At 50.9% G+C, this 70,826-nt stretch overlaps 1 protein-coding gene and 1 pseudogene across 1 annotated transcript; one reads left to right on the top strand and one right to left on the bottom strand.

The window, feature by feature from the left end:
• Positions 1 to 21,907: 21,907 nt before the first annotated feature.
• NEURL1B (neuralized E3 ubiquitin protein ligase 1B) lies at positions 21,908 to 59,529 on the top strand. Its single transcript, XM_032625121.1, has 5 exons — positions 21,908 to 22,069; positions 40,263 to 40,808; positions 55,625 to 56,344; positions 58,445 to 58,570; positions 58,941 to 59,529. Exons 1-5 carry the CDS (start codon positions 22,039 to 22,041, stop codon positions 59,183 to 59,185), a joined length of 1,668 nt encoding a protein of 555 aa, XP_032481012.1. The 5' UTR covers positions 21,908 to 22,038; the 3' UTR covers positions 59,186 to 59,529.
• Positions 48,545 to 49,276, bottom strand: LOC116750504 (annotated as a pseudogene).
• Positions 59,530 to 70,826: the final 11,297 nt, after the last annotated feature.

The raw sequence follows: 70,826 nt of genomic DNA, 5'->3' as shown, positions 1-70,826 counted from the left end.
CTTTCAGGTAGAGGAGGTTTACACTTTACAGGCGTAACACAAAATCCCCGCACTCCACACAGACACACACACACACAGACACACACACACACACACACACACTGTGTCTCCCCAACCCCACTGCATCCCCCCAGGGACCCATTATGACCAAAGAGCTATTTTTCTACAGAGACCTCTAGAGAGCACAGTTAATGCAAAGGGTGATGGTAACGGCAGAACCGTAGGCGCCATGGGTGCACGGGCTGTATCCCGTACCCTGAGCTGCGAGAGCTGGCCTTGGTCCACTGGCCATTCCCATCATGCCTTCTTCACTGTTAATGCGATTGGACCCCAAACAAGAATTTCCTAACTCAAAGATCATTTCCCACTAAATCAAATTCACGAGGAAATGTCTTCCCTTCCCTTCCTCCTCCCAAGAACACAGCTTTTAAAAATATGGTGTTAATGGGATTTTTAAAGCCTACTAGCTAATGTAAAGAGAGAAAGATCCTGGGATAAACAGGTTCTCCTGATGGATTAAATTACAAGCTTATTTGCAACAAGGAGGGAGATGAATGTTTATTGAGCACAGACTGTGTGCCGGGCACAGGGTCAGCATCTGTCTCCAATTGCTCACCTCTGACAATGCAGAAGGCAGCTGTGATGATCTCCCAGGTGAGGGATCTGAGGCCCAGACAGGCCAAGGGATTTGCCCAGGTCACACAGAAAGTTGTGTGCGGGCCGAGGAAGTGGGTCCAGGCCTCTCTGACTCAGATATGGGGAAGAAGTCCCCTACCCTTGGGGCTGCATGGGATTGAACGAGTCCTTTGTGGAAGCCACTGGCCTAGGGAATCAAGGTTGGTCTCTTCCCAGCCTCCCCTCACCCATCTGGATCTCTCTGCACGACTCAGCTCTGTGCACATAGTAGGTCCTTCCTCCCTAATGATTTCTGTGCTCTGTCTGTCCTTTGTTCATTCAGCCAGCATTCGTTGAGTACATACTACATGCTGGCCCTGTGCCAGAAGCCAGGGATGCCACATGAACAGATGATTACGTTGCTGCCCACGTGAGCTCCTAGTCTAGCGGGGAGAAGCAACAACTAAATAACCTCATGAATAAATGCATACTTGTCCCCTTGAAAAGTTCCACAAAGGAAAAGTGTGTGTGTGGCGGGATGGGGGAGGGAGGTTGCTCAGAGCAAGAAAAGAGAGAGAAGGGGTAAAGGCAAGGAAGGCTTCCTTGAGGTCTGAGGGCTGTACCCAGGGGAAGAAGGAGGGGTGGGAAGCATTCCAGGCAAAGGAAACAGAATGGACCAAGAACAGGTACCTGGAGGGAGAGATCCTATGGGCAGAACCAAGAGGGATGAGATAAAGTCAGATGAGCAGAGGTCAGGCCATGCAAAGGTGAAAAGGCCATAGGGAAGAACTGGGGTTTGACACCAAGATGGTAGGAAACCACTTAAGTGTTTTAAGCAGAAGTATGACATGATCAGATTTGTGGGGAAGAGACTCTAGGTCCTGAGGAGAAAAAAGATTATTGCAGGTGAGAGCTTTAGTTTGCATGGGGCTATCTGTAAGCTTGGAGGTGCTGCCTTGGTCAGGCTGGCTGGAAAGGTAGAAGGCACTGGGGCAACAACCACACAGTACAGTCTTGTAGAAAATCAACCTCCTTCTCAAATGTCTCTCTGATCTGTTTGCACTTCCTACGCATTGAGAGACTTAGTAGAAATATCTGCCCCTCTCCTTCTTTCTATTAGCATGTCCCCGACATAGTCCCCACCCCTAACCCTTACAGGCCACTTACACTCCAGGCATGGTTACATATCTCTTTCCTTCTTTGAATCTTCCAACAAGTCTATGAGGCAGATTTTATTTGGTACCCATTTTACAGAGGTGGAAATTGAGGTTCTAAGCAGAAGAGAGGAGAATCAAAGTCCCCAGGTCATTGGCCTCTAAGATACAGAACGAGAATAGAGGAGAGTTCTAGCGGGCAGATTCTTTCGGCCTTGTCATCCATTGTAAAATAAACTTGTGCTTCCTGGAAGAGCATGACAGATGCCCTCTGGCTACTGCTGAGTGTCCAGGCTGTGGGCTTTCCGAGGCAGGGACCTTCCTTATTCACCCGAATACACTCCGTAAATGGCTGGAGAAAATATTGCAACGGCCTTCTCACCGGGGTACATGTCTCCACTCTCTCTGTCCTCCAATCCCTTTGCCACCTGCTCAAAATCCCCATTATCCTAGAGTAGCAGGCAAACTCTCAGGCCTATAGGCCTCTCACCATCCAGGCTCGCGCTCATCCCTCCAGCCTTGCGCTTTGGTAAGTGGTGTCTGAGGAGCCATAAGGACATCAAAGCAAGGCTATAAATTGGAGAGCTCAGGAGGAAGGCCCGGGCCCTTCGGTTTTTCTATAAACTATTGCTGGACCACGTACCAAGTGCCAGGGACATACACAGGAACATTGTCAGTCCCCCACCTATTACCAGCCATTTGCAACCGGGCCTAGAGTTCCACCATTGGCGTTGCTCCTTTGCGTGAAGGTGTTATCTCCCGACAGCCCTTGTGAACACAGAGCAGTGAACACTCGCGCCTACACTGTACACTTTTACCTTGGCACCCCAAAAAGGCTAGGGTGTCAGGGAGCCGGAGCTCTACCAGTAATACCAGAACTCTAAGCGATGCATGGATAGGAGGGGCAAGGTTTTTTGTCTGTTTTTTTTTTTAAATTTTAGTTGACATACGATATTATGTTAGTTGGAGGTGTACAACATAGTGATTTGATGTTCAAATACTTTGCAAAACCATTACCACGGTAAGTCTAGTAACCGTCTGTCACCATACAAAGTTATTACAGTATTATCGACTACATTCTTTACGCTGAACCTTACATCCCCGTGACTTGTTTATTATTATTATTTTTATTGAAGTACAGTTGATTTAGGAGGGGTAAGTTTCGACTCCAGTGGGGATAAACAGGTAGGTCAGCCTGGGTGGGATGGTGTAATACACTAATAAACGTTTGGGGCAGGTAGGTTTGTTATTGTATTGCTTTCCCACTTTACAACTAGAGGGTCCTGATTGCTCAGTTCACAGGGGCAACCTCCCTGGGGGCCATCCTGCCAGTCAAGACGACCTCAGACTCTAAAGCTTAGAGCAGTGGTTTGCAAAGTCTCCCACAACTGAATCACAGGGCAGGATTGTAGAAGTGCAGATTCCGGAGCCTCACCCAGACCTAGCCAATCAGGAATTCTAAGGGGAGGGCCCAGGACTCTGCATTTCAGACACACTCCCCCTTGTGATTCTTAAGTCCATTGAGGTCTGATAGTCCATGACAAGGAGGAACGAAGCCCCTCAGGTGATCCTATCTATGTCACTGCTGACAGACGATGGGGAACCGGACTGTCACAGCCCTGGAAGAACTGATGGACCGCTTTCCAGATCAGGCTGCCAACAGAGGCTCATCCACAGAGCACAGAGGCCAGGGAGGGCCAAAGAGGGGGTCATGTCGGGGCCAGGCATCTCACCAGGCTGAAGTGGGGCAGATGACTGGGAAGGATGCTCCAAACAGAAGGAACAGCAGAAAGGCTTGGTGGCTGGCCACACAGTGGAGAGGGTGGGGAACCAGACCAAGCAGTTTGGAGGACCTCCCCCACCCACAACTGAGCATCGTTTGTCCTCTCTGAGCCCTGAGCATCTTTGTTTGTAAGATGAGGATAATTCCAGGTTTCATCGAGTCTACAAGGCACGTTTGTTCACATTTTTTGTGTGTCGGAAATCGAAACGCATCTTACGATGGATGGCATCTTAATTTTGGCTCACCATGGCAAAAGTACCTGCTTCCCACGGTTGAGGGGAGGATTTGATGGAAAAATGTAAGGAAAGCACCTAGCGTGGCATTTGACACACAGTAGGAACCCAGTAAGCGGGAGCTCCCTTCCCCCTAAGCTGGTGAAAGGTTTTGGGAGTTGGCTCAGAAATTTCTAAAAAGACCTCTCCCTAGTCACCTTCATTCCAAGGCCCTTTATGGACAGTAACGCCCTATAATAACCTGACTTGATGAGAGCAAGCTCTGGTGAGCTGCTTGTCAGTGCCGCTGGCCTGAATGACACAATCGTCTTTATGGGTGGAGTTCCTGTCCTGTCACCTGTGGGCTGTGATCAAAGGTCCATCCTCTCTGCATGGAGGCCCCTGCACCGGTTAATTAGACAGACTTTGCTCAGCCTTTCACTGCCTGCCTCTCAAGATTTATTCCCTGAGGAGAGAAGGAGGGTTTGTGCTCCAGGTGAGATTCTCAACCCCAGACCTCCTGTGGGGCTCATGGGACCAGGGGGATCCCTGTGTACAGGCTGTGTGACCTTAGACAAGTCACTTAACCTCTCTGGGTCTCAGTTTCTTCATCTGTAACACAGGAGAAGTAGCAATAGCATTGCTGAGGGTTCATTCATTGGTTTAACAGATATTTATTGAACACCTGCTGTGTGTCACATAGGCTCTGAAGATACAGTGGTGAACAAGGCAGTTGAGATTCCTGCTCTCATGTTGCTGGCCTCCTAGGAAGACGATAAATGAGTAGCCCTATCTGTATTACAGGAAGTCTTTGAAGACAATAAAATAGAAGGCTGAGATAACTTGTGCCTGAGGGAAGAGGGGCAGGAAGGTTAAGCCCAGCTAGTCAGGATGGTCAATGTCTAGGGGGCTTTTCTGAGGACACAACACTTGAGCTGAGACCTGAGTGATGAGATGAAGCCACTTAGGAGATCTGGGGGAAAATCATTCCAGTCAGGGTGAAGAGCAGGTGCAAAGGCCCTGAGGCCAGGTGAAGCTCGGAATACCTACAGAGCACGGCGAGCACAGGCCAGCCTAGTGGAAGGTGCGTTGGAAAAGTCCTCAGGAGCCAGATCAGAGAGGGCCTTGTGGGCAGGGCAGGAGGTGAGCTTTTATGCACTGGACGCGACACCACGGGAGGGATTCAGCCAGGGCGTGCCGCAGGGATGAGAACTCTGCCGGCTGTGAGCAAAATGGGTACAGGAAGCCCAGCTCAGTAGGTGGTAGGCCTCACTATGATTACAGCCCCTTCCCTGGGGGATGAGGAGAACCCCACAGACAGACCACCAGGACTGAGAACCAGGATGTCCACACTCACTGAGCCCACCAGTCTGTTCCTGTTATCTTAAGACCCCAAACGGTGACTCACATCATAAGACAGTCAACAGCTGATGCGCTTGGGTTAAAATTATGCAGACTGCATGTGATATTAAAAATCTAAGGAGCATATATTTCGAGCACAGGGGATGCCGAAATGTAGCTGTCTTTACTTAAGGAATTATTTGGTGTGAATGAATGTTCATCTGAGCTTTTGCTCCTGGTGGTGGGGGTGGTGGTGGTGGCGGGTGGCAGGGAACAGGTACATGCAGCTTGGTTGCTAAAAATAGGGGGATCCTCAGTCTGTTTTCATGTGATGGGTCCTGAAATATAGCCCCCGCCTTTCCTACCCCCATGTCAAGCTGAAGGTCAGGACAGATTCACAGAGACCCGCCCAGGATGAGCTTTGCCCGGGAAAGGATCTGCGGCCACAGAGGGCCTGCCCCCCGGGGGGCAAGCGCTCACACAGGGCCTCCAGAGTCCAACTCCCAGGAGTGACTCTGGCTCTCACTACCCCGTGTAATCTTGTGCTGGGATGCCAGGTCCAAGTGGCTGCTTCTGCCCCTAGACTACAGGGACAGTAGCGCCCACTGTGAGGGCTGCTTAGAGACTGGCAGTGCCAACACTCAGGGCAGGGATGTGCACTGCAAACAAGAGCTGCTTATCCCAGAGGCTCCCCTCACGCAATCGTGAGTGCTGTGGAGTTCAAGTGTGGCCAGGGGCCTTCAGAAGCTGATGGCCTCTGGCCAGTGGCCAGAATTGGGTCAGTTGGAGGGAGAGGCACTCACTGCTCGCAGAGTCCATAATGGGTCCATTTCAGAGATGGGCACATGAGCCTCGGGGTTGGGGTTAAAGGAGGCCCAGCTGAGTCTAACCTTTCATGGCATCCCCCTCTGACCTCCTCCCCTGTCTGACCTCTCTGGACCCTCCTGCCTCTCAGCTCTCCAGGCCACCCGGCTTGCGCATCCCTTTCATTCATTGCCACTCCCTCTTCATTCATTCATTTCCTCATTAATATTCAGCAATGGCCCTGGTCCTTAACTGGGGCACCTGAGGCCAGAGAGTGGCCTGCACTGGCAGGAAGCCCAGGCCGGAGATGGCTTTGCGCCCTCAGCTGTCTGAGTCCTAGGAGGTCGCGAGGACCCCAAAGGACCCCAGCTGGGCTATGCGGGAATCCCAGTCTCTGACAAGGTGGCCGAGAGTGGCTGGATAGTTTAGAGTGATGCCTGATCCTGGAACTCCTCCCGCAGGGTCCAGCTCAGGGGCAGTAGAGACCGGAGGGACAGGAACCTGGAGGGATCAGTGGGGAGCGCTCCACTGGGCTGTGACCAGGGCTGGCTGAGTGGGAACCATCCTGCGCTAAGCCCCGCCCACCCCCACCCCTGCTCTTGCAAGGAAGAGAGGAGGACTTTGACCTTTTGATAAGGTGAGAGATGCAAGGCAGCCAGCATTCAGCTGGGGGAGGCTTCAGGGTCAAAGACTCTGGGGTCAGAAAGATGTGGGTTGAAATCTCTTAGCTCAGCCACTCAGCATCCTAGGTGGCCTTGAGCGAGATCCTTTGTCCTCCTGAGCTCCCCTTTCCTCAGGTGATACCTATGTCATGTGCAAGCACACCGGGCTGCCTCCCAGCTCATGCCCTTGCAGGCCCTTCTGCCAGGTGCACCCTTCCTCAGACGTCCACCTGGCTTCCTTCCTGCTTCCCTCATAGGTCCCCTCCTCAGAGAGGCCTTCCCTGACTGCCTGGCTGGAAAGGCCACTGCTACCCACCCATCCCACTGATCTGTTTTCCCTCATTCCACATATCACCCTGGTTTCTTATCTGTCTTGTCCACTAGAATGGACTTTCCTTAGTTCAGGGGCCTCAGCTCCCTCTGAGTGTGTGGGTGGGCTGCGGACAGTACTCAGAGTGTTCCACTCTCCTCCCTGGGGGGCACAACCCACCCCTTTCAACTTCGGTGGAGGAGGGATGGGGGTAGGGATTCATGCCGTGGAGGACCCAGAATATTGCATCAATCTTCTGAGACTGGTACTAAACCTAGCTCCATTTAGCAGATGAGGAAATAAGGCTCAGAGAGGTAAAGAACTTGCTCAAGATCACACAGCGGTGGCAGAGTTGGGATGCACATCCTAACTGGCTGAGTCTAAAGACCCAGCTATTTTCTTTTGGGGAGAATTTGACCAGAGGTAATAAGAATACATAGCAAACCGGCTGCAGTGGAGATTTACAGAGAGCACAGTTTCACTTTGATCTTTCTGTCAATGTTGGCACTATTTGAAATTTCAAATTTTATTATAGCCACTATCTTTTGTATTGACAATTTTCAGAAGAGAGATGTGAAGGACAGAGTCGCCCCCAGCGGTCTCTGTCCCCAGGCACAGGGCTAGGTGGCTGGGTGGCCTTCCACCTCCCTCCCCTGCCCCACCCCTGCCCAGGAAAGGCCAGTGTTGCTGGGAGACCCTGGCGCTAGTGGGGGATGGGAGCTGGTGGCAGATGGGTGGGCACAAGGCCTTTTCAAGGCAGCTGCCAGAGTAGGGGGCCGGCTTTGTTGGGTCTTTTCAAGAGCTGTGGCCGCACACAACGGGGGCCAGGGATGCCCCCTTTCTTTGCTTTCTTCTCCTACATCTGCTTGACCACCTGTTCACCTAAAGGCTCCCAGCCCCTGGCCTTTTCTTCCTGCTGGCTCTCCTGGGCTCTACTTCCCCAGTCCCTAGGCCTCTTCCTGCTCTCCCTCCTGCAGGCCCTCAGGGGTGACTCTTCGGGGCTCCGCCACAGACCAGACAACCATTCTTCTTCCCCCAGCCCCTTCCCAGCGCAGCTGACCTTCCAGGCCTCTGCCCATTCTCTACCACCCTTAGAAGGCCCCGGCTTGCCTCTTTCCACCTGTCTATTCATACAGGGGTCTTCACACTGGGAGCTCACATAGCCCCTAAAAGAATTTTGAAAACTACCTACAGCACACAAACACTTTTAGTTGGCACCTAAATGTTTTCATCATAGAAGCAAATAGTTGCAAAGGATGTAACTTCCGGCATGCTGTATACCCAACAAGTGCTTTAAATAAAATCTCATCACAACTTTGGAGCTGTAGATTCCACTCATACATTTTCCAAAAAACTCCACCTCGCAAACTGAACAGCTGACCATCTCTGCCAAACAGTGCAGCCAGGTCTGCCTGACTTTCAGTCAGAAAACTATATGCATTTATTTTCCAGTGTGTAAACATGCTAATGCACATCTCTGCATTGCCCCTCTCTCTCTTGAATTCTGTTTCTAATTCTAAGATGGGTAAGGCATTTGACGCCTAGATAAAATAAGGCTTCGATGTCTTCTGTGTTTCTTACTGACAGTATCTTGATCTACTGCCCCAGGGATGCTCTCTCAGGAGCCGGACTCTTTCAAATTGCCTTCCCTCTGGTGCCCTGGAAGTTTTTTTTCTTTTAAACTTTTTGTTGTGAAATATAACATGCACAGAGAAGCCACATTGTGTGGGGCTAAAGCTTGCATCAAAACTAAAATGTGCAGCTCAATAATTTATCAAAAGGCAAACATCCAGGTCAAGAAATAGGACATTTCTCGCTCCCCAGAGGCCCCTCCAAACGGAACCCCTCCCTCCTGTTCAAAGTTGACCACTAGTCTGAACTTTATGATAGTCACGTCTTGCTTTTCTCTACACTTTTATAACCTACACATACCTGTTTTTCAACGTCACATAAATAAAGTCATGTCGTATGTTCTCTCTGGTGCCTGGCTTCTTTCACAGGACATTATGTTGGTGAGTCATCCTGGTTGGTATGTGGACTGTACTTCATTCTCATTACTGAATTATATTCCATTGTATGAGTATATCCCAATTTATTGACCATTCTAGTGTTGATGGACATGTGGGTTGTTCTTAGTTTGGGGCTATTTGAATAAAACTGCTAGGAACATTCATGAACAGGTCTCTGTTGGGTCTACATCTAGGAGGGTTTTGCTGGATCATGGGGGTACATGTATGTTTAACTCTAACAGATACCACCAAATGATTTTCCAAAGTGATTGTATGGCTTTACACTCCCATCAACAGTGTATGAGGGTTCCTGTTGCTCCACATCCTTGCCAGTTCTTGGTATTGTCAAAAGTTTAAATTTAGCCAATCCGGCTGGGGTGCCATGGTTATCTCATTGTGAATTTGATTTTTCATTTCCCTGATTATCGATGAGATTCAGTACTGTTTTATATATTTATTGGCCATTGGAATGTTCTTATTTTGAAATGCCTGTTTTTTTCCCCCATTTTTATACAGGCATATCTCAGAGATATTGAGGATTTGGTTCCAGAACATCTCAATAGAGAGAATATTGCAATAAAGCAAGTCACATGAAGTTTTTGGTTTCCCAGCGCATACAATTTTATATTTACACTATACTGCAGTCTGTTACGTGTGCAATAGGATTATGTCTAAAAATGGTAAACCTTAATGAAGAAAAGACTTGATTGCTAAAAAATGCTAAGCGTCATCTGACCCTCCAGGGAGTAGTAATCCTTTTGCTGGTGGAGGGTCTTGCTTCCATGTTGATGGCTGCTGACTGAGCGGCATGGTGGTTGCTGAAGGTTGGAATAGTTGTGGAACTTTCTTCAAATAAGACAACAATGAAGTTTGCCACATCAATCGACTATTCCTTTCACGAATGACTTCTCTGTAGCATGCAATGCTGTTTGATGGCATTTTACCCACTGTAGAACTCCTTTCAAAATTGGAATCAATCCTCTCAAGCCCTGCCACTGCTTTATCAACTAAGTTTATGTCATATTCTAAATCTTTTGCTGTCATTTCAACAATCTTCACAGCCTCTTCACCAGGAGTAAAGTCCATGTCAGGAAACCACTTTCTTTCTTCATCCAGAAGAAGCACATCCTCATCCGTTCAAATTTTAGCATGAGATTGCAGCAATTCGGTCCCCTCTTCAGGCTCCACTTCTAATTCTAGTTCTCTTGCTATTTCCACCACATCTGCAGTTATTTCCCCCACTGAAGTCTTGAACCCCTCAAAGTCATCCGTGAGGGTTGGAATCGACTTCTTCTAAACTCCTATTAATGATGACATTTTGACCTCTTCCCATGAATCATGACTGTTCTTAATGGTATCTAGAATGGTGAACACTTTCCAGAATGTTTTCAACTGGCCTTGCCCAGGTCCATCAAAAGAATCACTATCTATGGCAGCTATAGCCTTATGAAATGTATTTCTTAAATGAGAGGACCTGAATATCGAAATTACTCCTTGATCCATGGTCTGCAGAATGGATATTGTGTTAGCAGGCATGAAAACAACATTAATCTCGTTGTTCATCTCCATCAGAGATCTTGGGTGACCAGGTGCATTGTCAATGAGCAGTAATATTTTTAAACAAATATTTTTTCTGAGCAGCAGATCTCAGCAGTGGGCTTAAAATATTCAGTAAACCATGTTGTAAACAGATGTGCTGTCATCCAGGCTTTGTTGTTACATTCATAGAGCACAGGCATAAGAACATAGTTCTTAAGGGCCATAGGATTTTCAGAATAGTAAATTAGCATTGGTTTCAACTTAAAGTCACCAGCTGCATTAGCCCCCTAAGAAAAAAGTCAGCCTGTCCTTTGAAGCTTCAAAGCCAGGTATTGACTTCTCCTCTGTAGCTATGAAAGTCTTAGATGGAATCTTCTTCCAATATAAGGCTGTTTTGTCCACATGAAAATCTGTTTTTTGGTGTATCCACCTTGATGAATTCTCTTAGCTAGATCTTCTGGATAACTTGCCGCAGCTTCTACATCAGCACTTGTTGCTTCACCTTGCACTTTCATGTTATAGAGACAGTTTCTTTCCTTAAACTTAATGAACCAACCTCTGCTAGCTTCAAACATTTTTCTGTAGCTTCCTCACCTCTCTCAGCTTTCATAGAATTGAATAGAGTTAGGGCCTTGCTCTGGGTTAGGCTTTGCCTTAAGGGAATGTTGTGGCTGGTCTGATCTTCTATCTAGACCTCTAAATTTTCTCCATATTGGCAAGAAGGCTCTTCCGCTTTCTAAGCATTCATGTGTTCACCGCTTTCTAAGCATTCATGTTTTTTTTTTTTTTTTTTTTTTTTTTTTTGGTGGTACGCGGGCCTCTCACTGCTCACTGTTGTAGCCTCTCCCGTTGCGGAGCACAGGTTCCGGACGCGCAGGCTCAGCGGCCACGGCTCACAGGCCCAGCTGCTCCGCGGCACGTGGGATCTTCCCGGACCGGGGCACGAACCTGTGTCCCCTGCATCGGCAGGCGGACTCTCAACCACTGTGCCACCAGGGAATCCCTGAAGTAGCACTTTTAATTTCCTTCAAGAACTTTTCCTTTGCACTCACAGCTTGGCTGACTGTTTGGCACAAGAGGCTTAGCTTTCAGTCTGTCTTAGCTTTTGACATGCCTTCCTCACTAATCTTAATCATTTCAAGCTTTTGATTTAAAGTGAGACATGTATGACTCTTCCTTTCACTTGAACACTCAGAGGCCATTATAGGGTCATTAATTGGCCTAATTTCAATATTACTGTGTCTCAGGGAATAGGGAGGTCCGAGGAGAGGGAGAGAGACAGGGGACCAGCTGGTCAGTGGAGGAGTAAGAACACATGACATTTATCAATTAAGTTCTCTGTCTTATAATGTTGGCAGTTCATGGCACTCCCAAACAATTATAAGAGTAACAAGAAAGACCCTTGATCACAGATCACCATAACACATATAATAATAATGAAAAGTTTGAAATATTGCAAGAATTACCAAAATATGACACAGAGACACAAAGTGAGAAAAAGCGCTGTTGGAAAAATGGTGCCGATAGACTTGCTAGACACAGTGTTGCCACAAAACCTCAAACTGTAGAACATTCAGTATCTGTCAAGCACAGTAAACAAAACTGAATAAAGTGAAGTATTCCTGTATTGAGTTGTTAGTCTTTTTCATATCAATTTGTAGTTGTATTTATTCTGGAAACAAATAAGTCCTTTGTTGGTTATATGTGTATGATATATATTTCCCACTCTGTAACTTACTTGCCTTTTAATTTTCTCATTAATATCTTTTGACAAAAAGAATGTTCACTTTTACTGTAGTCAATTTTATCGATCCATTTTTATGGTCAGTACTTTCTGTGTCTTGTTAAAGAATGTTTCTATCACTTTGAGGTCATCGAGACATTCTCTTACGTTATTGTCTAGAAGTTTTCCTGTTTTGCCTTTAACATGTAGATCTATAATTCCCCTGAAATTGATGTTGTGAGTGGTGTGAGGTAGGGATCAAGTTTCTTTTTTTCCTATATAGGTATCCAATTGGCACAGCACTAGTCATTGAAAAGATGTTCCTTTTCCCCCACTACTTGGTAATGTCACATTTGTCAAAAAACATGAGTCCATGTATGTCTGGCATCTGTCTCTCTTCCATTGGTCTATTTGTCTATCCTGTACCAATACCACACTATCTTAGTCACTTAGCTATATAATAGGTATTGGCATCCAGTAGAGCAAATCCTTCTACTTTGTTCCTTTTTATCAAAAAATGTATTTTTCAAAAAATGGCTATCCTTCACTCTTTGTGTTTCCACACAGGCTTTACAAACTTGTTTTCCAAGTTATAACACATACTACATACACACACACGCGCACACCTGTTAGGATTTTGATTGGGGTTGTATGCATTGAATCTATAAATCAGTTTGCAGTGAATTGATTTCTTTAAAATATGGGATCTTCAATTCATGAATGTGATATATCATTCCATTTAGTTTTTGGATTCCTCTCAATAATGTTTTACAGTTTTCTGAGTATTTTTTGGGTGAACCAATTTTTTTAAAACTCTGAAGTGAGTGATAGTACAGGCAACATTTGGATATGGCAACATCATGAAGACAGCAATGTTCCCAGAATATTTTTCGGTACCTCCTGCCAGCTTGGTATCAAGGGGACTTCAAGCTGTGCCTGGGCCCTCCCCCAAGGCCCACTTCCCTTGCACGCTTTGCACACTCTGAAGCTGACCCAGGGCTGGGACTTAGTAAATATGCATGAACTAAGCACTGCCTGCCACACTCCCATCCCACAGCGTTCAACTCATTGCTTGAAAACTGACAACCCAATCCATGCCAAAATGCTAAGGACCGGTCAGGCAGTGGTTCAGCTACTAGATAAAACTCTACCTTTGAAAAGTAGTCTATTGAGTCCTTTACCATTAGAAAAGTTTTGTACATGCTCATTACAGAACATTTAAAAATTACCCACAGATAGAAGGGGAAAAAAACACCCATATTCCTTATTACTCAGAGAAAATGACTTGTCATGTTTTGACGCATTTCCTTTCACCTTGTTTTTACACGCATTGTTCACCTTTTCTCATTTAACATTATGACGTAAGCTTTCTCTCCTGTGACTCCAGACTCTTCAGAAGCATCACGGCCAGGAGCTCTGTAAGGTTCTGTGAGCAACACCTGTTTACTGAACATTACCTGTGGTAGGAGACGTTTGTGAAGTCATACTGGCGTACACAATGTGTACTGAAGAACTCTGGGCGTTTCTTAGCTTAGTCCCTATCCGTCTGGGATTACCTCCTCAGGATAGATGCTTAGAAGTGTCTTTCAGACTCAAAGAATGCAAACAGAATCTTATGAGGCATTTCAAAGCAGGAGTTAGAACCTGTAACCGTGGCTGCCCGCGGCGCATGTGTTTCTTGGGAACTCACTATTGCCAGACACCCCTGTAAATGCTTCAGGCCTGTCAGCTCATTCCCTCCTCACAAACCTCTCAGGGAGTTCCTATCATTTGTCCCGTTTCACAGAAATAGAACCTGAGGCACAGAGAGTTGGAGTGGCTAGCCCAAGGTCACAGGCAGTGCGTACCCAAGCTGGGATTCGAACCCAGGCACTCTGCCCCCAGGGCTCCCACCCTTAACCACTCCAGGAGGATGGAGGATAATGTGGACTCTTCTCCACATGCTTGCCTCCTCTCATGGTCTCCTTCCTCTTGGTCTAAGGAGCCTCTTCCTTCTGCAGGTGAGGGGTCAGTGAGAGTGAGGACCCGACTATAAGGGTCCCACAACTGGCACGAGTTCCCTGAGTCCAGCTGTGTGACACGGGCAAATCCTTCCCCTCTCTGAGCTTCGGTTTCTTCATCAGTGAAAAGGGCGAAGAGGCCACGAAGCGAAATGCTCGGTGAACTGGACAGCGCTCCCGGGTGCTGGGCTTCCACGGCCAGTGCGTTGGCACCAGCTCTCAGGGCCACCTCCCAGTCACCCACCTCTGCTGGCTCGGGTCCCATCTCCTCCCATCCCACCTGTACTGCCTGATCCTCTCCAGCCAGCGAGGGTGCGACCCTAGGTCTGGCGCAGAACGGGTGCTCCTGCAATTGTTGGGGGACTGAGTTTTAAAGAGCCCTCGTGAGATTTCACCCAGTTATGGGACAAGTGGGGGCAGAGTAAGCAGGGACCAGAAATTGTTGGGGGAAGGAGTGGGAGATAAAAGAGGGTATTTATCTTTCTATATCTATACTTCTGATAGAATTAATGGTCCTTGTTTCACGAGAGTTTAGCCTGTCACTGACATAAGGGCAAGTCACAGGGCAAGTAAGAAGGCGAATCACTATTTGAACCCTGGTCTGTGGGACCAAATCCTGGACTGCCAACCTGGTCCTGTGCATCCGACTGCAGTGTTGCAATACGCGCAGCCTGAATATCACAGTCCAAGACGAATCCCATCTGATCCCCAGTAAACCCAGAAACTGATTTTTCCTGGCCATTTTACAGATGAGGACACTGAGGCCTGCCTGAGGCCTCAGTTGTGTAAGTGCTGCAGCCTCGAGTTGATCCTGGGCTTTCCAAGTCCCAATCGGTACCAGAGCTCCCCCAGCCACACGGCACAGACACCTTCCCTCAGGCTGGGCAGACGATGATGAAGAAACCTCTGAGCGTGAACCAGACCATGGTGAGAAGCCTCCAGCACGGGCTGGGGTGGCTTTATGGATTCCCTACATAAACAAGGAATAGCGTCCCTCAGCATAGAGAGCAGACAGAGGCCCCAGCCTTTCTCTTCCTGAGACAGTAACAGTGGTTGTTGAGATGAAGAGCCTGGTCTGAGCCAGTCTCCATGCCAGGCTCTGGGGCAACGGAAGGGCCACTGGCCTCATTTACTCTTCCCAATAGTCAGAGAAACAGACCCTGTCCCCCGTCCTCACTTTTCAGGGGGAGAAACTGAGGCTTAGTGAAGGAAGTTGCTGGTCAGAGGCCACATGGCCAAGAAAGGGCAAGCCAGGGGTTTTGAACAAGTCAGCCCGGCCTCAGGGTCCAAACCATACCGTGCTGCACCTGCTGTGGCCCCTGGTGGCATCCTCCCACCACCTCACCCCCAACTTGTCCCACCAAGGTCTGCCTCTGTTCTCTGGCCTTTACCAGCCTCACTGCGCTCCTGGCAACGCCTCAAGAAATGCAGCCCAATCGCGTTTTACACTGCAGATGTGTTTTGGAGAAAAAGTGTGCTCCACACTGGATCTTATTCCAAACTCGCGGTAATTCTAACCTCAGGCCATTTGGACTGAGCCTCCACTCTGCGCAGATCCCTTCCCAGGCTGCTTCGCATTTCATTCCCACACTGGGAACGACTGTCCTCATTCTACAGATAAGGAACTTGAGGCTCAGAGCAGGCACGTGACATGCTCAAAGACCCTCAGCTAGGCAGTAGCGGGCTGGGTGTGCACCCAAGCCAGGGGCCCGGAGCTGGACTCTTTCCCTCTGCACCATCTCCCATCAGAGCCGGAGGAAGACCTGGGTCTGCCCCCCAATCCTGGAGCCCACCGAACCCACTGGTGGTGCAAGTGGCCTGGCCTCCTGGACCAACACGGCCTTGCGCATTAAGATACACACATCCCAGCTGTCCCAGATCCCAATCTGCCTCAAATCCCTGACAACCAGGTTCCTGCTGCAGCCCACATGGCCCCAGAGCCTCCGTGATTCCCCTGATGCTCTCTGGCCAGTGCAGGGCCAGCTGAGGGAGGTGAAGATTGCCTGAAAGACCCCAGGGCCACAGGAAGCCAAGCGTCCCAGGCCTGCCAGGCATAACCCACGCTTCACACGGCCTGCAGTGGCACCACTGGGCCCCAGGCTGGCATAACCCCTCCTGTCCCCTGCTCAGGCTCCCCAGACCTGGCAGCTCCTGACCCAGCTCTGAGGAGCTCCCCCAGGACATGAGACACCACAGTGTTCAAGGCCAAGAGAAGCAGCTTCTTCTACTGTCCCACCCCATGTCCCCACTCTGTTCCCTTCCTCTAGAAGAAATGTCCTCTTCCCCAAGCAACTGACCCCAGGAATAACAAGAGTTACTAATTAATAATAATGGTGGCTTAGTTTTATTGTGCATTTACCGTGTGCCAGGCACTGTTCTAAGCACTTGACATGTATTATCTCATTTAATCCTCAAAATAATCCTATGAGGCTAGTACCCTTATTAGCCCATTTTACACGAGGGGAGTGAGGCACAGAGAATTTGAGTAACATGCTCAGGGTCACACATCTAGATAGGAGGGAAGCCAGACTATGAAGCCAGGTAGTCTGGTTCCAGAGACTGAGCCCTTAGCCAGCACATCATCTGTGGATGAGATCCAACCCCTGTCCCTGGGGTTTATCTATGGACTCATCAATTCATTCATGGATTAAACACTTACTGACCACCTATTCTGTGTCAAGCACTTTGCAATCATAATCTCATTGAAAGTTTATAGCGCCTATCAGGTAGGCGTTACTATCATCCTCATTTTACAAATGAGGCAACTGATGTCCAGAGAGGTTAAGTAACTATGCAGAGACACATAGCCAACAAGATTCAAGGTAATCAAGTAAGTAGCCTAGCTAGGATTTGGCCCTTTCCACATTCATTATTCCAGTTTTTCTTTAAAAGTCCATGTCCCCCTGGTGGGTTCTCCACAGCTCTAGGAAGGCAGCAGGGAAGAGTGGGCTCTCCCAGGGCCAGGACAAGCTGTGCGCTGGACCCTGGGATGGATCAGCACAGGCCTGCCCTCAAGTTGCTCTAGGTAGGATGGGCTGGGCTCTTTGCAAACTCTCAGCCACCTGAGGGGCCAACAGGAGGAACACACAGACTCTGGGGTCAGAGCAGGCTGGGCTCCTGTTCGGGTCCTGCCCTCTTGGCTCCGTAGATTTGGGCAAGTTGCTGTACCTCTCTGAGCCTCCCAGCATGTCATATAGGAGGGAGATGATAATGGCCCCTACCTCTGCTGGAGGGGATGATAATTTTAAAAGGCAACAAATACAAGCAACTCCTTAACAACCCTTCACTCCTTTTCTCACTCATAGGGCTTTTATGAGGATTAAATAAATCAGAACCTAACATGTTCAGTCATACTGCTCTCTGCCTATGTGACCGGGGCCTTGCTACCTACACTCTCTGGGCTTTGGTTTCCCCATCTATAAAATGGGCATATTAATAATACTACCTCCTAGGGTTGTTGTTAGCTTAATATATCTAAAGGACTCAAAACAGCATCCAACACTCAATAAATGTTAGCTATCACTGCATCGTAATTATCATTGTAACTGCACAGTAAGTGCAAGTTGTTGGGATCATAAATTGATTTCAATTCACCCCCTGCCTCAGGCTTCCATCCCATGGCCATCACGACCACGTGTCTCAGAGCATCTAAGCTCTGTCCTTGTGTTATGAGAAAGCTGAGTCCAGGACACCCATGACCCCAGCCTGTGGCAGAGAGGCCTTCACTGGATTTCAGGAAAATGCCAGTGCTTGGTGTTTTCGGTTGGCCACCATGGGACCCATCCATCGGAATGCTGTTGACGTGTCTCTGGGTAGACTCTAGAGGAAGATTCTGTCCATTCAGCCTTCCTGTGCACCAGTGATGAGCTCCCCTTTGGAACTGATGCCAGCACCAAGTATGTATCTGCAAGGGAACAGGACAAGGAAAGCCATGTGCCAGGGCTTCTTTCCCTTTTTGCCTTGGCTGCCAGGGAAACTGTGGCCAGATTTAGTACCACACAAACGTGATTTGCTCATTGTGGGTGGCCCTGCATGAACATAGGTATGGGAGCCAGAAAAACTCAAGACACCTGGCTCCTCTGTTCACCACTGTGCCACACTGGATGAGTGGCTTTGTGGCTCTGAGCCTGTTTCCTCTTCTGTAAAAAGAGAGAGAGAGCTAGAAGTCTCTGAGTTCTACTTCCTCCTGGATGTGTGAACTTGGCAGTTCCCTCTTCGCCCTTCACTCCCGTTTCCTCTCCTGTCAAACAGGAATTATGTTAATGAGCACGCTACTAGGCTGTGAGGAGGATCGCTCAAAGGGCACAGCCTGGTGCCCACTGCATGATTGGCACTTTGTAACCAGGAACTGAAAATATATTGCTTTTGTGGGTGAAGACCGCTGGGTTTGGAAATCGAAGGTTTGATGGGCAGAGTTTGCTGAAAAGTAGAGGCCTCCCGTAGCAATTTTAAAACCAAGCTTTGTGGTTTGACTGTAGCCTGGATTCTCAGTTCTTGAGTTGCAAGGACGAGTCTGTGCAAAGACCCCTGGATTCCCTGGAGGAAGGGGTCTTCTACCCAGGGGTCTGCAGTGGCCATAACCCCCACCAGCTCAGTGCGTGCCCTTTTTACGAGGTGCACTTGACGGCCTGCCATGCATGGGGCAGGATCTGCTAGGGCATGCCCAGAGGGAGCAATGCCAGGGAGCAGAGCCTGGGCCCTCCCTCTACCCACTGCCATGGGAGACTGTGCCAACACTGCACAGTCAAGAGAGGCAGCCCCACCCAGGGGCCCCTGCAACCCAAAGCACGGGTCCTGGTGCCAAGGGAGGGTAGCATTGTCTCCACGGTTTTGGATATGGCTAAGGGTGGGGGGCAGTGTGGAAGTCAAAGCCAGGAGAGGTTATGACTAGAGGCTGCTGTCCCGGCCCAAGGATGCCCCGCATCCTCTGCTTCTGTTTGCACACCTCCTGTGACTGGGATCTCCCTCTCTCCCAAAGCCACCTGCAACTTTGTCTTCCTTCTCAAGTGTGGCGCCCAGAACCAAAGCAACTTCTCCCAGAATGGTCTAATCATGCACTGGAGCGACAAGCTCCTCCTTTGCTCTACAGACTATACTTCTGTTAATGCATCCCTATTTTATTTGTTTCTCCCCACACATGTCACTATTGATGACACCCAAGTCCAGGGCTGCTATCAACTAAAACTCATTCCTTCACAACTCTTTTTTACCCCTTCCTTCTTCCATCCCTTCCTCCCTCCCTTCTTCCATCCTTCTTTCCTTTCTTCTCCCGTTTTAGAGCAATGCCCCTCTGCAGTCAGCTTTTTCAAATGTGTATTGAGCATTTGGGCATGCTACTCCTACTCTGGGCACTGGGGGTTCATAAGTGAATATGTCCTGGGTCCTGTCCACAGGAGGCTTCCCATCTGCCAATGGAGAGGACAGAGGGGTAACAGCTAAAGCACCTACCCTGAGGGAAAGAAAAAGTGCAGAGGGACCTCAGAGGGGTGAGCAACTACCATATATGCCCAAATATTAGGTCACCCAAGTAAAGGTTAAGGGCAATCCCTATTCTCCCAATGAGAAGATGCACAGTAAAGTTGAATAATATAAACTTTAAGGCGTGGAGACGAAATAGTCAAACGGCTATTGTAATATTTATTTCTTTACTGAGAGAGATATATTTTAAATCACTTTTATATATTTAAATTTTTAATATTTCATTTATTTAATAAAATATTAATTTGGAAAGACTGCTTTTGTCCAATCTAAAATTTCAAGAAACTACTTGGTTCAAGCTCTTTACACGTGGCTTTGACACTAGTGTCACCATCAGCTGGTGGGAGGCTGGGGGGAAAGAATTTTTGGTTTTCCAGAGCACATCTTAATCACAGGGACCAAGATGCTAAAACACAGCCCTTTTGGATCCAAGCGTCAGGTGACCACTGGACACTGCGTCCCCTCTGCAGGTACCATCTGCATTGCATTAGGACAGTTGGGGCTTCATTTGCAGGGGTGCGTTTGTGATCTGCACAACGCTGCCACTTATTTGGGTGCTCTGAAAGTGACCTTTAAAAGGCCTGTTTACGACAACCTCCCTTGCCGTCACCCTTTGTGACCCTACCTTTGTGACACTTGCAGTTACAAAATCCTATTTGCACTGCACTGCTTTATATGAGTAAAATTTCCTAGACTCCTTTTATAATAATACTGACCATCCCAAACTCACATGGATTGAGGGTATATGGAAATACTGCACCTTTCCCAAACAGGACTTTGTGTTTAAAAAATAAGTGACTGAGAGAGTACCCGTAATATGAGAAATTGTGACTCAAACACAAGCCAACCTTATGTTCAGACGTATATGATAAATCAGGGTGTGGTGGGGAATAGAGAAGGCTTCCCAGAGGTGGAGGCTTTGAGCTGACCTTGAAGGACGAGAACCCTTTTGGGATGGGTCAGGCATTCGAGGCAGAAGGCACCAGAGAAACTGAGCTGCGGGGGCTGGGGGCGGGCGGGGGCTTGTTCTCCCGGATACCCATCCTTCAATCACATATCTCCAGGCCAGCTTTGCCCCTTACTGGGAAATTTGGAGCACCTGTTTTCCACTCTCTGCGCCTCAATCTGCCTATCTGTGAAGTGGGGGTAATAACACATTTCATAAGGTCATAAAGGTTACAAGAGCATGGAAAGTAAAGCCGGAAAAAAAAAAAAACTGGTTTGGAATTGGGTCTTCTTGGGCAAATCATTTCACCTCCTAAGCCTCAGTGTTCTGATCTGAAAAATGGAGCCCAATGAAGGCAGGGGTTAGCAGGCTTCATGCCCCACTGAGTGTGGTCTGGGTTCCTGCACAGGAGAGGTACTGAGATCTGTGGGGTGAATGAATGAATAAGGAATGCCTGTTACTCCCTCTGCCAGAGACACTGTCTCCAGCTCTTCCCATGCCGATTCTTTGCCGTGCATCAGATGGAGCTGACACGCCCCCAGGTTCTCCCTGAGCCCCGCAGCAGAGTTACCCCATCAGTCTTATCTTGTTTTATTTTCCTCCTGGCTTTGATCATTATATTATGTGATCTTAATTGCTTGCTATTTCTGTCTTCACCACCAGACTAGCATGGCTTGTCTGTATCTACAGTGCCCGGCACAGCCTGTGGCACATAGGATGTGCTCAATAAATATTTTAATGAATGAGCGAGTGAGTGAATTGATGAATATATGTTCCCTCCTCCCAACCTTTGGACACTGCCTAGGTTTCTCCTACCTGTAGGCACGAGATCCCACCCCAACCCATCACCCTGGTTGAACTGTTTTCAAGCCCTTTACACTGTCCGAGGTGACCTTGTGCTTGTGTTTCCGTCCCGGACCTCCTCATCCCCCACCCCTACCCCCGCACCTTCAACACCCCGCATAGAAGCTCCGCAGGGCGAGGGCTTGGCCCCCTGTGGCCCAGCGCCTGGCACACAGTAGGCCTTCTTAAAGTGTTGCAATTAATGACAGAAAGGCCAGCAGGCTAACGAGCCTGGCACCCTGAGGGCACCCAGCTGCCCAACGCGCCTTCCTGCCCCGGGCGCGGGAGCCGCGAGGGCGGGAGGCTCGGCCGTTCCCCTCCCGCCTCCCGGTGCAAACTTTCAAAAGATGCTGCGGCCGCGGCCCCGCCCCTCTCCGCGTGGTTGGAGGCGGCGGGAGGCGGGGGCGGAGCCGGCAGGCCCCGGCCGGTGGCTCCGCCTCCTCCTCCCGCCGCTGCTTCCCTCACCGCACCCTCCCCAGCTGCAGCCCGCCGGCTCGCCAGTGCAGCCGCGATGCCCCGGAGCCCGAGCCCGACCCCGGCCCGGGTTCCCGGCCCACCGCGTATTTAGCCTCCGTGCGTCCCGAGCGCGCCACCGCCAACGCCGCGCCCCGACGCAGCTATGGGCAACACTGTGCACAGGACCCTGCCAGGTACGCCGGGGAGCCCCTCCCGGGAGGCGGGCGCTGAGGTTCTTCTCTCCTCGGGGGACCCTCTGGGTGACTTCCGGAGAGCCACCCCACCTACCCTTGGAGCCCTCGGCGGGCGCGGCGGGCTGGAATCTCTGGTGCTTCCCGACTCCCGGCTCAGCGCGCGCGGAGCCGGCTGAGCTTTGCGCTCTCGGAGGGCGGGTACCGCGTCCTGGTTACCTTGGGGACCCCGGTGCTCTTTCTCCCGGCTTTGGCCAGATGCACGAAGGGGCCGTTGGGACGATGCTGCGCGACCCCTTGGCTTTGTTCCAGCCCAAGGGCGCTGATGAAGGAGCCCGGGGCGCTCCAGGGGGGTGAATGGAACCAGGCTCCGCAGGGCTTCCGACGGCCAAAAGCCGCCCGTTGTGCCGAGACTGCAGCGGCTGAGAGTTGGGGGGGGGGGGTGCTCACAGGGGTACCTCAGTTACCAGCCGCTCAGCGCCCCCGCGGTACATGCTCCCTTGGTTTGGCCACGTTCCCACGCGCACCCTGGCTGCGCCCCCCTCTGGTGTCTGCTCAGCTGGGAGCTCTCTAGCCCCTTGCAGTCGCCGCTGTCGAGCGCATCGCCCCCTAGTTAACACCGCCCCAGAATTTCCGGAGCCAGAGTAAGGGGATCCAGAGCTGGAAGGAGGTGGGGGTGTGAAGACAGAGGAGGCCTTGCTAGAAAACACCTGATAATTGTGGGAATAGATCAGCGCTGCTCAAAGGCTTGGAGGCTCAGTGTCTGGCACTTTGCCTACCCCAGCGCGATATGCAAAGAAGCTTCACGGTAAAGGTGTGTATTCCAATTTTATAATGAAGAAATTGAGTTTCATTGGAGGCGAAATGACACACCCAAGGCCATGTTGCTAGTGGGGAGGGGGTCTGGATTGGGACCTATGTCTCTCTGCCCACCCTCCTCCCTGCCAAGTCTTTAGAATAAATTTTTATTTTGCCTTAAGGCTGGGCATTTGTAGCAGCCTTTAGGCAGAAGGTGAGAGACACATATGTGAGGTTTTAGGAGGAGAGGGAGATATCACCTCCTCTGTGCTCTAACAGTCCCATATAGCTCTCTCCTTCATAATTATATATCAAAAAATAATTATTTCTTCCCCTGGAAGGGATTGAAATGGATGATGCTGAGCCCCACATTCCCAAGGCCCACTTATAGGAGAGGAGCCCCTCCTTCTACTCTATAAGCCCCTGGGCAGCTTTCAGGCCACTGCACACAGAATTTACCAAATCCTCTGAGAGGTGAAGTCACCAGCAGAGCGCCACCAGTTAATCAGTGGCAGAGGTGGGATTCGAATCCAGGTCCTCTTACCTGAGAGTGGCCACGCCTCCTATGGCCAAGGCTATTGACGGCATGGGGATGGGGATGGGGCTGGGATGGGGAGAACCCACCACCCAGTCTGGAGGTGTCCAGGGATATTGGCAAATAGAGCAGCAGATGTCCTCCCAGCCACAAAGACATGAGCCCCTTTGTGGGATTTCTTAATTAAAAAATGTTTATGCTGTTCTAGTAGAAAAGCCATTCTGCCACCTGTGGGTCAGCCTTGGGGTAGAGGAAGGGACAGAGGCACGCTAGGCGGGCTAAATATAGCTGGATATTTATGTAGTCTCCATCCCACTCGGCCCTCTCTCTGTGGACAGGGCCACCCCGCGCTGGAAGCCTGAGGTTAAGGTCGGTTACTCATGGCAGTAGCTAATCGTGGAAAATTCAAGCTCCACTGGTGCTGAAGCTTGCGTTGAGTTTGAGGAAGGAGGTAGAACTGGCATTCCTGTGCCACATCAGGCTGTAGGTGCCAAAAACCTGAAGAAACATTTATTGTTTTCTGACCTGCCCGTAATTAGTTTCTCACACACATTGTGCTGTTTTTTGCACCTCTGTGCTCAGTACGTGATGCTCCCCACACCTGGAATATCCTTTCAGTGTCTAGTCCACCTTTCAAAACCCAGCTCAGTTGTCACCTCCTCCAGGAAGCTTTCCCTGACCACCCACACCTTTGCTCTGCCACCTAAATACCTTCTTGTCTCTGCTTGTTCATCAGACCACTTTGCATTGTCATCACCCGTCTCTACTACTCGCCTTGGGGCTGTCTGAGGACAGAGCCCACGTCTTGATCATCTTGTATCCCTGATTGCCCAGCTCAGAGCCTGGTGCCTGGCGGGAGCCCAAAAATTGGCGGTGGAGCTCACATGTTGCCTGCATCTTAGGCTGAAAGAACACTTGGCTCAGTGTTGCCCTGTAGAAATCCTTGTGCTTTCATTCTCAGGAAAAGGACACATGCGTGGGGTTCCTTCTACGGGACTTGAAATAGAGAGCTGGCATTTGCCGAGCACCTGGATTCCATGCCAGGCTTCCTGCATATGTGGCTTCATTTATATGCCAAGCATGCTTCTCCTTAAGGCTTCCGCACTTGCCGATCCCTCTGCCTGGAACATCCTTACCCCAGATCTCCACATGGTTTCCCCCTGCTTCTTTCAGGTCTCTGCTCCACGCGACTCCTGCCATTGCCCCTGCCCCCATCGTCTCCCACTCCCTCTCCCCTGCTTTGTGTTTTTTCTTAGCATGGCTCACCACGTGCCATGCTGTACATGTAGGTAGCTGTGTATCGTCTGTCTCCCCAGGGAGGATTTTGCCTGTTTTATTCACTGTGGTATATTCAGCATGTGGAGCAGTGGCTGGGACACAGGAGATGTTCAGTAAATATTTGCTGAACAAATGAATGTAGTTCTTGCAACAGCTCTGCCAGGTAGGGATTATCATCTCCATTTTACAGATAAGGAAACCAAGCCTCAGAGAGGTAAAATGACTCATCCCATTTCACATGGGTCATCCAGTTGGCAGAACCAGGATTGAATCCAGGTTTATTTAGTTCCAAAGTCCTGCAGTCTTCCCCTGACATCCATGGTTCAGATACCATTTATTGGGTGCCCCAGAGTACACCTGGCATGCTATTGTATACAGTAAGGAAATGTCCCCAGAAAAGAATGTCTTTTATGATCGGTTGAGGGAAAGCCCCTTGGTGGCCCTCACAAAGGGCACCAGCAATTCAGATCAGTGGCCTATAAACAAGTGTGCAGGGTTCAGCATGGGAATTTGCATTTGCTATGCTCTTACTGTGTGCATTACCCATTCCCTTTCTAGTTGCAGTTCAGACCTGCAAAATAAGGTGCCATTCTCCTCCATTTTACAGATGAGGAGACTGAGGCACAGAGAGGTTGAGACACCTGCCCCAACTCACACAGTAAGGCAGTGGTAAAGCTGGGCTTAGCAGACCCAGGTCTGTCTTGTTTGTAATATACTACATGGTCCTTTTTTCTGCACTCCTTTAGCCTTAATCTGGGTTTTGCAAAGCAAAGAAAGAAACGTGTAAACGTGCGTGGGGTGGGGGGGAGAGGAGGGCACAATTCCAGCAGGGAGGGGGATGGGAGGAGGAACTCTCCCCCTTCTCCCACCAGCACGTTTTCAGTCCCTTCCCTCCACACGCCTCTGGGGCTCACCCGTAGTTCTGGTTGGAGAAGAGGCTGAATTCAAACTGTCAGTTGGGTTTAATCATTAAGTCAGTCCATGCTTGACCCAGTCAACGGCCCTTTCTAGTGTTAGTTCAGTGAGTGGTATCCTGGAGCTCTGGAGTGAGGGAAGCGTGTTGACCCTGCTCTGTGCCAAGCCCTGAGTCAAGGGCTTTACCCACATTACCTATTTCAGATCCTCATAACAACGCTTTAGATGGGGCTATATTTATCCCCATCTTACAGGGAGGCAGATGGAGGCTTGGAGAGGTAAAGGATAAAGGCTCACCGGTATAAGGGGGAGAACCAATCTTCCTAACCTAGATGGTCAGTCTGCAAATGCTACGTCCAGACCGGAAGCATCTGCTCCTTCTGAGCCACTCAGGTGCCTTTCCTGTAGAGCCTCTTTCTTTATTTGACCTGAATGCGGAACCGTGTGGCTACTGGGCCTACATGGGTCAGATCTGCTGCCCTCTGGCAGTGGGCGGTAATGCTCCGAGGGCCCGGCAGCCACTCTTTTCCCTGGATCTGGACTGTCTCAGCTCTAGGGAGGACAGCAGCCTTTGTCACTCTCACAGCCATCACGGTGGCTGCACGGATGACCCAACCAGTGACATTCCCCTCTCTCTGCACGCCTCTTCCTCCTTTACCCAGTCACAATGTAAAGTTAGGTTGGGCTTGCCCGTCTGATCTGGCCCCATCTGCCTCTCTCCCACTGGGTCATGAAGAATCACTTTTTTTTTTTTTTTTTTTTTTTTTTAAGAATCACTTTTATAGCCTCCCAGTTGAGCCAGAGGCCTGAGCCTGAGCCTCTCAAAGTGATAGTGGTTCGTCCAACAGCCCTGAAACCTACCAGGCTGTCAACACATGGTCAGGGGCCCTGGCTAGTCAAGGTTCCTTGGTGAGGGCCTGCGAGGATGCTGGGGGCTGGCATGGGCGTTGGGGGAAAGGATGGAGCAGTCTTGTCCATCAGTGGAAGTGAGGAAGAGGAATGGGTCTGTCCAATGTATAGGAAACACGGAGAAGTTGCCTGTGGAGAATCTGGAGCCAGAAGGAACTGGGGCCTCCCTCTGTTTTTACCCTCTTATCCCACCTCTTCTCCCTTCCCCCTCTCTCTCCCCAGGCAGGAAAGGGGGGTAGGGAAGGCTTCCTGGGGGAGGCGACATCTGAAGGAAAGTCCAACTGAATGTCTGCCTCCCCCATTCGAATGTCATCTTTTTCTGCCTGCTTTTAGGGTCTTCTGTAGCTCAGTTGCACCAAAGCCATCCCGATCTCCGCTTAAGTGCCGTGCGCCCAGGCTGGGTGACCCTGGGGCGTGCCCTGCTCTGCATTTTCCTGACTGTGCACCTTCGTTCACTTATCTGACATCTGTTGGGCATGTGTCGTGTGCCAGCCCTGGGGTTCCGCCCTGAATGGGATGGACAGCCACAGGCGGGCCCCGTGGAGCTGGCCACTGGTGGGAGAGGGATAGAATGCTCTAGTAGAGCAGGTCACGTGACTGGTTATATCACTGCAGAGCGTAAGGTGCTGCTACCCTGTGCCCCAAAGAAGGAGGGGCCGATGCCCAACACCCCGAACAAGGCCTGGCCTTGTTGTCTGTCTACTGTGGGTCATGCACGACCCCCTTTCAAAAAAAATCCTAATGACATAGAATAGGATAAAAAATAAAATACCGAGTGCTTTCACGTGGGAAGAGTATTTTTGCCTCAGAAACTTTGCCTTCAGTTGTGCATGTGTGCGTGCACCTGTGCGTGTTGCGTGTCGCAATGTCAAATGCATTTCTCTCCATGGGTCACAGTGGTTAAGGGCTATGGTGAGCCCACTCACTGGTCTACAGCAGCAGGAGGTCTGGTGTCCGGGTCTAGACATGCATCTTGGAGTCAGGCTACCTGGGTTCAAATCTCAGCGCGGCCATTTCCCAGTGGAGTGATGTTGGGCAAGGACTCCCCTCTCTGTGCCTCGGTTTCCTCCCTGCAAGTGGGGAGGATTCGTAGCTCCCTGCAGTTGGTGGGCGTGAACATTAAACGGAACAGAGCGGGCGGAGGCTTTAGCACAGTGTCCAGGGCAGTCATTGTCATGGTTATTGTTGGCACCATGGACAGGAGAGGCCTCAGGCCTGCCCCTGGGGTCCCTAGACGGGGCTGGCTGACAAGTGCCCTTCGCTTCCTGCCTTGAAAGCTCTGCCCCAGGTGACCACGAGCCCCGAGCTGAGGGGCTGGATTGGGAGTCATCCCTTTCATAGCACTGACAGCAGTTCCCAAGGGTTCCTTGAGCCCTGTCCAAGACACCTCATTTCTGAGGAGAAGAATCTGCCTGGCAGGTTGCATTTTGCAGTTGGTATCGGCTCACCAAACTTCCAGGTCTAGTGGGAGAGACTAACAAGGACAGGGCAGTTTGGTAAGTGGGGGAGGGGAAGCCCAGGGGGCTGTGAGAGCCTAGAGGAGGATGCAGGGAAGGCTTCCTGGAGGAGGTGCTATCCAGCTGAGACCGGAAAGCAGAGAAGTTAGCCACAAGGGAATGGGAAAGGCTGTTCAAGGCAGAGGGTTAGATGTGCAAAGGCCTGAGGGGAGGGAGAACGGGGCATGTGAAGGGGGAGCTGCAGAGTTCGGGGGTCCCAGGGCAAGTGGGGGTGGCAATATGAGGTCAAAGCGGTGGGTAGAGGTCAGGTCAGAGGAAGAGTGGTTTCTTGCAGGCCGGCCTGCAGTCAGAAGACTTAGCTTTCTCAGATGCCACACTCCCTGCCAGGATGATGTGCTGTGTTTGCTGGGCTGGACTGCAAAGTCTGCTCAGAACAGGCTGTTTAATCTTCCCCACGGACAAGAAGAGTCAGCTCTGTCCTCTTTTGGACCAAAGGGCTTTCTGTACTTGGTGGTGCTCTATAAGGGCTTAAAATAGAAGCCCAGAAGCCAGGTGTGTGGTGAGAGCTTAAAGCAGAGAGGGAAGAGGAAGGGGCCCAGCGTGCGGTAGGTTGTGAGCGCCCACCTGGGGGGTGTAGCTGAGTGGTCAGAGCTGCAGCACGCCCGCCCCATGCCAGGCCCTTTTTCTGTTTCATCCCCTTTAAACCATCAGGACGAGCCTTCCAGAAGTAGTCTCCCACTTCACAGATGAGGAAACTGAGCTCAGAAGGGTCACGAGACCTGCCTTGGGTCAGGCAGCTAGGAAGTGGCAGAACGGAATTTGATCCTAAGCCTGCCTGACCCCCAAAGCCCCTTCCCCCATCACTATGGTGCGCTGCCCCCCGGGGGCTTCTTGGGGCTGCTGCCCCTTGGCCTCATCCTGAGCTCCTGAGTCCCCCCTCCCCACAAGCTGTCCTTCCTGCAGGCACACCTTCTTACCTTCTTTGTCCTGGGAAGGTGAACCACCTCTGTCCCCAGCAGCCAGAATGATGCTGCCTACAGAAAAGGTCCATCCACCAACCCCGCTCATCTCACCCCAGGCCTGGAGACTCTAACTAAAAAGGTGGAGGTGGCCTCTGGGAATCCTGCCCTGGAGGAGAAGGGGTGAACTGGAGCTCTGCACCCCTTCCTCCTGCCTGACTAGGGCTCAGGCTCCTGATGTGTCTGCCTGGTAAAAGCTGGCCCGTGCTCGGCCATCCCCACCCGCCACTGGCAGGTGTCACCATGCACCCACATCCTTTCCCCTGAGCCCGGCTGCTACCCAGAGCTCCAGGCAGCCCCTACCAGTCGGTCAGCAAGGGCCTGGGGCCAGGGTGAGCGCCCTTTGTCACCCTGCACCCAGGCTTTCCTGCAGGCCAGGAGCATCCTGTCCCCCTGGTGTGCTGTCATTGTTAACAGAGTTGGTAATGGCACAGGCTGGGGGCCTCCATCCCTGGGTCTGAGTCTTAGCTCTGCCCCTTATTATCCAGACGAACGACTTGACCTCTCTAAGCTCTGATTCCCTTTTTTGCAGAAAGGAGATGGTGATGTTACGTCTCAGGCCTGCAAAGCCTCTGACAGATAGTGAGTGCTCACAGGGGGCACCTGTTATGATTATGTATTCACTAGACAAACAAGCCTCTGCTCCCTGCTGGGCCTGGTGCTCCCAAGGGAGACAGACACAAAAGAATAATAATAACCACTAGCTTGTATCACTCAGCCAGGCTGTGCCAGACACTGTTCTCAGCAGGTACCTGCATTTAGCCCTCAGGACAAGCCCTGTGAGAGAGCTACTATTTTTAGTCCCATATAACTATTGAGAGAACAGAGAGGGAAAGTAGCTTGCCTAAGGGCACACAGCTTGGGTAGTCCAACATGATTCCCGCTAGAAGGAAGCAATGTTGATGTGGGATGGATGACTGCCAGGTCGAGACAGGGGGTCAGGTGGGGGGCATTTCACATTTGCCCTGGAAGCCTTCATAGTACTGAGCAGAAACTTGTGAGCATTTGGATTTGTCTGGCAGATTTTTTTTCAGCTGTTCACCTACTTCTGAGGTTGTTTATCTCACATCCCACCTTTAGGCATGGCAGGGTAGGGCCACTCTCCCGGTGGCTTATGGGGACTCCAGCTGATATTCCCAAAGTCTGATGTGTAGATCTCCAACCCCCTTTCAAGGCAGGCCAGGGGACGACTGATGTCCTGAGAGTTTTCTGGAGAGCAAAGCAAGGGCCACGTCAGCCCCAGAGGGGCAAAGGATCCCCAGCAACATAGCCTGGTGAACCTTTGGAACCTGAGAGCTGCCTGCAGATCCATGAGACAGGGGAGCAGACTTGATAGGGAAGGGTACTGTGGACCAAACACAGACATGACCAGACGTGTGTGGACATCACATGAGATTTCAGTTCAGTCAAAGGAAGAACTTTCTAACTGTGGGAGCTATCTGGAAGTGGAATGAGGGCAGTCGGGGAGAAAGTACCCTTTGCCAGAGTGGCATGGGTGTTCAGCCCAATTGGGACCTGACATGGACATTGTAGAGGCAACTAGAGCATCGGATGGATCCGGGATGAATTGTCCATTAAGGTGCCTTTTGATCCCGGGGTCTTAATAAGAAGTGCTAGCCAGTGCTCATCTACTGAACGCGTGGAGGGCCCTTCATAATCTCTCACTTTTCTAATCCCCCTGCCAGTTCTGCATGCTGGGAGGCTTTAGGCCCATTTTACAGATCAGGAAACTGAGGCACAGAAAGATGAAGCCACCTGCCCCCTTCTGGGTCTGTTCCCTCCCCTGTGACCTCCCAGCCTCAGCAATTTTCCACACTTAGCAGCAGGTACTTCTGAGCAGCAGCCATTCTTGGATATCAGTGCCAGCTCGCTCTCCTCCCTTCCCCTTCATTCTCCTTATTACCAGGACTCAGAGCAGCTCAGAGCTGGCCTCTTGTATCACCTCTGGGCAGAGGGGAGAGAGTTCTTTAATGAGTAAACCGTCTGGGGATACGGGTGGGGTGGTGGTGTCTGGGGCAGTACTGGCAGTCGGCACAAGGCCCACAGCTATTAACAAGTGTGTCCTGTTTGCATCCTCAACATTAAACATTGTTTACATCATAATTATAGCCCTCAGGCACGTGTTTTCTTTCCTTTTCCCCAAGGAGATGCCCACCCATCTCATAAATTCCGAGAATGCTCAGAATCACCATGTCCCACCTCCCATTTGGCAGATCAGGACTCTGAGGACAAAAGCCTTGCAAAGGGTCACACAGGGATGACAGGTGGGGGTCTTTGGCTGGAATCCCAGGAGAGGTGGTGGAAAGAGCACTGTTTTGGAGGTAGTCTCATGTTCAAACCTCAGTTCTCCTCTATGTAAGCTAAGTGACCCTGGGCAAGTCACTTCCCCTCTCTGAACCTTCATTTCCCATCTTTAGGTTGGGGAGAATGATGGTGACCCCCCTCATGGGATTGTGATGAGGAATAAATAGGAGACTCCATGAGAAGTCTGAGCCAGCATAAGATGGGGACTCTGTAAATGGGCATGTCTCACCCTCTTTGCCAGAGGTGACTTTGGATTCCTTGAAGGCAAGGAATCTGTGCTCTTGAAATTGATGAAAAGGAGAGGAGCTATAGGACCAAATAGTCCTGCTGGGTCTCACCTCTCAAATCCCTGCAATAGATTCCTAAAGTACTCGCTGGCTGGCTAGGGAAGCAATTCCACATAATGGTTAAGTGTGTGCATGGCTTTGGATTCAGGTCTGAGTGAAATCCTGACCCAGCTGTTTGCCTGCACCATGACCTTGGGCCATCCCCTCCTCATCTGGGCCTAACGTCCTCATCTGGGAAGTGGGTTCATAAGGATGTAGAGAGGCCCCAGTGAGCCAACAACTCTCAGATCATCAGAGCTTAGGATGTATGACATGGAGATTCTTATCAGGACTCCTGAGTTTGCATTTCCGACATTCATCCTTTACTTCTTGGGTCAGGGGCAGAAGCCCATGCAGACTTCCTGCAGGCATCCTCAATCTATACTCAGTGGCTCTTGGGAGCCCTCAGACGTTTGGAGAAAGGCCAGTCTGACAGATGAGGGGGAGAGGGAAAAGAAAGCTGGATCTTTGGAGAAGGAAGGAGAGTGGGAGGGGCACCCTTGAGTCACTTCTCTGTGGGCCTCAAAGCCAAACATGGCAGGGAAGGAATCTACTTTAGTTGAGGACCTACTGTGTGCCAGGCTCTGTTCCTTCCCTGTAGGGATAACTTCTACACTTAGCCCAAAGCACCCATAGCATCTTCTTCCTAGCCTTGGGAGCCAGGCTGGTATGGTTCTAATGCTAACTCCGCCACTTCCTGGCTGTGTGGCCTTGGGCAGCTCTCCCAGCCTCTCTGATCCTCCCTTCCTCACCAGCAGTGGGTCTGGTAGCAGTCACCCCCTTCAGCACTGTCAGGAGGATCACAGGAAGTCCGGTGGCTCCGGATGGCCCCCTGGGAGGTCTGCCTCTCTGATCATGCCCCACCTCCAATGCCCCTTTAAGCCTTGGGGACATTAGGCTCTGGGGTTCCATCCCCCTGCTATGATCTGCCACTGCTTTCCTTTCTTTAGATGCTGCTTGTTGTTCCTCCCAAGTTCTGCCAACCTGCGGCCTTTGAGTCGCTCAAAACAGGCTGACTGATGACATCCACCACCACACCTGCCCCTCTCTGAGACCGAGCCAGGGCCTCACTCCACCTCTGTCCCAGAAGGTGGCTTATGCCTCTTGTACATAGCCTACTTTTTTCTTGTAGGTCAGGGGGTAAGCGAGAGACCTTGGGAGGAATGAGGCATAAAACAGGAAGGATGCAACCTTCAGGGTCAGACGGGACCAGATTCAAAAACAGGCACTAGCCTCACAGGCTGGGTGGTCTCTGGCCAGGACGTCCGCCTCTCTGGGCCTCAGTTTCTTCACTTGGAAGCCACCTGGCAGGGTGAGGCCATGAGTGAACGGGCCGTGTGGTGAGCCCCCGGCACACACTGGGAGTGCCACAGAGGTGGGCTCCTACCCCTCGGGGCCAGCAAACACCACCCAGCCGTGGGGTTTGTGAAGAGCATTTCCTCAGCTCCAGAGGTGAGAACAGTTGGTGTTCTAGGAGAGTTTCCAGCTTCTCTTGAGCCTGAAAAGCAGGGCCAGTGGACCTATTGTTTCAAAATTGGGACAGGGGCCCTGAAGGTGCCCATCTAGGGCTGAGGAGAGTGAACAGCCAGGCTTCTGGGCACCACCCAGGCTGGGGGAGTGGCTGCTATCAGGGCAAAGAGAAGGAGGGAGCTGGCCCATCAGCTGGCTTAGCAGGCAGCTGCCAGAAGCTACCTGGAGGAGAAGCAGATGCCAAGGGTCAGGACCGTGCCAGCGGTTAGACGCTGCGTTTGAAACCTGGACTGGTTTTCCCGCTCCAGCTGTGCCAGATCGTTTTGATAGGCAGGGAAGAAAGGAACGGGCAGTTTCTATGGGAAGGCCCAGGACTTGAATCTCATTTTTCAGAGAGACGGATCCTCAGAGGCTCTTTCCCTTCTCCAAACCCTTCAGTGGCCCCCAGAGCCTTCTTGAGGACCTTAGCCTCCTCTGCTAGGCCTTTAAGACCCTTTGTGTTGTAGCTCCTGACTCCCTCTCCACCCTCCCCTTTCCCTCCTACGCTCTATGCCCTGCAGTTCCCCAAGGGCGCTCAGCTTGTTCTCACCTCCAGGCCTTTGCCTGTGCTGTTCCCTCTGCCTGAAACACGGTTCCCCATCCTTTATCATGCCCCACCCCCAGCCATTTCTTTCTCAGACTGCAGAGTGGCCCCTCTGAGAAGCATCCCCATGGCCCCAGCCCTCCGTGCTGACCACCCTGTGCAGTCATGGTGTCTTGTGTCCATGCCCCCTGCTGGTCTCTCAGCTCTGGGGTCAGGGACTGTGTGTGACTCGTCAGTGCATGCGTCCCTGCAGCCAGTGCGGCCCTGGCGTGGAGCAGATGCTCCTTAAATGTCAGATGCAGGAGGAAGTGATGTACTTGAAAAAGAATGAAGGCACGTTCCCCCCCACCCTCTGCAGCAGTGGGGTCCTAACCCTGGGAGCCGGCGCTTCTGAAGTTGGAGCTTCCTGGGTCCCTTTATCAAGAAGAGACCTCGACCGAGGGGCCCAGCAGAGGGTCGGAGCCGGCTTGGGAATCCCAACTCTGCTGAACACGCTTGGAAGGGGCGTTGGGATGACCTCACTCCCTGGGAACTCAGTGCATCTGAGCCCACTTGAGCCAAGAGGGCTGCCACTTAGACCTGGAAGGAGAGGGCTTTTCTCCCAACGAGCAGTGTCGCGTGACCTCCGGCCTCCCCCCTGGGCCTCCTTGCAGCTGCTGACAGGAGTGTTATGCCTTTCCGGCTCTACTGTGCTGACCAGGTTCTGTTTGCGGAGAATAGGAGCGGGGAGGAGCCTGGTGGCAGTTTCCAAGTGTGGGCTGGCCCCTTTCCACCCTGGGTGCTGGCTGACCAGGCCTCTGAAACAGAGAACAAAGTCCTGTTAGGCTGGAGTCTGTCTGCTGGATGCATGTCACTGCCCTTTTTGGCAGAGGTGAAGGAGGCTTGGTTATTTTTTTCTAATCCACTTTCAAACCCACCAATAGAAAAGTTACTTTCTGTTGCCAAAGGAGACTGATATCCCCGCCCTGCTTTGGGTGACGGGAAGCCTTGCCAAATGCCAGCCTTGCCTTTTCCTCTCTAAAGCCCGCGTGTGCACACACACGTGCACCCTGTTGCTTCCTACCTCTGTCACTTGAAACAGAGACTTGTTACTGGAGGTCCACAGTCTGAGGTGGGATGTTGTGCGGGTTCAGAAAGCCCCTGAAGTTGTACATCGGACTGTGTGAGTGGAGTGTGGGTGTGTTTCGGTGGGAGAGGGGCCGGTACAGCTGTCATTGTGCTCAGCAAGGCACACGACCCCCGCCCCCAAAGGCCACAGGCGGCCGCCTTGGAGAGGGGACAGGGATGGGAGGAAGGGCCCGAGCCTGGCCCTCTCCTGCCACTGCCCAGCTTTGCTGCCTTGGTTTCCTCCTCTGGAAAATGAAGGTGGTAAAACCTACCCTGCAGGGTTGTAAGAATGTAAACTCAATACACAAAGGCCTGTGCCGGCACATAACGAAGGCTCAGTAAAAGGCTAGTTAAATCCTCTAGTGAGAGGGAGGGGGTAGAATAGACTGTCCTCGCAGTTGGCAATTCCCTTTCCCGGTGGAGCGGAATCTGATGAAAATTTCAGCCAGAATGCCATCTGCTGAATGCCAGCAAGCTGGAGGCCGTCATCTCGGCAGCCAGAGAAGCTGGAGCTGTTGCTTCCTGCCATCCTCCTGGCAGTAAATGCCATTTCCTTGGGCTCTTTTTAGATCAAAGGAAAGGCTGGGTTGGGGCGATGAGCGGGCATCGTTCAGGGGTGGCACAGTGCACATTTGGGACGCTGCTGGGATGGCTTAAAAATAGGCCTCTGTCCTTGGACACCCAGGGAAAATGACCCTGGGGTTTTCAAAAGGCCTTTCCTGGCCAAGGTTACCAACCCTCCATGGGAGAAACATTGCAGGATATAATCCCCTGACCCTACAAGTAGCCATCTTCGACCCAGGAGTAAACCTTTTCTCGGCAAAGACATTAAATAAGGTAACTAAAGGGGGTGGGGGGTGGGGGGAAACCCAGTGTTAAGTGAACACCTACTACGTGCCACACACCGAGCCTGACCAGCTGGCCTCATTCGTCCTCAGAGGAATCGTGCAGGGTGGAGATGACTCTTACCAGTTTTCTAGGTCTGGTTAGGGGGCGGGGCAGAGAGGTTAAGCATGTACCTCAAGATCACACAGCTACGAAACAACAAAACCAGAATTTAAACCCCCATCTGCCTGACTCCAAGCCTGTGCTCTTTTTAACCGCCTCTCACACTGAGATTTAGAAAATAAAAGTGTGGGAGAGATGGAGTGAGGGGCTTACCCAGGGGTTGGACCTGATGTTCCCTGCAGGGGAGGGAAGGAACGTTGAGTGCACATCCATCGTGTGCTGGGACTCCTGCTGGGAGCTTTCTGTGCTCTCATCGCTCCTCCCAGCAGCCTGAGATGAGGCTCTGCATTCACACACTATTCACAGATGGTGACTTGTCCAAAGGCCCCTCAGACAAATTAGCAGCAAAGCATGGGTTCGAACCCAGAGCCCGTGAGGGCCGTTCTAAAGCACTGATGTGAGTAAATCACAGAGCAGCAGCCCGCGGAGCAGTTCTGATGTCCCCCCGCTTTCCTGAAGTACTAGCCCAAGGCTGGCAGTGGCAACATTTGTTTAGCCAGAACAGAGCTCCCTCCTCCCTGAATACTGACAGCCACTCATCACCCACCCCCCAAAATCTATACTCGTACGTTTTCGAGTGGGGCATTGCTTCCTTGCCTAAACGCTGGAAAGACCCTTCCCTCTGGTCTTGGAGGGGCTGCAGCAGCCTTTGGTTAACCATGAGGGGTGGGCCAGGACTGTCCCCTCCTTCCTACACACAGGAAGAGACTACAGAGTCTCCCCTCGGTTCCCACCGCATAGAAACTCCTTCCCCCTGCCTTGTTCTTAAGAGTCTCTAGACCGAGTTCCTGGCCAGAGAGAGGGAGGCACACCCGCACGAGGCCAGTGGAGACTCTGCCTTGCATGGGAGGAAAGGGTCTGGTCCCTGGTGTGGGCTGGGGGCCCCTCCCTGGCAGAAGGTGACACCTTCTCACCAGTGACAGGGTGTCCATTTAAATCTGGTCCTGGCACCAGCAGCCAGGAACCTCTGTGCCCATGGACTCAGCCATTTGGGGGAACAGCTGAAGTCATCTCCAGGAGGGGAACAGCAGAGGACATTTTGGCTCTCAGTGGAATATTCTGCAGTGGTGAAACAGAACAGTGAATGCTTGGGAGCCATGTGGGAAAAGATGCTTTTTATATAATGTTGAGTTAGGAAAGAAAAGGCAGGAGGCAAAATTAAATGTGTGCTCTGGTTGCAAGGAAGTTAGAAAAGGTACTCAGTACTACTTAGTGCTCAGTACTTCTGTGCTACTTATGGAGGAAAGACAGGACAGGAGGAAAGAGCGCTGGTTTGGGGTCAGACAGAGCTGGGTTCATGTCTCCTTGTAGCCGCAGGAAGTTTTTTTTCCTGGAAAATAAAGACAGTAATCCTGTGGGCGAGGATTTGTATTGAGAATTAACTGCAACCTTGTATCAGAAACATCCGGCCCAAGACATGGCGCCTAGTGAGGGCACAGCCAGTGGTTCTTCCGTGGATAAGGGCCAGGCAGGATAAAGGCCAACATGAAAAATGCAATGTGAGTTAAGGTGTGAATGTGGGGAGAGGAGGCGAAATTTTCTCCTTCTTCCCAAACTTTCTCTAATATGGCTGTAGTGTTTATTGCTGTAATTTAAATGACAAAGTTCAGGTTTTCCACTGACGTCCCTGAACTAGCATGTTCTCCGAGGCCCGTGGGGTCCATGGCCACAGTTTTCTGTTTCGTGTAGAAGCTGCTTTCCCTGAGCTGAGCTAAAAGCAGACGCTGGTGTACAATTTGCAGATTGCTTTTTGTTCTTTCATTTTGAGCACTTTCAATTTGTGTAAATAACACATCCTCTTAGAGACTTTTTCACTCTGGTTTTCTTTATCTCACATCAGGACTCCGGCCTCAGAGGAGGGAAAAGTAGTGTTTATCCCTCATTCCCTGAAGGATGTTGGATCATATAATCAAAATTAAACAAATATGTAAACTTCGCTGGTTACTTGGCTGCCTTTTATCCTAACATATAACTGGTTTAGCAGGAAACATCCCCTTGTAGTAACAAAGCAGTATCTCTCCACACCCCAGCATCCATCGAAATCGCCAGGCCACTCTGAAGGAACAGTTGCTTAGGATCCCCAAGCCAGTTTTGTAAAGAAAGTCTCTGATTGAGAGGTAAGGTTGGAAAAACAACGGTGATGGGAGCTGAGATAAAAATAATCAAATAACGGTGGCTTGTGGTCTTTGGTGCTCTTGATCTCTAGTCCTATTTAATGTTTCCGGGAGAGGTTGCCAGCGGCGGGGACCTTGGAGAGAATCCGGCCTGTTAGACACAGGAGAGACTGCCGCCCAGGGTTGGGTGGCTGGTACAAGGCCACAGCGTGCGTGGAGAACACAGGCTCTGCTGTCCTGGGCAGCCTGTCCGGATGGTTTATACCCGGGCAGTATTTCCCCCATTCGTCTGATTTTTGTCCTGCCAGAATTGCTGTCCAGTGGTCCCTTACTCTTATCTTTGTGGTTCCGGAGATGGCCCACAGCCTGGCTCTGTGTCCACCCTCCTCTCTGCCTTAGGGGCCCCCCCTAACAGGCAGTGCCGGCCTGTTCCACCGGAGGCCCCTAGTGGCTCCCTCTCCCCGTGGTGTGCACTCTGAGCCTCCCAGGCTGGCGTTCCAGGCCTTCCTGGCTGGTCCCTATGATGCGATGGCACCCTCACCCCTCACCCCTGCAAAGCAGTGGCTGCCCAACCTCAGATACCCTCTGTCACACCTACCGTAGTACTTACCCTCCCCTCCAAGTCCAGCTTCCCCCACCTCTGCCCCTAGTGTTCCCTCTGCCTGGAATGTAGACTCCCTTAAGACCTGGCTCTGTGGACATAACCCCCTGCCCTCCGGCCCCTGGCTGAGTCTGGGGTCTCCTCTGGGCCTAACAGCCCCCCAATGCCAATGCCTAATGGGGTCTCTATTGTTATTATCGGTCCCTAATGTTCCTGTCTATTCATCTGTGTGTCTTCTCTTCCACGGAGAGACTCAGATCTCCACAAGGGCAGGATTGTATCATCACCTGTGCTCCCTCAGTGCTTCACACCAGCAGACGCATCTGCAGAAAAGATGGATGGATGGGTGGATGGATGATGGACAGATGGATGGATGAATGGACAGGTGGATGGATGAATGGATAGCTGGATGCATGCATGGATGGATGGTTGGATGGATGGATATGTAGATAGAAGGATGTATGGATAGATGGGTGGATGGATGGATGGGTGGGTGGATGGATGGATGGATGGATGGATGGATGGAAGGATGGATGGATGGATGGAAGGACGGATGGATGGATGGAAGGATGGATGGATGGATGGATGAATAATGGACTGAGCATTTTGCCTGCAGCCCTCCTCCACCAGTTCAATGCCTAGCAGGCCTGCCTAGGGGTACAAGGAATCAACAGGTGGCCTCTGCATCCCTCTCCTACGTCAGGGGTCTACAGCCCAGCCCTTCTGTCCATCCTGTGTTGATTCCTAAACAGCAGAGAGAATAAGGTAAAATGGCTAAAAAGGCAGGACGGAGGTCACACAAACATGGCTTCAATTGAAGCTCTGCCTTTAGTGAAGCCAGCTGTGTGACTTCAGGCAAATAAATCAACCTCTCTGAAACACCATGTCTTCATCTGCATGAAGGGGATAATGGTAGTCCTTCCCTCATACGGTTATTATAAGGATTAAATGAGGAAATGCATAGTAAGTAACCAGGGATGGAGGAGGAAAGGTGGGAAGGATGATGCCCCCACCTCCAGATGGGGTCACCTGGGTTTGTGGCCAGTGTCCAGATCCTTTGAAAGGAGACTATCCCAAGATTCTCCAGGTCCTTTGGGGCAAAATTCCCATGGAAATGAATTATGAAAGGTGTATGTTCTAGAAAAGCCAGGCTTGCTTATAAAGAATGCCTTCCTCTTCTGTGGGTAAAGGGGAAGGGAAGTCAGAATCCTGGCTTGGGTGTCCTTTGGAACCTCAGTATTACGATCATGTTATTAGTTGCTTATTAACCATATGCTCTGTGCCAGGCAGTATTCTAGGAACTTCATCCACATGTTCATTTAGCAGCTGTGTGAGTTAAACAATGTCCCCATTTTACAGGCAGGGAAACAGGCTAGAGAAGTGATAGGATCTCCTGCATATCACACAGCCAGGAAGTGCCAGAGAGCTGAGATTCCAGGATGCACTGGGGATCCCAAGAGTGCGCCCCAATTGCCTTGCTTTTTAATAAAAATTACACAGAGAAAAGCAACCAAAGACTCCCCACTACTCCCCAAGAATCCAAGGCCGCTGTTCCCTTTAGAGGGACTTTGCAGCCCACAAGCGGCTTTTGGAGGAAGCCTCTAGATGTGGAGGGATTTGATGGGGATGGAGAAGTCAGTTGACCCCAGCCTGGCTCTTGTGACCAGCTCATCGGTGTTGGCCTGTCTGGGAGTGAAACAGCTCTGAACAGTTTCAGAGGGGCCTAACAGTTTGCGAGGGCGCCTAACCCTCCTGCCTGTCTCTTCCCGCAGACTCGAGCCCGCCCGCGCGCCTCCTGGCCACCCGGCCTTGCTGCGGCCCTGGCCCGGAGCGGCGCCCGGTCCTGGGCGAAGCGCCGCGTTTCCATGCACAGGCCAAGGGCAAGAACGTGCGGCTGGACGGCCACTCGCGCCGGGCCACGCGGCGCAACAGCTTCTGCAACGGGGTCACGTTCACGCAGCGGCCCATCCGGCTATACGAGCAGGTGCGGCTGCGCCTGGTGGCCGTGCGCCCGGGCTGGAGTGGAGCGCTGCGTTTCGGCTTCACGGCGCACGACCCATCGCTCATGAGTGCCCAGGACATCCCCAAGTATGCCTGTCCTGACCTGGTCACGCGGCCCGGTTACTGGGCCAAGGCGCTGCCCGAGAACCTGGCGCTGCGCGACACTGTGCTGGCCTACTGGGCGGACCGCCACGGCCGTGTCTTCTACAGCGTCAACGACGGCGAGCCCGTGCTCTTCCACTGCGGTGTGGCCGTGAGCGGCCCTCTCTGGGCGCTCATCGACGTCTACGGCATCACCGACGAGGTGCAGCTCCTCGGTAGGTCGCGGCTCCCGCTGGCAGGGGGATAGGGCGGCGCCGCCAGGACGAGGCAGTGGGTCCCCGCGCGCATGAATGTGTATTTCTGTAACATTCATGAAAACCGAGGGCTCACTTTGCCAGGCGTCTTCTAAGCAGTTGACACACTTCAACTCACTTCTTTCTGGCGAAAACCTACCACCCCCGTTTTACCGATGAGAGAACTGAGGCACGCAGTGGTTAAATGACTTGCATTGCAAAGCCAGGATTGGAACCCACACGGGTGTGGTCCAGAGTCCATGGTCAGGCCCAGGTTCGTTCACCTGCTCCTTCGTTCAGTTCCATGCCCATTCACTCATTCTTTCATTCATTCCTGTGCTCATTCCTTCACTCCCTTGTTCACTTGCTTGCACACTCATTCATGCAAGTATTTGTGCTTTTGCTCGCTCATTCATTCACTCATTCACATATTCACTCAGTCACACGTGTTTATTCATTTGCTCGTTCATTCACTGACAATCCATTTACTGGCACAGCAGTCAAACATATGGCCTAGTCTTCCAGTATTTACAGTGCCCGGGCAGTCGGCAATATTTATCGAATCAAGGCCCACGGTTAAGGGGCTCAAGGTCCACTGGGGAAGCAGGCAGGCAAGTGTGGCTCTGGCTGTAACAGAGGAGGTGGTGAGAACTCATGGGGCTACAAGTCTGCTGCTCTTAAGACCTTATTTCTCTCTCTCTCTCTCTCTTTAAACTTTTTAAGAAATTGAGGTAAAAGTCACATGACAGGGTTTCCCTGGTGACGCACTGGTTGAGAGTCCGCCTGCCGATGCAGGGGACGCAGGTTCGTGCCCCGGTCCGGGAGGATCCCATGTGCCGCGGAGCGGCTGGGCCCGTAAGCCATGGCCGCTGAGCCTGCGCATCCGGAGCCTGTGCTCGGCAACAGGAGAGGCCGCAGCAGTGAGAGGCCCGCGTACCGCTTAAAATTAAAAAAAAAGTCACATGACAAAAAAGTACCATTTTAAAGTGTACAGTCCGGTGGCATTCAGTTGGCAACCATCACCTGTATTTAGTTCCAAGACGTTTTCATCACTCCAAAGGGAAATCCATACCCATTGGGCTGTCACGCCCCATCCTTCCCTCCCCCCAGCGCCTGGCAACCATGGACCTGCTTTCTGTTTGCGACCTTAGCTCTTGAAGTCACAGGTGGCACCTGAGCCAACCCAGCCTCCATTTCTGGGGGAGCAAAAGGAGAGCAAGTTTCTCAGGGGACACAGCCCTACATGTCATTTACCTGCAGTGAACGCACAGATCTAAAGTTTGAGTTTTGACAGATTTATACACCTGTCCGTAAGCCAAGAAAGTTCCTGCCTGCCCCTTCTGAGGCAGCCCCCCTCTCTCCCGGGGCAGCCGCTCTTCCGATTTTTCACTGTAGATTATTGCGCCTCTTCTTGAACGTTACATGAATGGAATCATACAGTATATGCTTTTGTGTCTGGCTTCTTAACCTCAGCACAAAGTCTTTGAGATTCATCCCTGTTGATGGTGTATCAGAAGTTTGTTCCTTTTTTATTGTCCAGTAGTATTCCGTGATATGGATGCACCACAGTTTGTATATCTGAATGTTTGGGCTGTTTCTGGTCTTTCAGCCCTGCATCTTGAGGGAAAACTCTGGCCCCGGGCTCCTTGCCTACCACCACCCACACCACCATTGGGCAGGGAGGGGAGATGTATACGTTCAGGCTCCCCAGCTCTCCAGGAGAAGAAAGGCAGCAGAATTTCTGAGCAGTTAGGAGCAGAGGGTTGGGAGTCACACGGACCTCTACTCCACACCTGGCTCTCCACTTGCCAGCTATGTGGCCTTAGCCAGGTGACCGAACCCTCTCTGTGCCTCAGTTTCTTCATCTGTAAATTGAGTTCGCGATAGCACCCACCTCGTGGGATTGTTGGGCAGGGGAACGTGAGATGGTGTATGAAAGGGATGCAGCACAGCACCTGGCACATAGAAGGCGCTCAAGAAATAACAGCTAAGAAGCAAGAATCTCTGCCCATTTGCATGGGAGCTGAAGCACATGCCTGAAATCCAGGCTTAGGCAGACCAAATTATGAAGAGCTACCCACCCTCCAAGCTGCGGCCTTACTTGGGCATTTTAACTGTGTTGCCCTACACTCTTTTCCATGGAAGATTTTGGTATTTCACCTCCAGGAAATGTAGGTTTCTAAAACCTCCTCTAGATCTCCTGTCACTCTTTTTTGGAGCTCTTTATTCCTATAGAGCAGGAAAACAATCAGGCCTCATTCACCTGTTCCCTCAGATAGCCCATGTCTCAGGGTAACAGCCGAGAAATCACAGCCACTCCATAATCAGTGCAAGTAGATTAGGATTTTTAAAAAATACAAATCGGAAGCAGCCTCTGATGACTTAATGAGACTGAACAAGCCTGTGAGGAGTCAGGGACTCTTGCTCCTGTTCATTTGTTCATTTAACAAGCCTTTATTGAGCCCCTCCAGCATCCCACGCCCCTTGGAGGGAAGGAGAGGGCCCACTGGAACATCAGTGGCAGGTGGCAGGCATGAGCCTCAGTTTCCTTATCTGCCAGTAGTGCCTGCAGTGAGCTGGTTGACTGGGAGCAGCTAGCACAGGTGCCTCGGGGCAATGTTCACAATTACATGCAGATGGCGAAATGAGATTAGGAGGAATGCTATCTCTCCCTGATGGGATCATAGGTGAATTTCACTTTTCTTTACTACCTCTATGAGTTATTTTTTTAATATATATGTAAAAACCCTTTTATAATCAGAAAGGGCAATAAAGTGATTTTTCTTTCTAAAGGTTATATGAGATAATGGAGAGGTCACTGACATGTGATCAAGGCTCAATAAATGTTTCCTTCCCAGGGAAAGAGGAAGTTGACATTGATTGCATCGGGGTAAAGGGGTTATGGGTGTTTTTCTTCTTCTTTTTTCCCCCCCAAGTTATCAACAATGATTTATAATCAGAAAAAAAAAAGTTATAATAAAAATAAGAAGAAAGCGAAACAGTCATGATTTTGTACGGTTTGAGCCTGGGTAATAGATACTCTGCTGTTGCCGGCACAACATGAGAACCAAAGAAATCCCACCATAAAGGGGGTCCCTCCCTCCCAGTTGCTGGAAGAACTGGGCTTCTGAGGGTGGTGTCCACAGTACCAAGTGGATAAATAAAAAGCAACTGATGTTAGTGTCAGGCAAATTCCTCTGGCTTCCTTTTCCTCAGTAGGAACAAGGGGGTAACATAGTTCCCTTAGAGGGTCTCAGCTGTGAAACTTCAGAATAGGGACCCCTCATCCCTCCCTCACCTCTCTCAGACCACACTGGATAGACCCTCAACACCAAGCTAAAGCAGCATCTGGGGAAGGTTGTCAAGTTTAGGATGCCCGGTTACATTTGAATTTCAGAAAAATGATGGATAATCTCTTTAGTACAAGTATACCCCATGCAATAGTTGTGACATCGTTATAAAAGAATTTGTTTTCTTTTTTTAATTTTGATTTTATATTGGAGTATAGTTGATTTACAATGTTGTGTTAGTTTCAGGCGTAAGGCAAAGTGATTCACTTATACATATATCCATTCTTTTTCAGATTCTTTTTTTTTTTTTTTTTTTTGCTGTACACGGGCCTCTCACTGTTGTGGCCTCTCCCATTGCGGAGCACAGGCTCCAGACGCACAGCCCCAGCAGCCATGGCTCACGGGCCCAGCTGCTCCGCGGCATGTGGGATCTTCCTGGACCGGGGCACGAACCCGTGTTCCCTGCATTGGCAGGCGGACTCTAAACCACTGCGCCACCAGGGAAGCCCTTCAGATTCTTTTCCCATAGAGTTTATTACAGAATATTGGGTAGAGAAGAATTTGTTGTTTATCGAAATTCAAATGTAACATGGCATCCTATATTTTATCTGGCAACCCTCATCTGGGAAGTGTCCTCCCCATCTGGTGGGACAGGGGTACACTGTATTTGCCCTGGAACTTGAGCCAAAATTAAGTCTCAGAAACAAAAAGGGATTCGTAGGCCTTGCCTATTTCTCTTACCTGATGAAATTGTGCTTTCAGCCCAGCATTCCTCCTGCAGGGGGGTCCAGCTGTAGCAGAGAGCGCTGCTTCTCTGTGGCCAGACCCTCAGGTGCCCCCTCTTGTGACATTCAGTCTTTCCTCAAGATAGGGCAACTTAGCCCCTTTTAGATAAAGAATCCAGGGCTTGGAGAAGGGAAGTGACTTGCTTGTGAGTGGCAGAGCCAGGATTAGAACCCTTTAGTTCAGTGGTTCTCAGCCTTGGCTACACGTTGAGATCACCTGGGGGGCTCTGAAAACCCCACTTCCCAGGTTGCAGCCAGACCAATTAGATCAGAACCTCAGGGAGGTGGTGGTGGGGGGTTGTGGCTCCCAGGCATTCAGATTTCTTAAAGGCTCCTCGGGTGATCCCAGGGTGCAGCCAGGATTGTGATCACAATGATCGTCTTTGCGTGGGTGCCTGTCCCTCCTCCCTGCCTGGTACCAGGCTGAGCTCTTCAGACCTCTCAGTTCAGGGCATGGTATCATCACACAAGCCCCTTCTCTTGTTTTGACTTTTCTGCTTCATCTCCAATCCCCGCTCCCATTCGCGCCTTCCCCTGCCCAGATAAGCATCACTCTGATGTTTGGCAGCCCTTGGGCCTGTGTGTCTTTTAAAAATATGTAGAGCTGTTTTGTATGCATAGGTAGATGGTATTGTGCTAAGGATCTTATTCTATTTTTCTTTTTTTTTCACTTGCCCCATTTTAAGATTTATCCGTATCTGTCTCTCTGCTTCCTTGTTCTCTAATGGCCTCCCGCTTTGATGGACACCTGGGTTGCCCCCATGCAAACTGCATCGCTGGATACGTTCTCCCACAGGGCTGCCCTGTGGCTGCTAGTTTACTGTTCTCGGGGGCATCAACCAGGATGGGCTTACTGGGGCCTGGAGTGGTCCATCCTGAGAGCCTTGATTTCTCTTGATGCTCCAGGTTACTTTCTGCTGATTTTAGTAGTTCTTGGACCCAGGAGAAGAAGGTTCAGCCAGGTCATGCATACCTCTCCTGACTCCTTTTTCTCCAAGGAAGCCGTTTTCCAGAGCTCTGGAATGCAGGCCCCATGCTGTCCTGAGGCAGCCCTGTCCCTCTTCCAGGCAGCTCACTAGTGGTCAGTGTCATGGCCTCATCATCCTTCCTCTGTCGAGCAGTAGAAGGCTGGTCAGACTGAACATGGAATGCCAGCCCAAGGCCATGGCATCGCAGGCTATGCTGTCAGAAACCTTTGGTTGCAAGTGACAGAAACCAGTTCAATCTCACTCAAGCAAAAAAAAAAAAAAAAAAAAAAAAAAAAAGGGTGGGGGCGTGGGGAATTAATGTCTTCTGTGACTGAAAATTCCAGGGAACAGCTCCCTGTTAGACTGGCTTGATGCAGAGGCCCAAGAAATAGCACCCAGAATATTGGCCTGCCTTTATTTCTTGCTCAGCTGTAGTCTTTGTTGGTGTCATCCTCCACCAGGCTCTCCCTTTGGGTTGGGGGCAAGGCCACCAGCAGCTCCAGTCGCATGTCCCACGAACTAGCAGGAGAGCTGCTTTCCCACAAGGTCTAGCTAAAATCTCAAGATCTAACCTCGTTGATGTCCATGGCCAGAGGGATGGGATAGAGTGACCGGCCAAGTTAAGACTCCCTCTTCAAGGCAATGAGTGGAAATGGGGCAGGGGGAGTTCCCTCAAAAGAATAGTTGGGTGCTGAGACCAGAAGAAGCAGGGATTGGGTGCCTGATAGGCAGCAACAGTGGCTCTCCAAAGGCCTCATAAGGGAGTCATTAACCCCCCTTGAAAGCCTTGAGCCCTTTCGTTAATTTATTGGGCCTACTCTGTGCCAGACACCACGCTGAGGGCTGTACCTGGGCGATGTCTTCTGGTCCTCACAAGAACCCTGTCATCCCCATCGGCAGACCCAGCATGGATGGATAACTTGGCCAGGGTCACCTAACAGCTGGTGGTTCTAGAGTCAGTATCTGTTCACTAGTGTTATGAACAAACTGCTTGATAAAGACTTGAAGTTGTAGATCGAAATCAGAGCCTGCAGGTCTGAGTGCATCTCTCCATGCTGCAGATAAGGAAACAGAGGCCCAGAGAGGGGCAGGGATTTGCCTGAGGTCACCCAGCTGATCAGTGGCTGTGGTGGGCAAGGGGCTTTGGTCCAGGACCCGAGAGGTGCCTTGGCCTGGGACCTGTGAGCACCCACATCAGGCAGGGAGGAGCGGCTTCAGCTGGTTTCATTCGGAGCCCCACTGGGGAGCAGCAGAGGGTAATCGGCTTTTGCAGTTAACGTTTTCTCTACAAACAGCCCAGATCAGCGCCCAGCTCCCAGCCCCACAGGAAGGCATTTGCCTGGTAGGGTACCCCGAAGGCTTATCCTTTCCCAGTCAGGAGTGAGAGCTCCACTCTGTGGCCACGTCCTACTAGGGGCCCCTAAAGGCCCACTCTGTGCTGGGCATGGCACCAGGCACGTGGTTACTCCTTCCACAGCTCTGCCGTTCGTCCTCCCCGTGGGCCTGTGAGGCAGGTGTGAAACTCCCCAAATTGCAGAAGGAAGCTGAGGTCACAAACCGCACTGGCCAGGGACCAGCCGAGGTCTGTCTGCCCTGGTCCAGTCTTCTCTGGTTGGCAGCAGGGAGGCATCTGGAAAAGCCCTGGCTCAGTGCCCAACATCCTCACCTTCTCTTCTCGATCCCAACACCCCTGCCTTTCTGCCTGCCCTCTTGTGGCCATGGTAGAAGGAGCTCTGCTCCTGTCCCCTCTGCCTGTTCAGGGGCATTCTCCTGTCATTTGTCCCTTTCTCTAGCCTGTCTTTCCCTCTCCACAGAATCATCCCCATGAGCGCATACAAGGGTTCTGGTAGCTCCCATCTTTAAAAGAAACTGCCCTTGACAATCTCTTCCACAGGCTACTACCATTTCTCTGCTCTCCTTCAGAGAGAAACTTTCTCAAAGGTGTTGTCTATACCACCCCCTCCCATTTCCCTCTTCAGCTCAACCCAGTGAACTTTTTAAAAAATATTTTTTAAATTATTTTTTTAAAATTTATTTATTTATTTTTGGCTGTGTTGGGTCTTCGTTGCTGCGCCTGGGCTTTCTCTAGTTGCGGCGAGCGGGGGCTACTCTTTGTTGCGGTGTGCGGGCTTCTCATTGGGTGGCTTCTCTTGTGGCAGAGCACGGGCTCTAGGAACGCAGGCTTCCGTAGTTGTGGCATATGGGCTCAGTAGTTGTGGCTCACGGGCTCCAGAGCACAGGCTCAGTAGTTGTGGCGCACGGGCTTAGCTGCTCCGCGGCATGTGGGATCTTCCCGGACCAGGGCTCGAACCCATGTCCCCTACGTCGGCAGGTGGATTCTTAACCACTGTGCCACCGTGAAATTTTTTTTTGATTAAAAAAATTTTTAACATGAAATTAAAAAGAAAACACAACTAGAAAGAAATCAATTCTCTTTAACATTATACAAAAAAGTATGAGTAGGCCCCAAAGGGAATGAAACATTATCACATTTGTTTACACCACCCTCTGGTTCTTCATATTATTTACTATTCAAACAACAGAAAGTATAGTTGGCAATTTAAGGACTGGGGAAGAGATATCCCCAAAGCACATTTTCTACCATGTTTATTCTACACTGCGTATAGCTGTGCTCCCAGAGACAGCTTCTTCTACCTCTGCACTGGCAAAGGATTTCAGTTGTAGGTAAAATGGAACCTGCTCAGAAGCTGAGGGAGACAAGAAATGGTGGATCTGTAGCCTGGTGCGTCGTCAATTCAAACAATGGGGCAGCTACCAGCTTGTCATTTTTAGGTTCTGCAAACAAGGCTTTCTCTTGAAGTTAAACCAAAAGCGACTGCTTTTATTCCTTAGGCTTTGTAATGTATGCAGGAATATACGGATACTGAGGAGGTTCAACATTTGGTCGCTACTAGTTACCCACGTAGCCATCAATGACCCAGTCTGGCAGGACTCACCGTGATGCCCCAGTATCTCGGCCAGTGAGAGTTTTAGCCCTTCAACTTCATCTTCTCCTGGCTTAGGGCACCACCAGGTGCGTTGAAGAAAGTTGTTCCCGGCTGTGGCAGTAATACACGGGGTGGCCAGTGCTCGTGGACCAGCAGAAACCTTCTCACTCCAATTTTATCAAACTCCTCCCTAATGTGCTGAAACCTGGCTGCAATAGAGCCGTCCGCACCGCTTCACTGGACTTCAGCCTGCAAGCTCACCCTTCAGCCTCGTGCTGCCAAATCCAGAGCTGTCGTCTCCATCCTCCCACCAGGCCTCTCCCTGCTGCCACAGGACACCTCTCCCCGCCTCTCTGACCTGCTCGTGGCTCCGGGCCTCCAAAGCTCCTGCTTTTCCTCCTACCTCCTGAGCCTCTCCTCCTTGGCCCGCTTGCTGGCTCCTCCCCTGCCTGTCTCCATATGCTGACAGCCCCAGGATTCTATCCTAGGCCCTCTTCATTCTCTTTCCTTCTTACTTTTATTTTTTTAAATAAATTTATTTATTTATGTGTTTTTATATTTGCCTGTGTTGGGTCTTCGTTGCTGTGCGTGGGCTTTCTCTAGCTGTGGCGAGTGGGGGCTACTCTTCGTTGTGGTGCACAGACCTCCCATTGTCGTGGCTTCTCTTGTTGCAGAGCATGGGCTCCAGGCGCGTGGGCTTCAGTAGTTGTGGCACGTGGGCTCAGTAGTTGTGGCTCACGGGCTCTAGAGCACAGGCTCAGTAGTTGTGGCGCACGGGCTTAGTTGCTACGGGGCATGTGGGATCTTCCCAGACCAGGGCTCGAATCCGTGTTCCCTGCATTGGCAGGTGGATTCTTAACCACTGCGCCACCAGGGAAGCCCTCCTTCTTCCTTTTAAATCATATACTACAACGTGCACATAGATAAGTGTCTAAACAACTGTAGAATTTAACAAACAAATGAGGCAAGGCTGTTTCTCTCATCTACCCTCTTTCTCCAGATGATAGGAGCCTGTCGCTGGGCCTTGAGTTCCATCTCTAAGCCGTTGGCTCCCAAATCCATATTCCCAGCCCTGACACCTCCCCTGAACTCCAGAGTTCCCTCCGCCTACTCACATCTCCTTCTGGCGTCCGAGAGGCTTCCCACATGGAACACGTTCACACAGCCATCCCTGTTGTCTGTGGATGGCACCACCCACGTGGTGCCTCAGCCAAAACCTCCGGGGTCATGCTGGACTCCTCTTTTCCTCCCCCGGCAATCATTCCGTCAGCGTGTCCTGTCACTTCTGCCTCCAGGACACGGCCCAAAGCAGTCCTTCTGAGACACTGAAGTGACTGATGGATGGTCCCCTCTGTCTCCAGTTCTTCCAGTCTTCATTTTCATCTTCACACACAGATGGTTTCTCTTGGGGCATAAATTCTGCTTTACCTCCAGGCCCAGACATAGTTGACCTGAGAGAGCCAGGGAAGAGAAAGAAAGGGAAGAACTGAGCTCCATTCCAGGCCAGAGGCAGGCCCTGGAGGTGGCCCAGGGAGAGTGGGAGGTCAGGGCACCCATCCCAGCCATTCCAGCCTCCGCGCGCCTGGCCTCGGACTGCTGCTGCGTGATGGTGCTTGGTGGATGATCATGGCGGGGGGTGGGGGGGTACTTTTTGGACCCTTCCTCTCAGAGATATTGGGTCCCTGGGGACCACAGCTCCACTTGGCCTGAGGCTGAGTCCCCATGCTGGGCAGCTGTAAGAGTTGAACAAGGACAGCTGAATTTTGGAGGCAGCGTTGCTTGTCATAAGGAGCCCGGCTCTGGAGTTGCGTAGCCTGAGATGGAATCCCATTTCTGTCACCGCTGGCTATGTGACCTTGAATAACTCACTTCATCTCTCAAAGCTTCGGTGTTTTCCCACTATGAAATGTGCCCATTTTGCAGAGCCGCGTGGGATAGTGGTAAGGATTGATAAGGGTAATGAGTGCAGGGAGGTGCTTCTGGTAGGTGCTCAAGTAAATGGTTGTGTATACTTTCATCAGCTCCAGGGAGTGGATTTGGAGACGAGTCGCAGGTTAGAGCCAGGAAGTTCTGATAAGCTTCCTTGACGGCCTCTTGATGTGGCTGGATTTCTGCCTGTAGCCAGCTGGCTGATTCTCCATAGAGAAGCTTTGAGAGGTGGATTCTGAAGGGTCGGGCCTAGGCCAGCACTCTGCTATCTTGGGCCTGTCTCACTCAGGGACAATGCCGGATAGGGACAAAGCTCCTTATATAAAGGAAGGAGACCCAAGCTTTTCCAAGGGGCTACTGTGTGCCAGGTCCCAGGTTAAGTGCTGTCACATACTCTGTAACACCAGCCTCAAAAACATAGCTTTCACCGCCTCAGAGACTTCACACATGCTGTTCCCTCTGCCTGAAATGCTTACTCTCTACCTCCCAGCCACCACTCCCTCAGCCTTCGTGTCATAGCTCCGTGATCAGAGACTGGGCTGTTCTGACCCACTCTCAGGCCCCACTTCTGACCAAGTCCCCCTTTGACATACACAGAGAATCCCAGTTCTATCACTTCCTGGCTGTGTGACTTGGAGTAACTCACCTTGCCTCTCGGGGTCTGAGTTCCCCACTGGAATGTGCCCGTCTTTCAGAGCATCGTGAGACGGCAGCTCTTGGTGGCAGTCATCACAGTTTGGAAGAAGAGTTCGTTTTCTGTCAGTTGCTTCATTAGAATCTGTCTCTCCCACTGCAATGAGAGCTCCATGGACCCAGAGGCCATGCCTGCCAGTGCCCAGCGCAGTGCTTGGCACATGGCAAGTGCTCTATACATTTTGTTAATAGATGTTTAAGGAATAATGATAATTACCATCTTTTGAGCACTTTGTGCCATGCTCTGTGCTAGACCACCGGTCCCCAACCTTTTTGGCACCAGGGACTGGTTTCGTGGAAGACAGTTTTTCCACGGACCGGGTGGTGGGGGGATGGTTTCCGGATGATTCAAGAGCATTGATTGATTATGGTCTCTGTGCGGTCAAACCTCTCTGCTAATGATAATGTGTGTTTGCAGCCGCCCCCCAGCACTTGCATCACCGCCTTGGCTCCATCTCAGATCATCAGGCATTAGATTCTCACAGGGAGCTCGCAACCTAAATCCCTCGCGTGTGCAGTTCACAGCAGGGTTGGCGCGCCTATGAGAATCTAATGCCACTGCTGATCTGACGGGAGGCAGAGCTCAGGCGGTAGTGTGAGCGATGGGGAGCGGCTGTAAATACAGATGAAGCTTCGCTCGCTTGCCCTCTGCTGTGCGGCCTGGTTCCTAACAGGCCATGGGGACTGATAGCGGGTCCGCGGCCCAGGGGTTGAGACCCCTGTGTTAGACTCTTTATAAAAGCATCTAATTTAATCTCTATAACAACATGGGTGGGAGTGTGGGGGGCAGGTATCATCATTATTCCATTTTTTAAAAAAATTTTATTTTATCTTTTTTATACAGCAGGTTATTAGTTATCTATTTTATACATATTAGTATATACATGTCAATCCCCATCTCCCAATTCATCACACCACCACCACCGCCCCCGCCCCCACCCCTTCCCCCACTTGGTGTCCATACGTTTGTTCTCTACAGCTGTGTCTCAATTTCTGCCCTGCAAACCGGTTCATCTGTACCATTTTTCTAGGTTCCACATATATGCGTTCATATACGATATTTAAGCTGAGGAAGCTGAGACTTCAAGAGGTAAAGTGACTTACCTAAAGTCACATAGCCAAGAAGGGCTGGAGCCAAGACTCGAACCTAAGTGTAACCATCTCCAAGCCACGCTCTCAATTAGGATGCTATACGGAAGGACAGGCTCTTACGTGGAGCTGTTAGGGGCCGGGAGGAAGAGCTTTGGGGGTGGGGGACCGAAGCAGAGTGTGTTGGCAAGAGCAGAGGCCCAGGGCAAGCCATGGCTAATGCCTTTAGGCTTGGCCTTGCAGGATGACTGTAGTAGGGCAGCGAGCCCTGGGAAAATGCATTACGCCAAGAGGCTCCCAGGAACATCCACTTGTCTAAAATGCCTTTTCAAAAAAAGTGCTTGTTTTAGTCTGCTTTTATGCATGTTTTTTTTCTGATTACAAAATCAGTGCATGTTCATTAGCGAAAAATGAGAAAATCTGAAAACCATAAAGAAGCAAATTTCCACCCAGAGATAACCACCCTCAAATTTCTATGTATTTCCTTCCTATATCTTTCCTCTGTATCCCATGCATACATTTCCCACATAATTAGAATCAAATCATATATTCGGTTTTGTATCCTCAGCTGTTCATTTAATATTATATCACGGGCATTTTCCCCCCATTGTTAAATATTAATTGAAAACTTGATTTTTCAAAATTTTGGGGTTTTTGATGATAAAACTTTGCAGTGTATATGTTTACTGTAGAAAAAATACAGAAAAATCTGAAGAAAATCCCTCATAACCTCACCCACCTGAGAGATAATGACCATTAACATTTTGTTGTCTCTCTAGAACTTGATTTCCTATGCACATATAGTATTATAGACAGATACATACAGACACATGCACACATACATACTTTTTAAAAGGACCAAACTGAAATCCTACTTCTTCCCTCAGGTTATGGGGAAGCATCCACTAACGCAAGACAAATTCAAATGTCCCCAGATCCCAAGCAAGTAGTTGAGATGGGTGAAGGGGCCAGCTCAGGGCCATGGGGAAGGAGAGCAAACAACCTCAGCAAAAGGGCAAGCTGTAACCCATTGATGACAGGCGAGAATTCAGGTCCTGTGTCACTAGACCTGATTTTCCAAGAGAGGCTATAAATCCAGGGTAAAGTGAATCTCCTGACTCTTAAGTACTGGCCACTAGTTCAAAAAATATTTTGAAAGACCAAGGGGTGATTTATTCAACAAACCCGTGGAAGGGGAAAAAAGAAGAGGCAACCATAGCTTTAAAAGAGGCCAGTGACAATGAATGGGCTTTATTTGGACCTTCATTCAAAGAAACTGGGAAAAAAGCATATTCTCACACACAGTATGACAAGAAGTCTTTAAATTTTAGAGAGACATACTGAAATTTTTTGAGATAAAATGGCATGTCTAGGATTTGCTTCAAAATAATATAGGAGGGAGAACTGATGGGGGCGTCAGTGAAACAAGATGGGCCATGAATTGTAATTGTTGAATCTGGGTAAACAGCATTCATTATACTATTTGTATGTTTGGGTTTTTTTAAATAAAAAGTTAAAAAAAAGAAAAAAAAAAACCCCAAACACCAGTAGGCCAACCAGACAGGTCTGTGAGCCAGCATCAGAACTTGGATGGCCAGTTTGCAAACTGCCCTGTGTGGAGCAGGGGTGGGGAGTAACATATGAGGCTCTCACCAGGGGTTAGGGCATGTTTTTTGCAAAACCATGTTTGTTATTATGATTTAATTTTATATTTGGAAAACTAAAGAGGAAGAAATATTTTTTCCCCATGATATAAATTACAGAATGGTAACAAAATCTTAGCTAGAGTGGTTTGGTTTAAAAAGTCTGAGTAACACTTTTTCTGGCTTCCTTTACTTGCTTTGGTTAACAAGAAAATTTTGATCACAAAAACAACTTCAAAATACTTTCTTTCCCTGATATCTTTGTTATTCAGAGAGGCAGTCAGTCTCTGCTAGAGACCTCATTCATTTATTCATCCAGTAAACTACATAATAATGAAGGCTATCTGCCAAGCACTCTGCTAAGCCCTGAAACTTGGTGGTGAACAGACTGTCACAGACACGGCCCTCCAGGGACTCACATTCTAGATAGGGACAGTCAACAAGTAATCTGTTGATACCAAAGTATGAAGAGCTGGATGACAAACGCTATTTTTATTTGCTTTTTTACTTAATATAGATCAAGAGCATTTTTTCATGTTACTAAAAATTATTCAAAAATATTTTCATGACTGTGACTTTTAAAACACGCCCCCTTAGTTTCCTGTCCTATACAATGAGGCCATTTCGTGCAGAAACCTTACACATTCAAAGGTGGGGTAGCACCCAGGCACTGTGCTCCCTGCTGCAGACACAGCAGTGAGGACAGGCCCATGCCCCGCCTTCTTTCAGAAGCAGCATGGAACCAGACAGCCCCGGGTTCGAGTCCTGACTTTGCCACTTAGTTGCTGTGCAACCTTGGTCGTGCTCCCTAGCCCCTTTGTGCCTCAGCTCCCTTCTTTACCCAGTGGTGGGTGATAACAGTACACACCTCACAGGTTGTATGAGGACTAAATGAGAACCTGTGAAAAGGAGCTTAAAATAACCTATCACACAGTAGGGCCACAAACCCAAGGGTTTGCTCTTTCCCTTGGAGCTTATGTTCTAGTTGGGGAAGCAGACAATAATGATTTTTAAATGCCCTTTAAATATGTGTATGTGTAGCTGGTTCACTTTATTATGAAGCAGAAACTAACACCAATTAAAAGAAAAAAAAATCTTCAAAAGTAGGAAAACCTCTGAGGGGGGTGGGAGGAAGGAAGAAGGGGGAAAGAAAAAAAGGGAGACGAGAAGACAGAAAAGAGGGAGAGGAAAGGATGGAGGGATGGGAGTACGAGAAGGAGGGAGGAAAAAGGGAGGAAGGGCCTCATCTGCCCGTCCCAAAGATAAGAATAGTCAAGTGCACTCTGGATGATGCTTGATCCAATTCTGTGCACCTGAGGATCTTAAATAACCTCACGAAGGAATCAGAAGAAGAAAGGGAGGGCTCAGGTGGGAGTGGGGGCGTGGGGAGGGCAAGGCGGGGGCTCCTGGCCGGCTGCGCCCTCACTGCCCTTCTTCTGCCCTCCCCGCGCAGAGAGCGGGTTCGCCGACACGCTGACGCCCGCGCGCCTCGGCCAGGCCCGCTTCAGCGCGTGCCTGCCGCCCAGCAGCCACGACGCAGCTAACTTCGACAACAACGAGCTGGAGAACAACCAGGTTGTGGCCAAGCTGGGCCACCTGGCGCTGGGCCGCGCCCCGGGCCCGCCGCTCGCCGACCACGCGGCCGCCGCCATCCCGTGCGGGCCCCGCGAACGCCCGCGGCCCTCGTCGTCGCCGGCGCTGCTAGAAGCCGACCTGCGCTTCCACGCGACGCGCGGGCCCGACGTGAGCCTGTCGCTCGACCGCAAGGTGGCCTGCGCGCCGCGGCCCGACGGCGGTCGCACGCTTGTCTTCTCCGAGCGCCCGCTGCGGCCCGGCGAGAGCCTCTTCGTGGAGGTGGGCCGCCCGGGGCTGGCGGCGCCCGGTGCGCTGGCCTTCGGCATCACGTCATGCGACCCGGGCGGGCTCCGGGCCGCCGAGCTGCCCACCGACCCCTACGCGCTGCTCGACCGCAAAGAGTACTGGGTGGTGGCGCGCGCCGGGCCCGTGCCGAGCGGAGGCGACGCGCTCAGCTTCACTCTGCGGCCCGGCGGCGACGTGCTCCTGGGCGTCAATGGGCGCCCGCGCGACCGCCTGCTGTGCGTCGACACCACGCAGGCGCTCTGGGCCTTCTTCGCCGTGAGCGGCGGCGCCGCAGGCCAGCTGCGCCTCCTCGGTGAGTCCCCCGACCGCGCTTTTGCGGGGCTCACCCCGGGAATCCTGGCGCCACTGGATAGGTAGCCGGAGCCACTGCTGAAGGCCAGCCGGTGGTCCCCTAAACTTGAGCGCGCATCAGAACCACCTGGCCTCCACCTAGAGTTTCCCATTCAGTGGGGGTGGGTCCTGAGAAGATGCATTTCTAACCAGTGCCCCGGGGATGCCTTTGTCGCAGTTCCCTGGACCACACTTTGTCCACACCAACCCAAGTACCTGCTGGTGTCAGAGCCTGGCAGGTAAATTGTCTGTGCAATTTTTATTTCCATTATTATGATTTATTATAAATATTTTTACATATGTAATGTATATTAAGTGTAGGAGAAAAAGAAAATACAACTACATTTAAAAGAGGAAAATGAGAATAACACCGTCCACAGAAAGTGGAACGCAGGCTTGAACCATCCCGTTTTGAGATTGAGTCTTGCCTTCATTCATGCCACAAATAGACACGCAGCACCCTCCTCCAGCTGTGGGCCAGGCCCTGAGCTCGTGGGATGGGGCACGGCAGAGGAGAGGACACAGACCGTGGAGCGCCCTCACGTCCTCACAGACACCCAAATGGAGATTTGCACGGTGTGGTGTTCGCTACAGCGGAGGGGCTTCTCTTCTCGCCCGCTTGGTGGAGCGGGGCTGGTGATCAGGGAAGGTTCCCAGAGAGCACAGCTCCATTTTCGTGTTTCAAGAAGTAAAGTCCAAACGATAACAGAAACGATGAACATTTCATATGTCACCTCATTCAGTTTTATCCTCCTGAAAATTGAAGCACAAGGAGATTAAATAACTCCCAGTCACGTGGCTGGTCAGCCATGAAGATGCTGGGCAAATCAGAGAATCCCTGAGCCTCAGTTCCCTTCAGTGTAGAAAGGGAGTGATGACGTGCATCGTGGGGTTGTTGTGAGGACGAAATGATGAGGTGCATGTAATGCTTTTAAGCAGGTGCCTGCCACATGCAGCATGTTTAATAAGTAGTAATAGTCACGACAGTGACTGTTGCTGTTTGACTGAGGACAGAGGAGGAACAGGGTAGTGGTGGTTGTAATTTGGTTGGTTTGGGGGGTTTTTTTTGTTTTGTTTTTTAAGGGACCATCAGACAATAGTCATCATTTCAGCCTGAGATGAGTTGTCCAAGTTCCCACTGGGGCTTTGCAAGAACTAAGCCTAGAGTCATTCTCTCCCCCTCCCCAGCACCTCCAGAAGAACCACGATGAGCCTTTGAGTGGTCAGGAAGAGAAGGCAGGAGAAGCTAGAAAGGAAGTGACTGCTTTTAGAGGCCAGGGACTTGCCCTCCTGATCCCCGTCTGACAGCAACCCTGGTTCTGTAATCTGTCCATCCATCCTCAAGTAGGGTAAGGGAAGGGGCATGTCTCTTCACATCAGAGATAACCCATCATTATCTGAACCAACAGTGAGTTCAGGGAAGAAGACCCATCCATGTTGAACACTAGTTGGGAGTCTTGTAGTTGCAAGTAACGAAACCCCACTCACAGTGCCCTAAGCAAAAAAGGAATTTGGGGGGGTACACACATGCCTCAGAAGTCTGGGAGTATATTGGATGGATTCAGGAACAGCTGGATCTAGGTGTTGAAAGGATGTCATCAGGATTCCACCTGAAAGCTGTACTTTCCTCTGTGTTGGCTTGACTCTCAGGCAGGCCCTACAGCACCAGGCGCATCTCCCAATGGAATGGGCCCCTTCTTTCCTAGTAGTTCTAGTAAAAGTCACAGAATTTGGCCTTGCAGGCCTTGCTTGAACCACCACTGAGACCAAGGGTGGAAGTTCTTATTGGCCTGGCCTAGATCGTGTGTGTGAGGGTGAAGTAGTGCCTCAAACAAAATTCCAGTGCTGTTTCTGAAATAAACAAGAATGGAGGCTAGGTGGCAAAGACCAGATGTCTATCACACATGTACGATTCCATCAGTTCTTAGCAGAACCCTGTGAGGTAGCTCTTGTCCTCCCATTAGACACATGAGGAAGTGAAGGTGCAAAGCAGTGGAGAGCCAGGGACTAGCAGAGCAGAGCCCGCCTCCCACTGCCCCTGATGGAGTCTCCTTGGTCTCAGGCACCCTGCAGTCCAGCCCTGCGACCACATCCCCATCAGGATCCCTCAGCGGCTCCCAGGACGATAGCGATTCCGACATGGCCTTCAGTGTCAACCAGTCCTCCTCGGCATCTGAGTCATCCCTGGGTAAGGAAGGGCAAACCTTCAGGGATGGGGGAGTGGAGGGTGCAGGGAGACAGGGGCTCGCCCTGGTGGCTGTACCAGCCCTTCCTGGGGCTAAATAAGGTGGCTGCCTTTCCCCCGCATCCTTTCCTTCTTCAGCTGTAGGGAGGAGAAACATCTGGATATGGCATCCCAGAGGGTGATAATGGTGCTTGATGCTTGGGGGTAGGAGCGTAGGAAAGGGGGCAAAACCCAGGAGAATAACCAAAACTGGTGTCTCCCAAAGTTGTCCCCCCATGGATTCTGCCATAGAAGCCCTGCCTTCTTGGGATTGCCCCAGCAGAGCCCACCTGAGAACCACAGATTAAGGTCTGCCTGTTCTCCCTTTCTGCAGTGACGGCCCCCAGCTCCCCACTGAGCCCACCAGTGTCCCCCGTGTTCTCCCCACCGGCGCTGGCGGGCAGCAAGAACAGCGAGTGCGCGGTGTGCTTCGATGGCGAAGTGGACACAGTCATCTACACGTGTGGACACATGTGCCTGTGCCACGGCTGCGGCCTGCGGCTCAAGAGGCAGGCCCGGGCCTCCTGCCCCATCTGCCGGCGGCCCATCAAGGACGTCATTAAGATCTACAGGCCGTAGCCTGGCCCGCCGACGGCCTTGACCAGAGCAAGGTCACCTTTCTGAAGCCCACCCCCACCCCGGGCCGGGCAACCACCATGGCCGCCGGGGAGTCCAAGGGCAGCAGCTGTCTTGCCTGCCGCTCTCCAGTGGTGGGCAAGGCGTGACAGTCGTGGACACGAGGCCCCCGGGGGTCTCAGTCCAAGTGAGGGTTGCTTCTGGCTCGAAAGTGCTTTGCCCCCAAAAGGCCGTCCCAAGAGCGAGCTCAGGAACTGCCTGGCAGACTGCCCTGTCCCCCGGTGACCTCTCAGCTGAGAAATGGCGTCCTGTGTGCAATGCCTTTTGCTGGGGTTGGGTTGAGTGTGTGTGAGAGAGGGGGAGGGGAGGGAGGGAGACAGTCCAGAGAGGGCGAGTGTGTGAGAATGACCTAGAGAGAACGTGTAGGTATTTATCCAGGGATCCTGGCTCTAGGAGGTTATTTAACACTAAGGAATGTGCAATCCGGAGCCCAGACGGTAGCGTGACTAGAAGTTGTTCACTTTACAGGGCTGTGACGTCAGCTGGTTTTGAATGTACAAAGCCTGCACCTAAACAGAACTCCCTCAGGTGGTATAGAAAAGGGACACTCAGATTTTCTAAGGCGAGGAAAAAATAGCTCATTGTTTACAGCTCCGAAGCGGCAACTCCTTGGGGAGTAGTTGGGCGGAGAACATAAGAGAACAATTTGCTTTTTCAGTTTCTAACTCAGTCTTGGAGAGGAGTTTTGACTGGGTGCTGGGGCCAGAGCTCTGGGCGGTGTCTTCTCCAGAAGCCTTGTCACCCCTTCAGCCCCAGACAGCCTAATTACAAGCACACCACCCCTTGACTCCATCCCTATATGCTTTTAGTCTGTAGCATCCTCACCGTCTCCAAGGAGAAGACAAGCAACAGTGGTTCCCTTTTCCTGGGGCAGGGGGAAAGAATCCTAGATGCCGGTGAGCCACCTGGGGTTGGAAAGGGTCACTCCGAAGCTCTCCACATTTCCTGCTGAAATACGGGGCCTGGCATTTGCCAACGGCTGTGGGCATCACCAGGATGACCTGCTGGCCCAGTAGGGGAAGGAAGCAGGACTTTGCAACCAGTCTTTGCTCTGATTCTCAGCTTATCTCCCCCTGGTGATTACTAAGATGTTAACTGATCATTAGGGTGTTAACTAGGAACTGAGACACTCGCTGAAAATGCTGACACTGGGACTATCCCTCTCCCCAGGGTTATTTGCTGGGCACTTCCTGGGACCCTGGCCCTGCCCCAACCCCCTCCTCCCCCTCCCCTCCCCCCCTCCCCCCTGCCTGGGCCCATCTCTGCAGACTCCCAGACCACACCTGAGCTGATGGGCTGGGAGGCCTGCAATTCCCTTCTGGGCCCCACCTCTGCCCTGTCTTGTGCTGTACCTTTAGGGAGGTCCCTGGGCCTCTCTGTTTCTCAGTTCCCGATCTGTCCAAGAGGAAGCCTGGTACCTGCCCACTCCAGAGCTCTTGGCAGGACTGGCACATTTTAAAAGGCCCAAGACACCTTGCAAAGAGCAGGTATTGTTTTTAGTCCAATTCCTAATCTGTTCCTCTGTTGAGGGAAGCAGGGAAGGGAGGACATTCAGAGTTTTTGCCTTCATGTAACAAGTGTTGGTTGCGTGTCTGGGGTCCCCCTCGTCAGATCAAGGCCCATAAGGCCAGTCAGTCCTTGCCCTTGTGATGCTCCAGGTCTTGGACCATCTGCTTCTCTTCTGCCTGGTATTCCGACCTGATCTCAACTTCAGAAACCCTCCTCTTGCCCCTTCAAGGATCCCTGATTAGTTCTTTTTCCCTTATGAACTTGGGAAACATGCCCAGGTTTTAATTTTGCAGCAGAATCTTTAGGGGAGTGACCGGCACCCCAGCATTTGCCAAGATAAGAGTTTGCAAACCTAGGCGGCGCTCGGCACCCAGCTGAATTTGGTCCGCTGGAGCCTTCCATTTCCCCCACGTGCTGGGTGTGGGCAAGGCCACGCACAGGCCCCATGTGAGAGGGCTAGTCACCCACAGGACCGTGGTTCTCCAGGCAGCAGCTCCACTGACTGGATTGAGCCATAGTCACAAGCCCCGGTGGTCTCGGCGGCCTGGGGGAGCCAGCTCCTCTCTCTTGTCCCCTTGGGTTCCAGCCAGGGTCAGTGCAACCACTGCCAGGAATCCAGGGATCGAGGGCCTGGACCCAGGGTGGACCAGGCCATGTGCCTGGTGACCTATTACCTGGGAAGAAAGGAGCTGGTGGCCTGTTTAACATGCTCTGCAGCTGCTATAAATAGCCTCCCTGTTTCCAAGAGGAATTAAGGGTGTGTTTATCTTCTAAAAACCAGACATTTCCTGATGCTCCAAACTGATTTCTTCAGCGCTGCAGAGGAGCTGCCCACACCGCCCTCTAGGTTCTGTCTGGAGAGGGGGCAGGAGGAAGAGGGAAGGGAACCACTCTCCTTTATTTGGCATCACTGTGTGCCCGGCACTGGGCTGGAGAGGTGCATCCCCATGTCAATCCTGTGAGGGAGGTCTTAGTACCGTATTGAGTCGTATCAAAGACACCACTGATGACAAAACACACCATTCTATGTACCACTAAGGGAAAAACACTGCCGATTTCAACTATAAGGTGCCACAGCTATTCGATTCATTTTACTCCGACATAAGTGGAGAAGCTGTGCTCCTAGAATCAGTGAAATACGATATTATCCCCAGTTGGCAGGTAAGAGAACTAAGGTGCTGGAAGTGAAGCAGGAGGTGACAGGACTGGGCTTCAAACCCAGGAGCCCGTGATGCCAAAACCCACGCTCTCCGCTGCTTGGCCCCGAGCCCAGAAAGCTCGAGACTGCTTGAGTTTTCTTCCTTGAAGCTCACCTGGGCAGCGCCTGGAGAGAGCTGGGCACCCGCCCCTGTGTGAGGGTTCCAGCCCCAGACTGCGGCCCGTGTGCCGCCCGGAACCCTGGGAGCACAAGTGTCCTTCCTTTCAGGCTTATCTGCCTACTGCCTACCTTCTCCTGGCAGAGCTGAGCCACGTGTGAGCTTGGGCCCAACCCAAGCCTCCTCCTGTTACATGGGGGTGCCCATCAGGGGCAACTTTGGGGAGACACTTGTCCCACCACCTTCCTGGGCCTCATGAGCACCAACCCCTAAGTGTGGCCCCCAGCGCAAGGACAGGAAGACCAGAGGATGCCCCCTTTGTTGTGGTCTGGTGCCTGTTCATTCTGAGCCACCAGAGAAATTGAGCTGTTTCCAAGTCAAGACAAACTCCTTTTTCTAGCCCATTCTCAGAACTGGGAGTCTTCTGGGATTTAGCTACCCAGGGCAGCTGCTCCCCTAAGTACAGCGATGCTTTTTCAGTCATCCGACAACCACTGGTCAGCGTGGCCTGTGTTCTGGACAAAGGAATGGGAACCGGGTCTAAAGACAAGGCCTGCAGGGAGCTCGCAGTCCAGAGCAGGAGGTGGGCAGATTTGTAAACTTGTATTTGACCCATCTAGTGCTGGGTCCTGTGGTAGCACTTAGTAGGTACTCATTAAAGATTTACTGAGTAAATCAGAAATCAGGTTGAGTCTTCAGGGTTTGGTAAAACACCATGTATACATGCACGCAAAGTCATTCAACAGACATTTGCTGAGTGCCCACCAGGCGTGGGGTGCTGGGAGGACGGAGCTGAGAGGACAGGACCCCAGCTCTAATGTCAGAGGGAGTGATATTATGAGATATTTGGGGCAGAGTCCATGGGCTTTCCTGGCCATTCTGTTGCCTCCGGGGGTCTATCTTAGTGAGTACACAACTGCTTTCCAGACCCAGAGCCCCCTGCACACTTCCGAAAGCCTTCTCTGAATTAGGAATGCCGGGCATCTCGTAGTCACTGAGTTGCTGCCGAAATGGCCTTGGACAGAACCCTCAAGAGCCCCACCGACCGATAATCGCCTTCAGGTCTTGCCAGGGAGACACAGGGAGGTAGCTACCTGCTACTTTCAGGCCTTGGGACTGGTGGCTGGCAATCAATCCCCAAGTCGACAGAGAACCCCCAGTCAGTTCCAGAATAGGGTTGTGCAGACTCTTGGCGAATGAGAGGCAGTCACCTTCCACTGCTCAATCCTGTCTCTGACCCGGTTCTGGCAGAAGGACTCCGGCTCAGGAACACGTGTCCTCCCGGCATCTCTCAGTATTTAATTTTCTCACCGTCTTTCCCAAGTCCCTAGTGAGATGACTTGTACAACAATTTGTCTGTGCCTTATGAAAGTGTCTGTGCACTTTTAATCCTTTTTGAAAGCAACTTTAAAAAGTGGGCCGGGGACTAGCATACGTGGTAGTGTTCTAGAAATCTGTGCTCATCACTGAAACCCTTCTGCATTGTGTATTTGATGTTGGAGTGAAGAAGTGTACGTCCCCCGCCCCACCCCACTACCTGTGTACAGACCTTTTTAAAAATGTCTCTTTTTCTGATTCAATACTGTGACCTCTCCAATACAGTCTAATCTTTGGAGATCTGTAATAAAGGTTTCAAAACCTGGGGGGAATGGGTGGGGAAGGGTTTGCACTGGTCCTGTGTGTTGTGCTCTTGCGTGTTGTGTGTTTTGATTTTTGTCTGTTTTTATCCGTTTTATATTAACATAATTTTCCTGTTTAAAAAAACAAATACAACTTTGGCTTGTTAAGAAAGTCTCTTCAGGACTCAGTTTTAAAAATCACAGTTGCCGACACAGTTGGGGAGTGGAGGTGAGGGATACAAATCATTGCCAGCCTTGAGGAGACAATTTGCAAAATGTCTATAGAACCCTGAGAATATTCAAGCCTTTTGCCAAGTAACTCCTGAGAAAATATCCCCAGGAAATAATTCTTGTTGAGGATAAGCTCTATATGTAAAGATGTTCATTGCAGCATTATTTATAATGATGAAAAACTAGAAGCAAGCCTGATGACCAACAACCAGGGTTTATAGTTGTCCCCCACCATTCTAAAATCAGGGGATTGGCTCCAGGACCACCCTGCCTTGGAGTATCCACGGATGCCCAAATCCCTTATATAAGATGGTGTCGTATTTCCATATAACATACGCACATCCTCCCATATACTTTAAATCATCTCTAGAATACTTATAATACCTAATGCAAGGCAAATGTTACATAAATAATTGCCAGCCCAGCAAATTCAAGTTTTGCTTTTTGGAACTTTCTGGAATTTTTTTTCCAAATATTTTCCATCTGGGTCTGGTTGAATCCACAGATGCGGAACCTGCTGATATGGAGGGCCAACTGTACTTGCCAAGAGCTCTTGGTTACAAGTGACAGAAACCCAACTGGAACAGGCTTTGGGGAATTAAAAGGCTCAGTTAACTGAGAAGTCCAGTATCAAAACCCAAGAACTCACTTCGGGTGCATTTCGATCCGGAATCTGAAAAGCTGCAAGAGGATGTGGTCTTTCCCCCTCTGCCTCTGCCTTCTTTTGTCCCCACTTCCCACACACGTTCTCAAGACAGCTGGCAGCAGGTCCAGATTATATCCTGCCTTTGAGCAATCCCTGCGTGGACCAAACTGGATCACGTGCCCCTTCCTTAGCCAAACATGGGAGCTGGGGAGATCCGGGGCTCTGATTGGTCAGACTCAGGACATGTGCTCACCTCCACCCAATAGCCGCACCTGTTGAATTATGGGTTGGGGGGTGGGAATCAGAGACCCCGTGGGAAAATTGAAGCAATGTTGAAGGAAAGCTGGGCAGGGAGGAACAACAGGTGTCTAAGAAAGGTTGAATAAAACATGATACAGATATATCCCTGAGAAATAGTATGGGCTGTGAAACCAGACAGCCTGGTGCTCACCTCCACATTGGGCCAGACACTTAAACTCTTTGTGCCTCAGTTTCCTCATCTGCAAAGCAAGAATAATATGAGCTCCTGGTTTTAGGATGGATGTGAGCATGATTGAGATCATGCGGGTGATGTGCTAGGCACAGCATCTGGCACTCAGCAAAGAGTTTATAACACAGGAACATGTTTACATTAAAATATACTGCGAAAATCAAGATATAAAACTGCACATGCAAAAAACAAATAACCCAATCAAAAAATGGGGGAAGATCTAAATAGACATTTCTACAAAGAAGACATACAGATGGGCAAAAAGCACATGAAAAGATACTCAGCATCAGTAATTATTAGAGAAATGCAAATCAAAACTACAATGAGGTATCACCGGTCAGAATGGCCATCAAAAAATCTACAAACAATAAATGCTGGAGAGGGTGTTGAGAAAAGGGAACCCTCCTACACTGTTGGTGGGAATGTAAATTGGTGCAGCCTGTAAGAAGAACAATATGGAGGTTCCTTAAAAAATTAAAAATAGAACTGCCATGTGACCCAGCAATCCCACTACTGGGCATATACCCTGAGAAAACCATAATTCAAAAAGTACATGCACCCCAATGTTCATTGCAGCACTATTTATAATAGCCAGGACATGGAAGCAACCTAAAAGTCCATCAACAGAGAATGGGGTAAAGAAGATGTGGTACATGTATACGATGGACTATTACTCAGCCATAAAAAAGAGCAAAATAATGCCATTTGCAGCAACATGGATGGACCTGGAGATTGTCATACTGAATGAAGTAAGTCAGACACAGAAAGACAAATATCATATGATACCACTTACATGTGGATTCTAAAGAACGGGGCTACAAATGAACTTATGTACAAAACAGAAGTCGAGTCACAGACGTAGAAAACAAGCCTATGGTTACCAGGGGATAAGGGAGTGGGGGGAGGGATAAACTGGGAGATTGGGACTGACATACATACACACTACTATATATAAAATAGATAACTAATAATAACCTGCTGTATAGCACAAGGAACTCTACTCAATACTCTGTAATGGCCTACATAGGAAAAGAATCTTAAAAAAAAAAAAGTAGATATATGTATAGGTATAACTGACTCACTTTCCTGTATACCTGAAACTAACACAACATTGTAAATCAACTATACCCCAATAAAAATTTAAAAAGCAACAACAACAACTCAAAAACAGCCCTGCACATACACTTTGATTGGATGGATGTAAAACAAACAAACAAAACAAACCACCAACAACAACCAATATCCCTAAAACCTGACCATGCATTGGAATGACCAACAGAATAGAAGCAAAATGCCCATGGGGGTTGTGTCTGGGAGATGGCATTATTGGTAACTTTTTTTCTGCCATGTTTACCAATTTTTCTGTAATGACCAGTTATTGCTTTTAATTTAAACTTCTTATTTGGAAAAATTATCTCCCTACTCTGCAAAACCCGACAGGAACAGCTGGCCCTTGCTAGAATTCATCAGGAATTCCCAGGCTGATTGTCTGCGTTTGAGATCCAAATTTAGTCACGGTGGAGATAAGGGCTTGCTAGTTTCTAGTGGAGACCAGGCCAGGCTAACCAGTTTGGTTGGGCTTCCTCCAGGCCAGGCTTTAGAGCCCAGATTTCTGGGGTGGAGCCTTGCAGTGGTATCAGGAGTGGGGGGAAGGAAGAAGAGAAGTTGCTGCCCAGGGCTGTTCTTCCTGGCTTGTTAGAACAGCCCAGCTAGGTGACATTGAATTTTGGAAACAGTAGGGTAAGAGAAATGAACCAGCATTTATCAAGCAGGAGAAACCGTGATTTTCACACATTCTCTCAATGAATCTTCACCACAATATTTGTCTCCTCATTTTACAGGGAGGAAACCAGGCTCCCTCCAAGGTAGAGGTAGTATTAGACCCCAGGTGTGCCTGTTCCAGAGTAAAGAGGCAAAATCTTTCAGAGGTACATTTTCACCCTTTCCCTTAGGTCTCAGAGGCAGAGTCTGCCCAGAACTTAATCTAAAAGCTTAATCCCTGAACCAATCTCTGTCACACACACACACGAGATACAAAATCAGGTATGACATGGCCTTTACCCTCAAGAATCAACCAATCTGGAACGGGAAGGCAGACCCCAAAACAGACATGTTCAGACTAGTGTAGTTCTGAGGCTCCTGGGACAGATCAAATCCAAGGCATAAAAGCTCTTGATCATTTAGCGATGTAATTTAAGCATCCTTCTTTCTGCTGGATGTTCAGGCTTTTACCAATGCCTGGGCCATACTCCCAGGCACATCATATTCTTGTCTAAAGCTTCAGTGTACAAAGCCCATGCCCTGACCCTCAGCATCCCTGATGCAGCTAGCCTCAGAGGAGTTTTGCCAAAATATATATATAAAGACTTCTCTTTCCCTCATTTCCTGGGTTCCCGCAGGACAAACAATCCTTAATAGTAATAATAATAATAAACAAATCATTTAATGACCACTTACTATGTGCTAAGGACATCCATTGAATCCTCATGACAGCTCTTTGAGGTAGATCCCATCATTACTCCCATTTATGGAGAGAAAACCAAGACTCAGAGAAATTAGTAACTTTATCCCACTGTGCATGGCCTCTCAAAGACAAAAGGATTTCTTCTCTTTCTTTTTGTAATTATTTCCCAGAATCTGAACCCAGTGATTTTTCAAGGGCAAATGGGCCTGGAACATATTCACTTGTGTTTTCATTGATCCTACAAACAGCCATTCAGGTAGGTATTATTGTCCCATTTTACAGGTAAGGGAAGAGAGGCTCAGAGAGGGCAATGACCTGCCTGAATCACACAGCTCGTGAGCTGTGGAGCCCAGGTTGTGCACCACGTCTGGCTCCTTCCACGGCATCATGGCTTCTCTGTGAGTAAACTGTAGGGAGGGGGAGGGGGAGGGGAAGGAAGAGGAAAGAGAAGAAAGAAAAGGAAGGGTGGGAGAGGAGGGAAGGGGAGAGAAGCGGAAGGGAGAGAACCAGACTCAGCACCTAGAAGGGCAAGGAGAGAAAAGCTGTCAAGCCAGGTCCTCAGCTTACATAACGTCTATTAGCCCAATTCCAGGGACAGAGAATCTTTGCTTCTCCCTTCAGGCTCAAGTCTCCTGGCTCTCGGAAGCTGGTTTTGGCTCCCACACAGGGATGTGGAAAATGAACTTTCCAGGCATCCAGCTATGGGAACAGAGCCCCAACCTTGGCTGTTAAATGTACCCAGGGGAAGCTTCCAGAAGTCCCTGGGGCAGCTGCATCAGAGTGCTTTGGGCAGGCTGGTCCCCTTCCCTCAGCCCCCTCCCCTCCTGGCTATGACCTGCCCAGGTCTAAACCTTCCTCTCGCAATTCAGAGCCTCAGACTCCCCTCCTGCCTCTCCCCGATGCCAGGGAAAGGCTTCAGCCATCCTTTGAGGACTCTGGAGGAACCGCTCAGGAGTCAGCCGGACAGGCCAGAGTTCACATCCACACTCAGACCCCAACAAACTGGGGCACTTGGTCTGCCCAAGGTGCCTTCTTGGGGTGCCGTTCATCTCGAAGTCTGTGTGGCTGCGATGGGGAGGCTCCCTCTCTGCACCTCACTTCCCTGCCTCTAGGTGGGGCTGTAGAACCACTCACTCCCCAGGTCCTGAGGAGGCTGCGTTCCGGCTTGTCAGTTGCCAGCAGGGTGTCCACTATGATGGAGTCTAGCATAGGGGGATGAGAGCGCGGCTCAGGAGACAGACAAGCCTGAGGTCCAGGCCTGCCTCTGCTGTGGGGCAAGTTACTGACCCTCTCTGAGCCTCAGTTCCTGCATCTTTGAGGCGAGAGGGTGTCAGCCCCGTGGTGGACTGCTCAGGACGCTCCGTGTCAGGAAGTGGCTGGCACTTAGGAAGTGCTCAGTAGGTGGTTACCGTTTTTACCAGTACTGCAGGCCTGCTACACCACCTCCCCCATTCACCCCACTCCTCCCTGTCCCAGCTGGGCCAGGGGTCACCTCTGTCACCCCACAGTCCCCTGGGCCTCCCTCCAGGCCCCGTACTACCTCAAGGAGTGGGCCTGTGACACGGCTAGCAGTATCTACAGGTGATCAGCACAGGTTTCCCAAATAGTAGAACCTTGATTTCAACATCTCCCTCCCCCAAGTGTGGAATATCTGGCATTAGCACACCTCCTACCCACAAGGAATGAAAGCGAGGGACGAGCAGATGGCAGGGGCTCCCAGGCCTCTGAGCTGGCCCCGGCCCCTTGCCCCTTGCTTGTTTTGGCTCCCTGTCAAGAATGCTGGCCCGGGCCTGGGAGGCTGACTGACCTCAGACTCCGGAGGGGAAGTCACACTTTCGATCAACTCCCCGGAGCAGCCCTGCATTCCAGGAGGGGCGTGGGAAGGGCCAGGCTTCCCCCGGCTGAGCTGAGCGGAGAGCTGCCTGCAGCCTGGTCATCCCCGCAGCAGCCTCGGCACTGGCCCACGCCCACCTTGGCGTCCCCTAGGGGAACCTGCCCCACCAGGGAGGGATGGGGACGGGGGTCTGGGAGAAGATGCCCAAAGCCACCACAGGAAAGAAATGCAGGGAGGTGCCCAGGGAGATGTCTCTGGCTTTTCCCATCCATGCCCCAGCTTCCAGTGCTAGCTGATTTGCCTTTTCCAGTGTTATCTCCATCCCCACAAAAACAGGAATCTTCTCCATTATTCTGAGCAATTCAGGTCTCCCTCAAACCCCTGTCCCCCAACAGGTGGTCCCAAGGCTGTCTAGAGCCATCCCTCCCGGCCCAGCCTTGCTGTCTAGCCCCCTCCCCGCCCCCGGGGGTTGTTTCAGCTGGAGTTGTTTTCAGGGGCGCCAGTCCTGGGGAAGGCTTCCCTGGGGAGGTCACCCAAGAGCTGGGCTTCGGAGCATGGACAGCGGTTGGCCAGCAGAGAGGATCAGCCCAAGCATGGTCTACAGCAGAGTGCAGCGTGAGCACAGAGGCTGTGGACAGCGTGATGGGTGGGGCAAAGGTCCCTAGAGACATCTTCCTTCTGCTACAACCAGCCTCTCTTCCTCCAGAGGTTCCCACGACTCCCCTGGCTGGCAGCTCCTGGGCAGGCTTCCTCCCACAGGCCAGTCTCCAGAAGGGACAGAAGAATGGGCCAAGGGCAGTAGAGTAGCCTGGGCAGGGGGTCAGGAGAGAGAATAGCCATGTGATGCTGGGTGAGGGCTCCATCCCCTTGGGACCACGTTTTCCCCATACCCACCATGAGGCAGTGACCCTAGAAGTCCTGAGGTCCAGAGAAGGGAGACTTCTGGGCTCCTCCTTGGGGGAGATTGGCCGATTCTTTCTAGAAGATGGAGCACTGTCGTCCTCTAGTGGCTTTGGTGAGAGGCGGCAAAAACCAAAGCAGAAACTACTGGACAGGTAGTCACGGTCCAAGTGCTGATGGATCTACTGCCCCGCCACACCCCACCCTCAGCAGATCCTCGGATGTCACCAGATGACCTGGGAAGCCAGGCTCCTGCGAATGGCGTTGCGGATCTGGGTAAGCTTGAGGAGGGCATGTTAGGGTGACAGGCTGTGCTGAGGTTACATCTGAGTCTGGGGTTGGGCTGGCACTGAGGTGGGGGACACGGTGAGAGTGGACTGGGGCTGGGCCCAGGACAGGTTCCTTCCCAAGACCCCACAATGCTGGGAGGAAGGTACGTGGTTCCTAACTCTGGTTCCCACCTCAGGCCACTGATCTGACTGGCTCTGTTTAACCCACACATGAAACCCTGTGTCAGGCACATTAAAATAAAACAAGAAGCCCATCAGTAAACTTGCTCAAGCCTCTTAGATAGC

This window comes from Phocoena sinus, chromosome 3 (assembly GCF_008692025.1).
Source record: "Phocoena sinus isolate mPhoSin1 chromosome 3, mPhoSin1.pri, whole genome shotgun sequence".
NCBI classification, from domain to species: domain Eukaryota; kingdom Metazoa; phylum Chordata; class Mammalia; order Artiodactyla; family Phocoenidae; genus Phocoena; species Phocoena sinus.
Note: the sequence above shows the minus strand (reverse complement) of the source record. Positions and strands in the feature narration are given on the sequence as shown.

Coding starts and splice junctions, on each gene's coding strand:
- NEURL1B (XM_032625121.1), top strand. CDS start 22,039: ATGGGCAACACTGTGCACAGGACCCTGCCAG. Junction 22,070..40,262: donor TGTGCACAGGACCCTGCCAG/GTACGCCGGGGA, acceptor CTCTTCCCGCAG/ACTCGAGCCCGCCCGCGCGC. Junction 58,571..58,940: donor GGCATCTGAGTCATCCCTGG/GTAAGGAAGGGC, acceptor CCCTTTCTGCAG/TGACGGCCCCCAGCTCCCCA.